Source organism: Phaethon aethereus (genome assembly GCF_964289735.1).
Source record: "Phaethon aethereus genome assembly, chromosome: 1".
Taxonomy (NCBI): Eukaryota; Metazoa; Chordata; class Aves; order Phaethontiformes; family Phaethontidae; genus Phaethon; species Phaethon aethereus.
The window spans coordinates 213,881,079-213,943,607 of record NC_138575.1 but is presented as its reverse complement, the minus strand read 5'-3'; the positions used below and the strand labels follow the sequence as shown (position 1 = coordinate 213,943,607).

Sequence of the window (62,529 nt, the reverse complement as noted above, 5' to 3'; positions counted from 1 at the left end):
TCTCTTCAGAGAAAATTAAACATCCACTTGGACTCAGGCAATGAGGAGAAGGAAAAGTGATTATCTTCAGGTCTCATCTCAGCCACAGATGTTGCTACATCCAGCATAGTTGAACTGTGGGAAAGTGGGCAGTGACTTCAGCTAGCTTGATAAAACTCTACAACATCTAGCACTGGATGTTTCTATGCATTACATAGAAACTAGAAGCTAAAATGCCACCAAAGTTGCATGACTGGTAGAAGGTACAATGCCCCCTTGACTGCCAAAACAAGTCTGCAAGAACAGAAGTGCTGTTGCGAAGATGTGGAGAGTTTTATAATCCCCAAATGATCCATTTGGGGACATGTGGCGTTTCGGGTCACCACTGTGGTGTCTCGAGCGTGCCTGGTCAGCATGCAATAGTCTGGGATGAGCAGTTAGCTTCCTTTTCCTGAGGTCCCACTGACAATTTTTATAAAGAAAGTATTGATCCAAACCAAGCCATACTCAGAAGTAGGAAAAAAGGCTGACAGAATTATGAAAATTACTATTATAAACACCAACAAAAGGCCCTTAAAAAAAAAAACAAAAACAACAAATGACAACAAACCCCTTAATCTTGAAAAGAGCTGCAAAAGGCCCAGAAGAAGTTGTGCAAAATACCCAGTGCTGATGGTGATTTTCAACATCTATGTGGAATGCTTAGTAATTTCTGCTGCCTGTGGGTATCTGTGTCCCCAAAAAGGGAGGTCATATCCTACACTCTTACTCATAAAGACTGATGTTTTGTGGCCTGAACAGCTGCACTGAAACCAATGACATTGCTCAGGGATTCAGGATTTGCTCACTGTAAGCAACTTTTATCTGCCCAAGAAAGAAAGTACTTGAAAATTATAGATGATTACCTGAACTTCTACCCTGTTTTCTCTCTTCCAGCAACAATTTAATATTTGCAGAAATTCATTCTAGCTTATTGAAGAGTTTTCCATGGTTATCCAAGATTCAGAATCACAGGTGGACACAGTGGTACCCAGTCATTACCGATGCTTACTGTGTCTTATCACAGCCCTACCCTCAATATTTAGATGTAAGAGCATAACATGCAAGCGAAATGCAACATGAGTAATGACCTAGTTTATAGAATTTCTAAATAAGCAGCAACCTCTGCCCGGTTACTGATTGCAGAGAGGCAGAGACATATTGAACTGCATACCTATTACCATTCAGGGACACATCACTCTGCCATTCACAGGAGCAACTGAAACATTATTATTGCTCCCTTCAAGAGAAAGGTCAAGAAAGAAAGGAATTGCTTTGTACCTGCACAGATGAAGGTTGGGTTTGGTTTTTTTTAAGAAAAAAAAAGGCTTTTTTTGTTCCCCTTTTTCTTTCTAAGAAAGCGTAATGATTCCGGACATTTTTACACAGGAATATATTAGTGCCTATTGTTAATAATAATTAAAAATCTGTTCTCAAGGCACATTATAAATGTATTGCCACAGCATTTCACTTGCATGAGGAGCTAAGCCCAAGATCTGACTATATGTCTATACTGTCCCCAGTTACAGCAGCTTTTATTAATAACATGGCAAAGCCCAGAACCCTCATTTGTACTCATTCTTAGCCAGAACCAGGATCTCGTTTTTCATGAATACAACCAAAAAACAGTGTTTCCCCATGTCTACTTTCTTCTTGCCCCATACAGACAAAGGAACAATCTGTTCTGACTGAAGACTTCTGCTGACTTCATGTGGCGATGATGTTGCTGTGATGGCCAAATACTGCCCTCATGCAGCCCACACAAACCAACTGCAAAACATTGTCACAGACGTCAAGTATCAAGAAAAGCCATATCCTGCTCAGAGCAAGCATTTCGGTGGACATTTCTACCTGATAAAAGGTTTAACAGAGTGGTCTCTTGAACAGAGTGCCAGCTCCTCACCTGGTGTATTACAGCCAGGCTACATCAGAGGTTCTGCCCAAAAAACCTCTCTTAAATTTCAGACACGCAATGGCTTAGTATGTCCTCATATTCCTCCAAGAGCAGGACTAGGCACTGAGCTGACCATTACATGGGACAGGACTCCTGTGTTGGCCACATAAGTCAACGTGACTGCACTTTGTTTCAGCCCATCAAAAGGAACTAGGATGTTAAACAGGATTTAGAACAAAGCCATGGTTTGGGGAATTCAGAGAGATGAAAATATGCCCACTGTCCCCTTGCAGCACAGGTTCACATCCCTTTAATCTTCCTCACAGCAACTTTTCAAGCTTTCCTCCCTCTCAACCAATCTCCGTGTAGACTCCTTGGGACACTAAGAGAAGACATTTTCCTGCTGTCCTCTCTGAGGCCTGGCTGTCTTGTGCCCTTTTAATCAGTCCCTCCTCATCCTCCAGGCACTCCCTTTGCTCTATCTTCTTCCAGAGGTCTTGCCTTGCCTACCACGCTCACTCATGCTCCAGGGAAGGAACAACTCAAGTGTCCTTCCAGAAGGAACCACTTGACCCCAAAACAGCAGCCAGGAGGCCACTTTTCTTCCTGTTGCCCAGAGACAAGACTTTGAAAAGGGAATAAGATGCAATAAAAGTGTTTATAAAGACAGTGCTTGGCTTGAGCTCCTTCCACCTTTTCTTGCTCATTATTTAGCCTGTTCTTGGCATAGCACTTCAGGGCTCAACAAGAAAGACTCCTGTGTGCTGAATGCTGCTCAGACTCTGGATGGTGGCCAGGCCTGGTCCTGGAAGTGTTATCTCAACAGGCAAGACAAGAGAAGGTTAGAGGAGGGTAAGTAACACGGTGTGGATCTCAGTCCATCTGGTGAAGGGTTTACAGATTGGGACATTTGATAGCGTTCTGAACTGTAAAAAAGAGAGAAAAAACTCCTGTTTGTGTATATATATACGTTTGTTTTTATACATCTTTATCAATAAAAGGAATGCCATTGCTGAGCAGCTGAAACTTTATATTCTTCTCAAATCTTTCTTTTTTGTAGCTTTTTATGAACGCACAATGAAATTAGAAAAAAATACTAAGTAATTCAGAAATCATAGAATCATAGAATCATAGAATCGTAGAATAGTTTGGGTTGAAAGGGATCTTCAGAGGCCACCTAGTCCAACCCCCCTGCAAGGAGCACGGACACCTTCAACTAGAGCAGGTTGCTCAGAGCTCCGTCCAACCTGACCTGGAATGGTTCCAGGGATGGGGCATCTACCACCTCTCTGGGCAACCTGGGCCAGGGTTTCACCACGCTCAATGTCAATAATGTCTTCCCTACATCTAGTCTAAATCTGCCCTCTTTTAGTTTAAAATCATTACCCCTTGTTCTGCTGCATCAGGTCCTGCTAAAACGTCTGTCTCCATCTTTCTTATAAGCCCCGCTTAAGTCCTGGCAGGCTGCAAGAAGGTCTCCCTGGAGCCTCCTCTTCTCCAGGCTGAACACCACCAACTCCCCAACTCACTCACAGGAGAGGAGTTCCATCCCTTGGATCATTTTTGTGGCTTCCTCTGGACCCCTTCCAATAGGTCCATATCTCTCCTGTGCTGAGGGCTCCAGAGCTGGACGCAGCACTGCAGGGGGGTCTCCCCAGAGCGGAGCAGAGGGGCAGAATCCCCTCCCTCAACCTGCTGGCCACGCGGCTTTGGATGCAGCCCAGGAGACAGTTGGCCGTCTGGGCTGTGAGCACACATTGCTGGCTCCTGTCCAGCTTTTTTCATCCACCAGTACCCTCAAGTCCTTCTTGGCAGGGCTACACTCAACCCCTTCATCCCCCAGCCTGGATTGATACCAGGGGTTGCCCTGACCCGGGTGCAGGACCCTGCCCTTGGCCTTGTTGAACCTCATGAGGTTCCCATGGGCCCATTTCTCGAGCTTGTTCAGGTCCCTTTGGATTGCATCCTGTCCCTCAGGCATGTCAACCACACCAATCGGCTTGGTGTCATCTGCAAACTTGCTGAGGGTGCACTTGATCCCACTGCCTAGGTCATTGATGAAGATACTAGAGAGTACTGGTACCAATACGGACCCCTGAGAGACACCACTCATCACTGATCTCCATCTGGACATTGACCCTTTAACCGCCACCCTCTGGATGCGACCATCCAGCCAATTCCTCATCCACCCAACTAGTCACCCATCAAATCCATCTGCCTCCAATGTAGTGAGAAGGGTGTTGTGGGGGACCGTGTCAAAGGCCTTACAGAAGTGCAGGTAGATGACATCCATAGCTCTTCCCTTGTCCACTGATGTGGTCACTCCATCCTAGAAGGCCACTAGGTTGGTCAGGCAGATTTGCCCTTGGTGAAGCCATGCTGGCTGTCTCGAATCACCTCCCCGTCCTTCATGTGCCTTAGCAGAGCTTGTAGGAGGTTCTGCTCCATGATCTTCCCAGATCTTTTCGTATCACCTCTCACCTCCCAGAGGGAAGCTAATGGGTTGGTAGTTCCCAGGGTCCTCCTTGCTACCCTTTTTAAAAATTGGTGCAATGTTTCCCTCTTTCCAGTCTCCAGGGACTTCCCCTGAGTACTATGACTTTTCAAATATCATGTAGAGTGGCTTGGCAACTACATCAGCCAATTCCCTCAGGACTCTGGGATGCATCTCATCAGGTCCCATAGATTTATGTATGTTCAAGTTCCTCAGGTGATCTCTTAGAGTGGGAGGGACTTTGCTCCTCCAGTTCCCATCTTGCAGTCCATCCACTTGAAAGGTGGGGGTCCTTTATGATGTCCCTTGCTTCAGATTTCCCTGTGTTACCTGTTCTGAGTGTCCTGAAGCACTTCATGCAGATATGCCAGGAACTTGATATACTGCCAACCCAGGTGCCATTGGCACCTGCCGTTCCTACAGCCCATCTCCTGGCATCCCTCCTGTTTCATCTACACCCAGATGGTCCCATACATTTCCCATTTGGAGCAGTTTTTATGCTGCTATTACAAACTTCAACAATCCTAATGGATAAGATAGAGCTGACATCAAGTTCTGTTTTGCCAGCCTCTTTAATTAAAAAAGAAAAAAAAAAATCACCCTCTCAATGTTACAGCTGAAAAATCAGCCCCCAGCAATCAGGAAGATGCAGCCACCCTATTATACATCTTTCCTCAGGACAGCGCACATGGAAAATATACATGTTCTGTGAAAAGCAGCATTGCACTGCTTGTATTTTATCATCCCACTGCTGAGTTTTATGTACTTGATTTGGCCTTTTAGTTAATTTCTTGTAATTGATTTTTTTTTCCCCCACAACTCCATGCAGTTTCCTGGAATTATTATCCTGCTGAAATTTAAGCCTGTGCATATAATCTGAAGGTTAATAGAGGGCTTCACAAAAGGAGGGAGAAACATAACTGAGTGACAAAATTCACAATCTCAGCAGCCTTATTAAATGTATGAGATTTAGAAGGATATTTTTGTGTAAAGTGACATTACAGTACAGACTGCAGACATAGTCATCCGATCTGCAAATGGTCAGCTTTTGGAGTATTCCTATTTGTACCTAAACACTTACAGGGTGAGGTGAGAGGGTCCCAAAATAGGATCAGGATTTTAAGTGGGCTCAAGAGATTTACCAGAACCTTGAAGTCGGGCTGGGAGCAAGAAGTGGTGCAGTAGGACCAAGAGCAGAGTAGTGAGCCGAAAGTCAAGAGACTGTTGCTTTGGCTATCCTGGTTTCCAGGTGAAGTAATGGCCTCCCAGAGGTCACGGCATCTCTGCTTTCAGGAATATTTTTCTTCTCAGATACTCTAGTTTCCTTCAGTCATCAATGCTAATGGGAGGAAAAGTCTTAGGGAATCCCATGTACAGTCCAGACCAAAAATCCTATTTATTATGGCTAAATGCTAAACAGAACAATGGAAGAGGACATAATTTTATATTATTGTCACAAATGTTGAATAAGTAAAGAGAGTAATAGAAAAGGTAATTAAATGAGGTTTTAAAAAATCCACATGCTGCATACATTATATTTCCTTTGTTAAATGTAATCATAAGGATTCTGTACACTTAGTTAATATTTTGGGAATTTTTCCCCATCTTACATGCAGAGCATTAGGGCTGGAATTGCTGGATATTTAAGAATGCACAATGTTTGCCAAACTTCTGAAATCCTCCTAGGGCAAAGACATCACTTTTACTATCTTTGGTGCTTATGACAATACTTGAAATTTATCACCTGCCATATTGCTAAAGTGATATCAGCCCTTCTACACAGTCCTTTAAAATATTCGCTATTTAATGAGGTAAATCAGAGGTCCCAGGGATCACTTCAAGTATAAACATGCATATATATCTTAAAGTACAAATAGCAAAATGTGCTTGGTGAAGAAAGAGCAAAACTATCAGCCTAGTGAGATGTTACCATGAGAGAGAGATGTTAATTTAGTTTGTGCATCCCACGCTAAATAGCATCTGCTGGATCAAATCAGCTGATCCAAATGAAGTGATTAGGAATAACTGGCAGTAGTACATGTCAATGTCTTTCCTCTTACAGATACAGAAAAATTCTGCATATTCACATGCCTGTTCCTCTATAGCCTGTACAGAAAGGCTTCACCTTCTCCTCCTGCCCCACCTGTCATGCAGAGGGACCTGATAAAAACTGATGCTTTGTTAATGTTCTGCACCAGACCACTTCCTAATGCTGCAGGTCATTAATAATTTCCCAGCTGCCATTAAACGCTCCTTACTTTTTTTGGAAACCTAAACTTACACACACACATGCCACACATGCTCACACACTGCTTTAGTGTTTTAGTGTTTTAGCTGCATTTAGTGTTTTAGCCAACATTATGTTTAGAAGCCATAGCAACTGGCAGAGAAATCTCAGCTTGCTTGAGCTGCACTCCCAGACAACTTCTCATCACCCAAGATACTCTGGCTCTCAGTCAAACAGGGTGAAAGCCTTTTCACTTAAAACTCACTATTCAGAAGGGGTGGCCAAGTATGTTTTATTATTTCATACTGTAGTCAAAACTTCCACCTTTTTTTTGGTCCATTTTGTTCAGGATATGGAAAGGATTTTTTTTTTTTTTTAATATGCTTGGGCTCTCCCTCAAAATTTCAAATTCAAGGTTTAAATTGAGATCAACTTTTTTTTTTAAAAGTAAATAGATACATCTTCATGTATAATGCACTGCGCTGAGGGAAACCAGTTAACCATCAATCAGTCTGGGTACACATCCACATCCCCAAGAGGCTCCAGGCGTTACGTCCTGCTCTTCAGCACATTCTGGAGCCCACACCTTTTCCTACATTATTTCAAACCAAAGTGAGACAGTCTCAGCTATCTCAGGCTGCTCTGTCCCTGCTGAACGCCTAAAGCAGTGTTAAGTCCGATCCATTGAGATGAAAGTGAAATCAGTGATAGCGTTGATGTTTTAAAGTGAATTTGAACACATGCCAGAAATGGCTTTTCTGAAGAAAAGAGTATTTGGTGGGAAAGAAAACCTGCTATGGTGTTTTGGAGGGGAAAGGAAGAATGAGAAAGTGAAAACTGAAAATCTTGGCAAAGGATGCTCTTTTGTAGACTGAAACTACTGAAAAAAATGCTTCCTTAGTCCATCTTCTTTAATTCTAAAATTAAAACAAAAATCAGCATTTGTCCTTTTTTAAATACAAAAATTGAGACAAAAATGCTTTTCAAAATTCTCCTTTTGACATCCTTGCAGGTGTTCCATTAACTATACCTACAATCTTGTTTTAATCACACCTTGAAAGCTAAGTAGTTGAGAAATATAGGTTAATATTTTTGGAGGTCATGGGAAATCTTATTTTAGCAGGAGAACCTTTTAAAGCAGTCCAGTGGTCTTCGCTTCACAAACTAGTTCTAAGCCTCCGGCAATGGAGAGGAAAGCAACAGATGAAGTGTAAGTCATTTAAAAAAGAACAAACAAAAAGCTATCAAAAGTATAATATTCTCCTGGGCTTGCTATTTTAATAAACTCCATTGGCGCACATTGTGGTTTTCCCCATCTTCCAAAGACCCCTGGGCCAATACAACTCTAACATTACTCAATCCCAATTTCAGCAATTTGAACAAATCTAGGAAAAAGTGTCTGCTGTCGCTTTATATGCAGTTTACGGTGCAAAGTCAGACTGACAACTTTGGAAGCTAAAAACCACCTTATGTTTCAAGTCCTCGGATCACACAGCAAGGAGTCATGACAGTTTGTCCAGGTCTCCTTCATAAACTAACCACAGGATTTCCCTGAGCAATTCTTGTGCCAGGGAAAGTACTCAAACTAGAAAATGTCCAGTGATTGAGACTCTACCACAGCCCTTGATAGATTTTAAGGATTTATTACGCTTGCTGTTAAACAGCTAGAGCTTATTTGTCCTCTCTATGTATTAATTTTCAAAACACTGAACTTTTAATATCTCTATTTGCTGGACTGATGATCAGCGCTGTTTCCCCTGTAAGTATTTATCAGCCATGACATTATCTATTAACTTTCCTTGACAAATTAAATACATCAGGCCTCTATTTGTTCACTGCAAGGCATATTTGCCAAACCTGTAATTACTCTCCTGAGCAATAGCAATTTTACACTACTCCAGATAACACATCATTTATAGGTAGAAGCCATATAAACAAACTATAGCCTCTTAAACAATGGTGAATTGAAGTTGCAGAGACACACATCTCTCCATTTTGTCTATTTTGTGGACAGCAGTTTATTTTCAGTCTTCTGTACTCCTTACCACCAAGCTTGGCCCTGCTCTTCACCTTCTGAGAGGCTGGAAGGATACCAGTGGGTGAAGCTGTGTCACAGCCTGCACCATCACAAAGTGGAGCGGTACCTCCTCATTTCTAAGGTTTACCAACTCTTGCAGTTGCATCCCTTTTATCCTATGGGAAGGAAATGCTCTGGCTGGTCTTCAGCCTGTGGCTGCCAAATGTAATTCCTGTCCTTGGCCCACAACCCCAAATAAAAGTTGAGAATCCAAATATGTCATGTTGGCCAGACACTAGCTCCGTCGGGCTGACTGACGTTTCTCTGTGCAACTCTGAAATACTGAGAACAGGGACATTCACATACCGCAATCAGACAGAGGCAAACAAGTATGTCTGATGACAGTCGCTGGGAGCAGCGATGGTGACAGACCGCTCTGAGCAGTCTCCCATCCTCACCAGTGCAGCTGCCACACACAAGCAGTGACAGAAAGACAGACATGGGAATTTCTAAGAAAATAACACACAATCTTATTCAAAAAGCATGTAGCTAACATGATACAAAGCATGGAGAATAGCAAGCATTTTTACATTCATAGTACCATAAGTATCAGCAACAGCTTGATTAAAGTGAGTCCATTTCTTAATGGTTGTAAAAACAGTAAGAAATACCTAGCTTTTGTATCCTTATTCTCAAGCTCATCTCAAGTGCCACAGATGTGAAAGAAATCCAAGAATCTAGCACATCCATACAAAGCCGTAACTTCATGAAAATACCTGCTTACTAAGAACTGACACTTCCAAATGCATGGGATGTTCAAAGTGCATCGGATCTGTGTAGAGAAACCACTGGCACTCACGGGTCAGCAGGAGACAAGCCTGCAGATCACCTACACAAGGACAACCATCTTCTGCACCTCAGGAGACTTTATACTGGTGTCAACATGGCTGCTGAAGTATTAAGCTGTCATCCAAGTTAGGTCACAGAATCACAGTATCACTAAGGTTGGAAAGGACCTTCAAGATCATCAAGTCCAGCCGTTAACCCAGCAATACCATGCCCATTAAACCAGGTCCCGAAGTGCCACGACTACATGTTTTTTTGAACACCTCCAGTGATGGTGACTCCACCACCTCCCTGGGCAGCCTGTTCCAATGTTTGACCACTCTCTCCATAAAGACATTTTTCCTAATATCCAACCTAAGCCTCCCCTGGCGCAACTTGAGGCCATTTCCTCTCATCCTATCCCTAGTTACTTGGGAGAAGAGACCAACATCCACGTCGCCACAACCCCCTTTCAGAGAGCAAAGAGGTCTCCTCTCAGCCTCCTCTTCTCCAGACTGAACAACCCCAGTTCCCTCAGCCGCTCCTCGTAAGATTTGTGCTCCAGACCCCTCAGCAGCTTTGTTGCCGTTCTCTGGACACGCTCCAGCACTTCAGCGTCCTTCTCGTAGTGAGGGGCCCAAAATTGAACACAGGATTTGAGGTGCGGCCTTACCAGTGCCGCGTACAGGGGCACAATCAGTTCCCCACTCCTGCTGGCCACACTAGTGCTGATACAGGCCAGGACGCTGTTGGCCTTTTTGGCCAAGGTCAAGCTGTGTAGCTGTAGTATCAGCATAGCAGGAAGCTTTCTGCTGGCATTGCACTGCAGCCAACATAGTCTTGTCTTCCAAAATGAAAGCACAGGCAACAATTTCTTCCATACTTGACTGTTTTAAGCAATTTTCAGCTTTAGTTTTAAAACTATAATTCAAATCAATGTCTAGAATAAGGAGAGTGGGTGACCTACTGAGCGCTGTTTATTGGCACAATTATCGGCACTGTTGCTATGCCCCGTAACACAGCAGACACAAACCACATACACACTGTCAGGGGAAAGCACTATTGCCTCTCCCACCCCAGTAACATACTCCCCAGGGAAAACTGTTCTAGGAGAAGAAAGGGGAAGAGAGGGAAAAGTGCAAGAGAAAAGCTGTGTGCTTGGTTGTGTATTTTAGGTAAAGAGGTGTGTGGGAGAATTGTATGTCTGCATGATGTCCTGCAGCTGCTACCAATGGGTTAAGTCCTCATGGGACCCCTGTTTTGCAATAACACCAAATAATCCAAGTGGGAAGCAGCAAGTATCTTGCTCTCCCCCCGCGCAGTTCCCTCAGCTAAAACAATCTAATGCACAATATAAGCTATTCCAGAGGTGTTTTGCCAGAATTTGAACAAGTTCTAGATTTCCAAATATGGCTTGACATTGTTAGGGGTTTCAAAAAAAAAAAAAAAAAAAAGCCAAAAGCATGAAGCTATCCTTCACCTGCCTCTCAATTTTAGCAAACTAGAGTCAAGTAGTTCTTGTGAAATTTTGCTGCTGAATTGAAAGGGAGTTTTCCCTTCTAAGTTAAATGGGATACTTTGATTACGGACAACCATTCCATTTTTCTGTATTTCATAAATTTCCCTACACCCTAAAAAAAGCCCCAAACCATAAGATTGTACTTTTTATATAAAAATACTGACTACTGCGGTCACATGTTATTTTAACAGAAAATTACCACAGAAGTCATCTTCTACCCATGAAACTGGGACTCGCCTCTAAGCCACTCCTATTTACTCATGTGAAGAACAGCAAAGGCCAGTGCTGCATTAACCAAGTACTGTGTTGCAACATTGGGAATTTGCAGCAATCCCCCCCACCTCTATTTTTCTACCTTGTATGTTTGAAAGGAATAGAGTAACAGATTAACAGAGGATTTAAGCAGGATTACTGGGGAATTAGGCCATTTACTCAATGAATTGTCCCATATCTACAGCAAGGACTACTAGACTCCTGGACAACCTTGCTTGATGCTGCTGTGAGAATCTTGGCCTCAGCTGGATGACTCCTAGTTTCTCTCCCCTCACATCCTCCTTTCCCACCAGTTTAGATGCTGCTAAAGTAAAAAATTCTTGACAGGAAGTTCAGAACTTAAGACAGGTCACTGAAATAAAGAACCAAATGCTTCCACAAGTACAAACTCCTCTAGGAGTGGGGCAATTTTTATTCAACTCTGAGATGATCAATTGCAAAGCACAGCAATAAAATCCAGAACTGGAACATTTATTAACAGCCTGAAATGTAGAATTGATTTTTTTTGTCATAAGGGTTTGACATGCAGTTTTTGCAGGACACTTAAAGCTTTAAAATTCCCTTTTAATCAATGTAATTGCCCATTCCCTCCCCAATCCACATCTATGTTCTCGATTGCAGTGACTTCCTGATTTCTGAGAAGTAAGGCACTACAGTGTTCTTTCAGAGTAGTTACAGATTATCATAGCTTCTCTCTGAGATCTGAAGTTCAAGATTGTCCATGGAAGAAAATGCAACTGGTGACTGAAGATGTATATGCATGATGAATAACTATCACCACTGCTACCAAAACAGCCACTGCATTCTAGGTGATCTACTGTCAGACTCGAGAGGAAGCCTTCAGTGCACAGAGCAGAGCTAACAGTGTTCATCCCCCCACCTAGGGAAACTGTTTGCTCTATTCTGGAAAATTTCGTTAAAGCTCCCCTGTTCAAGCTAAAGGACAGATTTTAACTGCAGTCTAACAACTGCTATGTTCTTATGGCTGACGACAAGGCACTGGATGAAGACCTCTGCATTTATAATTTTGGAATAGGAGTTGCAGACACTGCAATGCTTTCAATTGCACATTCATCAGTGCCACGGCGGATTCTGAAGTAACCATCTTCTCCCCACGAGGTGCCCCAGCTGTTCTTCACAATCCAGAACTTCTCACCACTTTTTGGGTCTGTACCATAGCCCACCAGCAAGACAGCATGATTGGTCAATTCAAAAGGATTGAAGTCATCCTGCAGCCCGGTGTGATGGTAGATCCCCTCTTTATAAAGCATGAAATCACTATAAACCTCAAAGGCCACAGCCATTGGCCCACGCAGAACAAGTTCTAGTTTCATCAGGGCTTCATTGCAGCCTCCATAGAAACCACCAACATAATGGTACTCAGAAGTGTAGTAGTGGTAACAGCTGTGCTTGAAAGTGCATGGAGAATCTTGGGCTGTGTAAGGGAAGCAGTCCTCTTCCACCACACCAAAGTCTTGAACATACTTTCCAGCAATGAGATATGGGAAACCACCATCGCAACCTAAACAAAAAGACATCTGCTTATTCTCTTGGAGAGTTATTTGAGGTGGGAGACTCTCCTAGTCCATCTTTCAGAATACTTTTAGATATAGTATCAAACACAAACTGCAGTGACCCCAGCTAATCCTAATATTCCCGTTAGCTACCGCTAGCTTTCTGAAACATACAAGAAAAATGACATCAGTGGGAGCCGTATTTGGAACACTAATGCATGGATGACCTTCTCATCCAATCGCTCCTGACACTGCCCATCTGGAAGGGCACTTAGTTACATGCAGTAACGAGACCTGTCCTAACACAGGTACTGTCCTTTGGAAAGCTTTAATCATGGCTTTTGCTCATCACCCCCACCCCATATGCTCCTCCTCCTCCCTCTGATTATGCTTTTGGGAGGATATTTGGTTCCACTCTTTCTAAAAATGCATTGCAATTTAGCTATATTTTTAGCCCTACTCCTTCGATATTCCCCATCTCCCAGGTAGATCTACCTAAAATCTAATAATGTCCTGAGCATGGGGCCCTACAGTAAGGTGGGCTGACAACTCTGGAATATTTTCTGCGCTCTTTCAAAAAAAGAAGTACTATAAAGTATAGCCTGCCAGATACTTTATAAGAAAACTAAATCATGGGTGATGGGGAAGGCATGGAAGTTTTTAATATACAGTCTCCTTCTGTAGCATTATCATTACTGAAAGTTATCTCTGTATACTCCAGTGTACTCACCCTGAGAATATTGGCTGCAAGACACAACCTGCTGGGGACTAAAGATCGGTTTCTGAGTGTTGTTTGTGAGGATACGTATTCTTGCTTCCAGCATGCCCATCGAGGAAAACGCATAACAGCTGCCACATGAGCCTGAGGAGAAAAAGGAACCAAGAAGAGCAGTCAGTAACATAAACAAGGCAAGTCACCTGCACTGAGGTACAACTATTGCTAGAGTCCACTGAAAACAGTCAAAACCTACCAGGCAGTGATTAGAAGTTGAATACCTATAGAGCAGAAACTTCAAATATACGTTTAGCTTTTAAGTATGCAATTAAAACACACAAAAAATAGTTCTAACAACTTTTGAAGGAAAACTGAGCTTATTCAAGAATAAAAGACAATATATTGCTCTTCAGAGTTTTCCAGCAGTATCATTTAGGAGCTATGCTGTTCCTTCAGAATGAACCTACAGGGACCACATCAGCAGGGCTGAGAAGACGCATAACTTACTGCCTCAGACTGTAACCCTTCACAGAAGGTGAGGAGCTAAGGAGCAAAGAACTATTTTAAGTCAATGCTGATAATATTGTTTACATTATTTCAACCTATCAATGGATTTAATGCTGTAACTTCCAGTTACAATATTCTACCTCTAGAGCTACTCCTAAAATAACTGACTTCTGAGAGTCTAGTGGTATAAATAGCAGGTTTGACATAGTGGATTCATCCCAGATCTCCTTACTTCCCAAGGGCATGTAATTTTTACACTAGCTTTTCAGAGGCACCTTAATTTCCCTTCTGTTTCCTGGCAGAGAGTGAAGTGTCCTTACTTTTGCATCAAAATTTAGTATTGCTTCTAGTTTTAGGCTTCTTCACTCCCTAGGAGCTTCCTGTAACACATTAAAAACCTTTGGAAGTAGAATGACAAGAGTCACAGGGAAGGACAATTACTTGGATGAGGTCCTATTTTATCTACTGATTGTCACTAAGGTGCTCAATTCCCTTTTGTTTCCTGACAGTAGGAAAGTCAAATATTGCAGAGCTATGAAAAGGAGGGAGGCTTGAGGAACAAAACAAAATACTTTCTCCAGAACTGTGTAGGTGTATAAAAGCAGAGCTATTACAAAAGCAAGACTTCAGGAAATTGCACCTTCACTCAGTTAGACATATCTCTGAAGAGAAGGGGCAAAATTAACCTGAACATGAATGCTCCTTTCCCAGCAGGGCAAACTGAAGCAGTGAAATGTGCCTCCCACTCATTGTACAGCAAGAGCATCTGAGATGGGCATGCTGCAGAACATTTTGTTGCATTTTGTGTGCAGAAATGTAAAAAACCCCAACAATTAATGCAACCATTTCAGTCTTAAGTCTGCTGCCGTGGTTGCTAAATTTCTTTCCTGCTACCACAGTGGTATTTGTGAGGCCCATAGCATGACAACCACACTGTATCAGCAGAGAGCCAACACAGCTGCAGAGTAGCTGTTTTTGTGAGACTTCCCACAAATTCTCTTCCAGAGTCAATTAAAAGCTTCAGCCACATCACTCTACTGCAAAGGGCTGTTAACATTGTGAGGAGTAAGGAAGAGACACAGCACATCCAGTGAAGAATCAGCTGACCAGGCTTTTCACTTAACTTTGCTCTGCAGAAAAAGCTTGCAGAAGTCAGTCAGAAGTATAGTTCCAATTTCTTGCTAAGGCTAACAAAATCTGTAGGTTCCCCTCTTTTCCCCCACAAAGTTGATAATAAGCAGACAGGGCTATCTTCAAAGATGATACACCTCTTGGCTCAAAAATGCACTTACTGCTCTATAAACAACCTGAGAACTCGACCTTTACTTTCTTGACTATAGGAAATACTAGCAGGGATGCTATCATGCTGGCAGTGAGTATTACAGTTCAAGACAACTGCAGTTGCATGAAGCCTGCCATGACTCAAAGTATTCTACAGAGAATGCATGTTTCCCTTTTAATTCTTGTCCACTTCAGATGCTGTATTTTTTTCTCCTTAGGTAAAGAGCAGTGACTCCACAAGCATGGGATATCTGAGAAGCCATTACCTTGTAATACATACAATTCTCTCTGCATGTGCCAGACAACTTGCATTTTACTGCTTGCAGCCTTCTCCCCCATGGTATTTTCTAATTAGTCATCTAATAATATTAATGATATACAACTAAGACTTTCTAATACCATCATTTTAATTAAACATTGATGCTCAGTGCCTCAGAAACTCATACAAGCTACCACAAGCAAGACTTAATTTGATTGTCAGCACTATTTTGTACAAGGTCATCTTTTGGAGGGTGAGGGGGGGTGGGGGGGAGTTTTTTGGTTTTGGGGTTTGGTTGGGTTTTTTTTGAAAGCCTGAAAGTGAAAATTGTTATTTAATGGAGCAAAATGCATATGCCACAGACATTTAACATACTCAGTATGGATTCTCTGATTACAGGAAAAGTGTAGGCAGCTTTATTAGTGGAAGCAACAGACTAGTTCTCATGTAGAAAAACTCTGAAGCAACACAGTTGAGAAAGTGTAAGTTTGGGACCAAGAGTTCAATCGTTTGGAAGGTAAAAAAAAAGCCCTTGGGATAGCCGGCGTTCACACCACGAGAAGTACAGGACCTGCACCTACATAGGGCTATATTACTTCCTCTTGCCATCTTTCAGTGATGCCACGTGTCAGCTTGTGAGCTAGAACTCCCACAACTCCACTCCTGGCCTCCAGTATGTAGCCACCTAATTCAGCTATCTCATACTACAGTGCTATAAAAGCACTCCCTATAAAATAAACATATACCAGAATGGTATGTTTTTACTCCAAGCTACGTACTTCCTATCCACAGGGGAAAAGAAAAAAAATCGTTTTTACACGTATTCTGTATTTATCAGTGTCCACATATTTCATAGTGACTGACACCGCTTCTTGCAACTAGCCATTTAAGTAACTTCTAAAGTTATTGGGGTGGTTAAGATTTGGAGGCAGGATAAACAATTTTCATGGGTTTATTCATTAAAGCTGCATGATAATTTGCCATCAGCAGGAATGACGGAAAGAATTAAATGCACACCAGTTCTGTCAGCATGCAGAAAACCATGACTGAGACTGAACAAAACTTGACAGCTGTCTTTATGCAGGGCACTGTGGTAATTGGTTTCCACTCCAGCAAGAGACATTGCTGTTTGGATAAGCCAGTAGCACCTTCTGTTTCAGCTCAGTGTTGTCGGCCAGGACTCCACCCAATTTCCACAGGTTATTCATAGTAAAGGTGCAATCTATCAACTGCAAGACACTAGACAAAACCTTCTTGTTAACAGCAAATTACAAAGTACATCAAAGGAGCTCTAGAGCATTTCATTCAAAGTTTTAATTTTATTTTTTTTTACCTTGATTCCGAACAGGGCTGACATAATTGACACCATTCACATTTCTCCAGTCCCAGGATTCTGGGAAACTTGAAACTTTTTTGAGTAACTCAGGTGTTAGAGGTGCAGGCTTCGGTCTAAAGAGGAGAAAATGCTTCTGAGTAACACATCACACTCTAGGCAAGGAAACAATCACATAACACTCAATTGTCATCTTCTGCTTCTACTAGTTGCGCTTACTTAACATTAAGCAATTTGAAATAGTCTCCATCTAAGATGAGTGGGTGTCGATCTCAAGAGATTAGTTTCAGCTGGATGCAAGACCTACTCAAATCCCTCCCTGAGGGAACTATATTATGAACTATCCACAAGTTGGTGAGGTCAAATATTTTTCAACCAACCTGAAGTGCTGAGGCAACTCTCAGTGACTGTAACAACGCAGCTCTGCAACAGCTATTTTACACCTCTGCCATCATGAGGTATGTAGATATCAGAGGTATCTGACCGCAGAAGGCACCTTGCCTTGGCAGCATGCACTGACAACGATTACAGACTGTCTAATTGCAGACACAGACATGGCTTACATCAACACTTCAATAACTGCAGCCCCACAGACTTCCCTGGAGCAAGTTTTCACTGTGACTATTGAAGTATTGAATATTACTTGTACTCATCTACCACTTGCAGACAAGCAATGCTCATATATGAGCAAACCAAGAGCTTCCTGCATTCAGCTTTCACATCACCTGATCCTTGCCCCATAAGTCATGCCATCAAGTGCCATTCACAAACACCAGACACTGAAGTCTGTTCTGAAAGCATGAGAGGGCCAACAAAATACTGTCATGGCACTGCATGGTGCAAAAAAGCTTCCAAATAGATTACTGGATTTAAGACCATCTACAAAGCAACTTCTGTCTACAGGATAAAACCAGGATAATCTGCATGATATTCCCATGAAAATGCAGTGTTTTATTGTATAGTAGAACCTTCTTCTACAAATATACAATTGCCAGTTTGGAAAATTAAGTAGCATTCCCACCCACAGTAGTATCAGAGTGGAAAAAGCAAAACTATAAAGAAGGTAAAACAGCTGTAAAGAAGAGAATCTTCAGCTAAAAGAACTCTAGTTCTGAAATTAATGTAGAGGACCATGCATTCATCCCCATTACCACACTCTGCCATGTGATCTGCAAGACCCTGAAGGCACTCTCAGGGGTACTTCATGCTTCTTCACCGCGACACTCCTGTTAAGAATATCTGCCTGGTTGCAGGCATGGCAAATTACCAAAGTAATCAGGGAATTGCCTCAGAAAATTCTTTATTATTCATGTTTAATAGCAGAATGCTGTTCCCTGCTTTTTACTTGCAATTATGAACTAGCAGAACCAGGAAAATAGTCAAGCAGAAACTCCTGACTGTGGCAAGCAGCTGATGGGTAGACAGGAGAGTGAGATGACAACTGAGACTGTCACTACTTCTTCCCTGCACATATGAATTCAGCAGCAAGTTACTGGGCAAGATTAAAGGGTAGATGACCCTATTTGTCTCAAGTGCTTGAGACAACAGATACTCAGACTAATCATTCAAATGAAGAAATATATTGTCACCCCATGAAAATGAGCTGGAAGGCCTTGAAACTTGATCAAACACCTGAAGTACAAGCCAAAACACAGCTAGGAAGAGCCAGGACAAATACAAGCAGATTCTTTGCAGCAGTGGGTTTTATGGCAAAACAAAAGGCCTTAGTACCTTGAAACTCTGGAATAGAGACCCCCAGCTCTTCTAGTTAGTTCTTCCAGGGCAAAGTGCTCATACTCCTCATATCTTGTTGCTCTCCAGGACTTCTGGTGAGCGTTAATAGCATTTACGAAGTCAATGTTGTGCACATAGCGTCTGCTTGAAAGTCTGAAAACAAAAGCAACCAAGTAAAACAATAAGAAAAGGACTTGTATTGAAAAGTGAATGTGTTCTCTAAACTGAGTATGAAAAAGACTCTTAACTCTGGAAGTGTCTTCTGGTAGGTACTGATAAAGAAACATGCAATTATTGGATCAAGGCAAGGTTTCTGAAATTTGAGATAGACTAACTAGAAGGATATAGTCATCTTCTTTAGACATGCCAGTTTTGTAGTTGGGCTTCACCACAGACTGAAAGAGAAACTATGTGATGGGACAGGCACAGCCGTCTGTTTTTGTGCAGTCAGGTTTATTCCCAACATCATCACTGGCATTAACTTCGCCCCCAGTAACAGAATTAGTCCATAAGGTCTTAGCTGAAACCTGAAGCACGGTTACCAAATGTTTTATTCCAGTAAAAGGTCGCTTATCTGTTTCCTACCTTCCCCTGGGCTTCTGGAGAGGTAGCTCATTTATGTGAACATCTGAGGCAGATGAAGAAATCTTCTGTCCACTGAAACAAGCCCAATTGTGGCCAAGTACATCATGTACCCATCCTGGTAGAGTCTCATTACAGTAGCTGGTTACATTCTGGCCTTCCTTTTTGTACTGTAACGTGAAGAGGTTATACTTGTGTTGAGTAAATGCATTAGTCAGCATAGCAGTAGTCCCCACCCACCCAGCTGCTTCTTGCCTGTCTTTCAGAGGAAGTGGCAAATCGTATATTCCAGATCAACCAGCACCACATTTGATTTCAAAACAAACAAATCTCAAGAAAAGCATAAGCAAATGAAAGAAACCTACCTTTATCAAATTGCTAGGGGAAGACAAACAGGTTGTGACTTGCACTTTAGCAACAAAGCAGGTATTAGTATCAACTAACAGGTGCTAATTGTTTGGGTTCAACAAGTTACTCTAGGCAGAATGTAAAAGACTTCTTAGTACTTATCCTTCTGTTCCAGGCCCTATGGTTACTTGCACCAAATATGTGATTAGTCAAACTAACCCTGGATGCCTGCAAAAGTTTGAGAAACTAAGACTCACAGCAGCGGGAAAAGTAAACACAGGGAGAATGGCAAGTTTCTCACCCAGTAACATCTTAGGGAGAACTGTACTATAGCATTTCTGTTTTAGAAGTCAGAACCAAAGATGAGACTTCCTGCAACTGCTTTGAGCTGTGGTGGAACAGCATCAGGAAACAACTTCACCTAAACTATCAAATTGAGACAGTAAGAAATGATGATCCATTGAGAGCAACTCATTTGAAGTTGGCAGTGAGGGGAGTGTTACTAAAGCCTCAAGTCCCGAGTCCTAATACTTCCTTATTCAGCCACATAAAATCTTCATTCTACCACTGAAGAGGAGTAATAAGTTAATCTATTCAGTAAAACATGTCTTCATACAACAGTTAGCACTAACACTTTGCCCAGCTGTGTAAGTTTCCTAGATTAGCAATTCTTTGACAGCAGAATGTCCCCGGGAGGGGAAAGGATCTTTACTCATCTCTTGAGGTTAAAGTCTGTTTTGTATTAAGCTACACAGGAGCCTGAAAACCCCACGCAATAAAAAGCTTTAACTTGACGCTTCTAATCACACAAACCACTTAAATGCAATCCAAGTTTCCTAGCCCAAGAATACTTTATTCAATCCCATCCCATTTGAGTTGCACATGTGCAATGGTACACGGATTTTGCAGCTATGTTTCAACAAAATGCTTGCTCAGCCTCATCACTGTAAGCCACCACCTTCTTCAGTGAAAGGAATGCCTCAAGATGGAAAATAAAGTAAATAAAGAGACTGGGAGGTTTGTGACTATGTCAAGGCTCTGTGGCAAACGTGAAGAGAATACAGTGAAATAATTAAGTCTATCAATTAGAAGGATAAAATTAAAGGTTAATACTCTGACTGTTTTACAACCAGGGGAATTTGCTTTGTCCCCAGTTCAGAGGTTTCAGAGGCACCACATCTACGCCCTTGCTTGTCTAGCAAGGCAAGCATGTTTTGCTGACCAGAGCAGGATGGGGGCACTAGAAGACCGAGCTGTTATCTTATTCTATTCATCCTATCTTGCTGCGCAAGATTGTGTAATATAGGAAATAACTACACTTGGCCAAATACCAAGGGCAAGGTCCAGAGATGACTTTTGAGAAATACCCTCTTCACAACAGCATTGCTAGAAATCGAGACCCTACAAAAACAACAAGTTACTAACTTTACATCAGTGAATTGGGGTTGTTCAGCCTGGAGAAGAGAAGGCTCCGCAGAGACCTTATTGCAGCCTGCCAGGGGGGCACTATTTGCAGCCTTAAAGAGAGACTATAGGAAAGATGGGGACAGACTTTTTGGCAGGGCCTGTTGCGACAGAAGAAGGGGTAATGGTTTTAAACTAAAAGAGAGCAGATTTAGGCTAGATCTAAGGAAGAAATTGTTGATAATGAGGGTGGTGAAACACTGGCCCAGGTTGGCCAGAGAGGTGGTAAATGCCCCATCCTTGGAACCATTCCAGGTCAGGTTGGACGGGGCTCTGAACAACCTCCTCTAGTTGAAGAAGCCCCTGGTCGCTGCAGGGGGGTTGGACTAGATAGCCTTCCAACCTGAACTGTTCTGTAATTCTAAGTTACTGTGAGAGTGCTTTACTTGGCTCTACATGACAGTGTAAATTAATACCTACATGTCTTTTCTATCTAAAAGCTGCCACAGATTAAAACAATAGCAAGCACAAGCGTTCTTGATAAATATGGGCCTTCAATCCAAATACTTGAAGAATACTCAAGAACAGGCCTGCCCCCTGCAACAATCAGATCCAGATCCTGCCTAGCATGGAGAGTTATATTGAATAAAAACATGTGGAACAGATTTGGGACCTAGCTTCATGGAAAAAAGGCAATGAGTTATCTGCTAACTAGCAAATTAAAACAACTTGTCTTCGCACCGCCCCCCCCCCCCCCCCCCCACCGCCCCAGAAATCCCTCTCCTTTTTCTGGATATTAAACTTGAACCTTTTGTAAGATGTAGATAGATAACCAGACTAGTATTCATACCATTTGTGCAACTTACTTGGTTGGGAAAGTGAATTTAGCAAGATTCTTATGTTTGAACTGAAAATACAGTACATCAGCAAAACTAGGAGGGAGGTGAGGGGACAGTTAGTGGCAATGTTTCAAGATAAACAACAGACAAAAGCCAATTTCAGTCAGTCTGTGTAGAAGCCTAAAATTAAACAATTCAAGTCCTCTGTTGCTACCTTTTTGTAGACTGGTAGACCATAAGCTACTACTGAACTAACTGGCTTTAGAAAGGGAACATGGAAACTTGGAGACCATAGCCCATCAATGACATCTGGATAAAGGGAATTTGAACTCCAAGAGCCATTTTCTGCTAGGAAATGAAAATAAACCCGTAAGGTCCCAATTTGCTTCCCTCCTCCCCGCCCCAGCTTTTAATGGTGAGTCACTGATATAGAGAAGCAGCAGAGAAACCTTTAAGAAAAACCCAATACTTATGCTTAATTTCTACAAGAGAGTTGACTCCCCAATGGGCCACAAGTTATAGGAACTAAAATGGGATAGCAAAGTCATTGGTCCCATGACAATGACACCCACTGCTTACTACCAGAAGGTACACTGTCAAATCAAGACTTCATTGCTAAAACCACATGCAGCATTTCTTATTGCTACCAGAGAAAGGCTCTGACACATTAGATGTAGCAAATCTGACTGCACTAGTTTTAGAAGACCTATTATGAGTATGCCTGCCCAACAACAGTCATACAGGGTTGTGGCACCATGAGCTGGCAGGCCTCATTGAGAGGGCTTTAAACTAGATTTGGAGGGGGGAGGGGCTAAAACCAGGCTCACTAGAGTTGAACCTAGGGGTAGGTTCAACCTGCCAGAGTTGAAATCGATAGCCCAGCTCAGGTGCATCTACACCAATGCACGCAGCATGGGCACCAAACAGGAGGAGCTGGAAGCCATTGTGCAGCACGACAGCTATGACGTAGTTGCCATCACAGAAACATGGTGGGACGCTTCTCATGACTGGAGTGCTGCAATGGATGGCTATAAGCTCTTCTGAAGGGACAGGCAGGGAAGGAGAGGCGGTGGGGTGGCTCTGTATGTTAGGGAGTGTTTTGATTGCATAGAAATCGAAGATTGTGAAGACCAAGTAGAGTGCTTGTGGGTAAGGATGAAGGGGAAGGCCAATGAGGCAGATATCCTGCTGGGAGTCTGTTACAGGCCACACAACCAGGATGAAGAGACAGATGAGACATTCTATAAGCGACTGGCAGAAGTCTCGCATTCGCTGGCCCTTGTTCTTGTGGGGGACTTCAACCTACCGGACATCTGCTGGAAGTATAACACAGCAGAGAGGAAACAATCTGGGAGGTTCCTGGAGTGTGTGGAGGATAACTTCCTGACGCAGCTCGTGAGCGAGCCCACCAGGGGAGGTGCCTTACTGGACCTGCTGTTTACAAACAGAGAAGGACTGGTGAGAGAAGTGGTAGTCGGAGGCCGTCTTGGGCTTAGTGACCACGACATGATAGAATTCTCAGTTGTGAGCAAAGTAAGGAGAGGGGTCAGCAAAACTGCTACCATGGACTTCCGGAGGGCAGACTTTGGCCTGTTCATGTCACTGATTGAGAGAGTCCCTTGGGAGACAGTCCTGAAGGACAAAGGGGTCCAGGAAGGTTGGACAGTCTTCAAGAAGGAAATCTTAAAGGCGCAGGAGCAGGCGGTCCCCATGTGCCGTAAGAAGAGCTGGCGGGGAAGGCGACCGGCCTGGCTGAACAGGGAGATTTTGCTGGGACTCGGGGAAAAGAGGAGAGTTTATCACCTCTGGAAGAAGGGGCAGGCAACTCACGAAGAGTACAAGGATCTACTTAGGTCAAGCAGGGTCAAAATTGGAAAGGCGAAAGCCCAGCTAGAGCTCAGTCTGGCCACAGTCGTAAAGGATAATAAAAAGTGTTTTTACAAATACATTAACAACAAGAAGAAAGGCAAGGAGAATCTCCATTCCCTACTGGATATGGCAGGGAACATTGTCTCCAAGGACGAGGACAAGGCTGAGGTACTTAACGCCTTCTTTGCCTCAGTCTTTAATAGCCAGTCCAGGTATCCACAGGGTATTCAGCCCCCTGAGCTGGAAGATGGGGATGGAGAGCACAATGTACTCCTCATAATCCAGGAGGAAGCAGTCAAGGACATGCTAAACCACCTGGACACCCACAAGTCTATGGGGCCTGATGGGATCCACCCCAGAGTACTGAGAGAGCTGGCAGAGGAGCTTACCAAGCCACTCTCCATCATTTATCAGCAGTCCTGGTTAACAGGGGAGGTCCCAGAAGACTGGAGGTTTGCCAATGTGACACCCGTCTACAAGAAAGGCCGGAAGGAGGATCCTGGGAACCACAGGCCTGTCAGCCTGACCTCTGTACCGGGGAAGATTATGGAGCGGTTGGTCTTGAGAGTGCTCACAGGGCATATGCAGGACAACCAAGCGATCAGTCCCAGCCAGCATGGGTTCATGAAAGGCAGGTCCTGCTTGACCAACCTGATCTCCTTCTATGACCAGGTGACCCGCCTAGTGGATGAGGGAAAGACTGTGGATGTTGTCTACCTGGACATTAGTAAAGCCTTTGACAGCGTCTCCCACAGTGTTCTCCTGGAGAAACTGGTGGCTCATGGCTTAGACAGGTTTACTCTTCGCTGGGTGAGGAACTGGCTGGATGGCCGAGCCCAGAGAGTTGTAGTGAACGGCGTTAAATCCGGCTGGCGGCCGGTCACAAGCGATGTTCCCCAGGGCTCGGTTCTGGGGCCGGTCTTGTTCAATGTCTATTGATGATCTGGATGAGGGGATCGAGTGCTCCCTCAGGAAGTTTGCAGATGACACCAAGCTGGGTGGGAGCGTTGATCTGCTGGAGGGTAGGAGGGCTCTGCAGAGAGATCTGGACAGGCTGGATCGATGGGCAGAGGCCAACTGTATAAGGTTTAATAAGGCCAAGTGCAGGGTCCTGCACTTTGGCCACAACAACCCCATGCAATGCTACAGGCTTGGGCAAGAGTGGCTAGAGAGCAGCTCGGAGGAAAGGGATCTGGGGGTGCTGGCTGACAGCCGGCTGAACATGAGCCGGCAGTGTGCCCAGGTGGCCAAGAAGGCCAACAGCGTCCTGGCCTGTATCAGGAATAGTGTGGCCAGCAGGAGCAGGGAAGTGATTGTGCCCCTGTACTCGGCACTGGTGAGGCCGCACCTTGAATACTGTGTTCAGTGTTGGGCCCCTCACTACAAGAAGGATGTTGAAGTGCTGGAGCATGTCCAGAGAAGGGCAACGAAGATGGTGAGGGGGCTGGAGCACAAGTCTGATGAGGAGCGGCTGAGGGAACTAGGGTTGTTCAGTCTGGAGAAGAGGAGACTGAGAGGAGACCTTATCGCTCTCTACAACTACCTGAAAGGGGGTTGTGGCGACGAGGGTGTTGGTCTCTTCTCCCAAGTAACTAGTGATAGGACAAGAGGAAATGGCCTCAAGTTGCACCAGGGGAGGCTTGGATTGGATATTAGGAAAAATTTCTTCACTGAGAGAGTGGTCAGGCATTGGAACAGGCTGCCCAGGGAGGTGGTGGAGTCGCCATCTCTGGAAGTGTTCAAAAAACGTGTGGATGTGGCGCTTCAGGACATGGTTTAGGGGACATGGTGGTGCTGGATTAATGGTTGGCCTTGATGATCTTGAAGGTCCTTTCCAACCTAGTGATTCTGTGATTCTGTGATTGCATGAACAACACTGACTCAGGTGGATGCAAATTAAAATACCAGACTCAACAGAAGCTGCTGGCACACTACCCTGCACATCTGCAGAACCCATCATAGAACTGCATCATGGAGGACAACTGCCACAAAGCTGTGACCACCAGCAACTGCTGGACAACTGCTGCATTCACTTCCTCTGCAGGCTTAAGAAAAGGGTTTTCATTTTTAAGTCAATAAAAAGACCACTGCAGCCATTCCACATGTGATAATTTCATCAGCCAACGCTCATATCTGCGGCATTAAGTAAACTCCTACCAGTGATCAGACCAATGTGGAACAACTCCTGTAGTTTGAGTGCCCTTCTATGTTCACAGTTCAAATTCTGAGGTTTGAAAACATTAAACCTGAATTCTATTTCAAATGTATATTTTTCCTCAAGTCTGACAAGTCACGTGACTTTATCTAATGACAGAATTTAGCGAAGTAACTCCAACATTAACCTTAAAAGGCTTCATGTATCTAAATGTCAAGGCTCGCTATTATGTACCGGAACCTAGGTAAGGTTTTTGGTACAGTATACTCTTCGTGTGTGTTGGTCATCATGACATAATGTAATTGCATGTTCAATTCTAGCCCTGGTAAAAAAAGTAATTGTTAAAAATTTAACGAAAGCTTTAAATCTCCCCAAGAGGAACGCAATAAAAGATGGAGACCTTATTTGACACAGCGTTTTAACAGGGATTAAGCAGTCCTCCATACACTGGCTGCTATCCTATTCTCCTCTGTCTCTTGCTCCCAATTTAGGCAATGTTCAGGCAGTAAGCCAACTCGAGTTCCAGGAAGCAGGACCACTCTACATATTAAGCGTAGTGGAAAGACTTACCACTCATTTGTTATCAAATTTACAAGTATGCCTATGGATTCTAATATGGGAAGCACCTTCTTAATTAGAACAGGATTGCAAACTTGCAGATGCCCTACTGTACAAAAATACAGAAGATGTTATCAGAACAACAACTGCATCTTGCTACCTGCCATAAAATGCAAGCAAATATCAACTACAGATGCATTTTCTTTACGGAACATTCTCCAATTCAGAGATAGATGCTTTTAGATTTAGACTTTAGGGAAGCAGCAGTGCACATTGCCAGCTAAGTAAGCCCAACTAAGATAAATTAACTTTCAGTTGTTTTGCAAGATGATTAAATAGCACTGTAACACTTTTATTTTAGCAACATGGAATAAAACCCATTATTTTTTTTTTAATATTCTGAAATTTAAACATTAACTACCATCACTTGCCTAGGCTGGTTATTTCTGAACAGAAGTCCTTGGTTTTAACCAAATTTGGAGGCACTGGGGAAGAGAGGAAAAGATGTGACAAAGATGTCACCAAGTCTGTCTGGAAAAGATTAATAACTTGAGTAGTGGAATATTCTATGATCTCTTTCTTTCTTTTTGCTGAAGTAGTGCTAATGTTTTACCATGAAAAAATGCCAGACTTCTGGTTTTTGCTAGAGGACATCTCAAAAGTCAGAAGTAGTACCACTTTGCTTAAGGGACAGTGAGCATCTTATGAGACTGTCTCCTTTCAAAGTGGTAGTCTTAATGTTAAATATATACTACAAAGATGTCAAATAATTCAAACAAGTTAGCTTCAACTTTCCTTTTGGCCTTATTCTAGCTTTTTGTTACGCTGTTCGTAGTTCTGTTGCCTTGGGGAAAAGAATCTTGGAGAAAAAAAAAAAATCTTTAAAGCCTTTTATCTTGCGTAGCCCTACAGAATCCTTGTATCATCCAGCAGAAGCACAGGCTCAAGCTTCTGCCAAGAGTCAATACACTAACTTCACATCCAAGTTCAGTACAGGGATGTTTCATCAGCACACATTAAAGTAAGAAACAAGAGCATTCCCATAAAACAAGTTATTTTGTGCTGCAAACAAAAACCAAGGAGAGTAACTATGACTTTTGAGAAGCAGAATGCAAGAATGCAGTAGGATGCTGCATTTAACTTGGAAAGTCTTGAGGAACAAGCTAATGTATGAAAATAGTTAGGAAAAAAAAACATTGTTAGAGCTTCTTTACTTAAGCTATTAAAGCAAACTGAGGAAAAAAAAAAAATACATTGATAAGCTCACCCAATCCACTCTTTTCAGTGTGGAAAGTCATTTCCCCACAGTCCCCAGGTGAAAGAACAAGTAACTTCTAAAGGCAGCAAGGCCCCTATGAAAATTTTAGTGGGTATCTGTTTAGTAAACCACAGGAACAAAAGGCTATTAAAAACTTACTGAAACATGCATCATCAAACAGGCTGTGTCTATATCCACACAGTACAGTAACTCTGATAAAAGTCACATTTAGACAAGCCCACAGCATTCTTATTAGTAATGAACAGCTTCATTCTTTAACATTAAAAAAATACACTGCAAGTTCCATTAGCACCAGCTGCACTTCTGTGCTTGAAATACATGAAATACTGTATTGGCTTAAATATTGCTGTTCATTTTGCCTAGCAACTCCATCTTCTCTGTTCAATGCCAGAATATAAGGAAAGTGTTAAGCATCATAGTAGATAAGTCAGGATGCTTTATCTGCCCTGTCACCATGATAGGGCTTTAGCCACATAATATAACTCCAGTGCAATATGAGCATAACTTGAAATTTATGAGCAGCCTTTTAAGCAATGAATACTTTCTGGACAAGACCAAACAGCGACGAAAGGAGATGTGCAAGGCTTTCTGTGTTATGGCTGCTCCGCCACCAAACTGCTCCATGAACCAAGTTATTCCACAATCAAGCGGTAACTCCAGAACAGCATTCACATAGGAAGATTATTTCAGAGTGAAAATACATCATTTTACCAAGTAGTTAAAATAAAAAAAAGGCAAATTACTCCATATTGGTTCTGTACCTTCTTGTAATAGGTTACCAGCAAAGATAATTCTTCCTTCCCACAAATTCCAAAGGGACTTTGTCTAATGAGTTTGCACATTCTCAGTGGCGATCAAGGCTAAGCAACACTCTAGGAGATCACTTTTACGATTTCCTCTTGCTGCATTTCCAGGGAGGAAGGCCCTCACCAACTAGCATTCTAGTTTACTCTGTTTCAGAATCATAGAATAGTTTGGGGTGGAAGGGATCTTCAAAGGCCATCTAGTCCAAATCCCTGCAATGACCAGGGACATCTTCAACTAGATCAGGTTGCTCAGAGCCCTGGCCAATCTGACCTGGAATTCTTCCAGGGATGGGACACCTACCACCTCTCTGGGCAACCTGGGACAGTGGTTCACAACCTTCATTGTCAAAAAATTTCTTCCTTAGATCTAGTCTAAATCTACCCTCTTTTTCTTTAAAATCATTACCCCTTGTCCTGTCACAACCGGCCCTGATAAAAAGTCTGTCCCCTTCTTTCTTATAAGCCCCCTTTAAGTCCTGGCAGGCTGCTGCAAGAAGGTCTCCCCAGAGCCTCCTCTTCTCCAGGCTGAACAACCCCAACTCTCTCAGCCTGGCCTCACAGCAGAGCTGTTCCAGCCCTTGGATCATTCCTGTGGCCTCCTCTGGCCCTGCTCCAACAGGTCCATGTCTCTCCTGTGCTGAGGGCTCCAGAGCCGGACACAGAACTGCAGGGGGGGGGGTCTCCCGAGAGTGGAGCAGAGGGGCAGAATCCCCTCCCTCGCCCTCCTGGCCACACTGCTTTGGATGCAGCTCAGGATGTGGTTGGCCTTCTGGGCTGTGAGCACACATTGCTGGCTCATGTCCAGCTTTTCATCCACCAATACCCCCAAAGTCCTTCTCAGCAGGGCTGCTCTCCATCCCTTCATCCTCCAGCCTGTACTGGTACCGGGCGCTGCCCCGACCCAGGTACAGGACCCTGCACTTGGCCTTGCTGAACCTCATGACGTTCACATGGGCCCATGCCTTGAGATTGTCCAGGTCCTTCTGGGTGGCATCTCGTCCCTCAGGCACGTCAACTGCACCACTCAGCTTGGTGTCATCTGCAAACTTGCTGAGGGTGTACTCAATCCCACTATGTCACTGATGAAGATATTAAAGAGTATTGGTTCCAGTACAGACCCGTGAGGGACATCACTTGGCAACTACATCAGCTAATTCCCTCAGGAACTGGAATCTACTCCAAGGGCTTCTAGATTATGACAAACACTAAGCAAATGAAGTCTGCTATGTTTATGTTACTTTCAGGTACAAATGGTACAAGTATTTTAAACAATAGGCAATCATTTCTCAAAAACCTCTGAATTTTGCCTTGAGCAGAATATATTACTTGTCCCCTAGAAGCTTTACAGTAGAATATGATGGAATAGGTCCTAAAAGAGCCTGAGCTGCATTTGAGAGAAGACACTACATTTTTACTTTATACAAGGACTAAGCATTTTATACTTCTGTTTCATCTGTAATGCAGTATTTAGTGGATTAAAAGTAAGCAGACACACACAGCTCAATAAGTCACAAGATCAAGCAGTTTGTAAGGAAGCACTTCTTCCCCCCAAGTCCCCAGTGAGAATTGTGAAATAACAGTTTTGCAGATAGACAGTATTGCAAGTTGTTGCCTAACAAATTCAACTAGTTGTCTGCAGGAAAACATGCATTTACTAAGTGCTGTGGTATTTCCTTGTGCTTCTTGGGAATTACACTTGCATCTTGGTAATCTGTTGTTTCCTTTACAGCAGCAAAATTATAGAGGGGGTAACTGAATTGGGCTCTAATCCTCTCCATAATATTTAAGGAAAGAAGCCTGTAATTTAAGCATGTCTTGCCAATGGATTCCCTACAACTGAAAAATGAACCAAACAAGCTTGCTATGTCTCAATACCAAAAGCAACTGCAAAGCTAACACTTAATCCATTTGCCTACAAAGGGCTAAGGCACATTCATGACCATGAAATGCAAGCTATTGTGCATTGTTATTGTTCAGGTGTATATTCAACTTACTTTGTTTTGAGCAGCAAGTCAGATCAGATGCCCTCCAAAAGTTCCTTACAACCTAAATTATTCTGTAACACAGTTTTGGTGTATTTGCAATAGAGTACTCTGGCAAATCAATGCATTTACGCTTTCATAAGCACAGAGGAATAAGAGATCAGCGTTCATCAGTCACTTGACTTAGCACTCATCTTCTAGGGATGTATTTCACAAGGTATAGATAGTAGCAGTAGAGCCTTCCGTGACTCTCAACTGTCTTCAAGTTGATGCCTAATAGCTCCATTTGCATTGCTGAGCAGGCCACTCACTGCTTCTATGATTAAATTTCTCACATTCAAGAATTAGTTTAATAATCAACACAATTGCTCACCATACTGGCTTGTAAAGCAATTCTGCATTTCGGTGTAAAATATCAGCCTAAGGATTCCCAGTCCGCTAGTTCAACTATGTATCTCCTCAGATGAGTCCACCAAGGCCAGCAACGACTGTTGAATTCCACCTGCTCGAGATGACACTTCAAGCCTGAGTTCATGAACAACACTACAACATACAGTGCTCCACTGTCCTCAGGGAGGCAGCAATTCCTGCCACTTCTGAGGCATGCCCTCCCATTATAGGGAACCTCACAGAGATGTCCCAGCCTGAGAAGCTCCAGAGTAATTCTGCCCGGTTAAGTACCATTCAAGCGTCTGTAGTTTTTGCTGTATCACCTGCCAAACATATGAGGAGTACACATCATGACAATTTAGCGTCACTACCTTATACATATGAGAGAATGTCAATCAGGTATTTCTCTCACACTTTGCTTTTGCTTTAGACCCTGTCTTACACAGAAGCATTATTATTTCAAAAATTTACAGTTCTAAGAGTGCATTAGTTTTGGCAAATAGTAAATTTTATTTATAGTAGTTCATATACTGCTACATTTTGGAATTGTGATGAAAGCAGTGTTGATAACAGAGACGTTTTAGTTATTGCTGAGCAGTGCTGACACAGCATCAAGACCTTGTACAACCCTCAGACAGCCCTGCCAGTGAGTAGGCTGGGGGTGCACAAGAAATTGGGAGGGGACACAGCTGAGACATATCAGAGGGATATTCCATAACATATAATATCATCAAATCATAAAATCATTAAGGTTGGAAAAGACCTTTAAGATCAACTCCAACCATCAACCCAGCACCACGATGCCCATTAAACTAGCTCCCAAAGTGCCACGACTACATGCTTTTTTGAACACCTCCAGTGATGGTGACTCCACCACCTCCCTGGGCAGCTTGTGCCAATGCTTGACCACTCTCTCCATAAGGACATTTTTCCTAATATCCAACCTAAGCCTCCCCTGTCACAACTTCAGGCCATTTAAATCGCCAATTAACTTGGGAGAAGAGACTAACACCCACCTCGCCACAACCCCCTTTCAGGTAGTTGCAGAAGGCGATAAGGTCTCCCCTCAGCCTCCTCTTCTCCAGACTGAAGCACCCCAGTTCCCTCAGCCGCTCCTCGTAACACTTGTGCTCCAGACCCCTCACCAGCTTCGTTGCCCTTCTCTGGACACGCTCCAGCACCTCAAAGTCCTTCTTGTAGTGAGGGGCCCAAAACTGAGCACAGGATTCAAGGTGCAGCGGAGTCCAAGGGGCACGATCCCAGTGCGGAGTCCAAGGGGCACGATCCCTGCCCTACTCCTGCTGGCCACACTCTTTCTGATACAGGCCAGGATGCTGTTGGCCTTATTGGCAACACTGCTGGCTCATGTTCAGCTGGCTATCAACCAGCACCCCCAGGTCCTTTTCCACCAGGCAGCTCTCCAGCCACTCTTCCCAAAGCCTGTAGCATTGCTGTGATCCAAATGCAGGACCCGGCACGTGGCCTTATTAAACCTCATACAGTTGATCTCCACCCATTGACCCAGCCTGTCCAGATCCCTCTGCAGAACCTTCCCACCCTCGTGCAGATCAACACTCCCACCCAACTTGGTGTCATCTGCAAACTTGCTGAGGGAGCACTCGATCCCCTCATCCAGATCATCGATAAAGATATTGAACAAGACCAGCCCCAAAACCGAGCCCTGGGAACACTGCTTGTGACCGGCCACCAACTGGATTTAACTTCATTCATGACTGCTCTCTGGGTTTGGCCATCCAGCCAGTTCTTTACCCAGTGAAGAGTACACCTGTCTAAGCCACGAGCCGCCAGTTTCTCCAGGAGAATGCTGTGGGAGACGCTGTCAAAGTCCAGGTAGACAACATCCACAGCCTTTCCCTCATCCACTAGGCAGGTCAACTGGTCATAAAAGGAGATCAGGTTGGTCAAGCAGGACCTGCCCCTCATGAACCTGTGCTGGCTGGGCCTGATCCCTTGATTGCCCTGCACATACCCTGTGAGCACCCTCAAGATGAACCTCTCCATAATCTTCCCCGGTATCAAGGTCAGGCTGACAGGCCTGTACTTCCCCAGATCTTCCTTTCAGCCCTTCTTGTAGACGGACGCCACATTGGCAACCCTACAGTCGTCTGGGACCTCCCCCATTAACCAGGACTGCAGATAAATCATGGAGAGTGCTCAGTGCCCTCTCACGCTCAACAATAAAAGCTGGGGAAATAACAAGAAAAGGGGGACATTCAGAATGATGATGTCGGCCTTCCTAAGTAACAGTTACGCATGATGAAGCCCTGCTTTCCTCTAAATTGCTAAACATCTGCCTGCTGGTGGCAAGTAGTGAATGAGATCCTTATAAGCAAAGCAAAATGTATGCAGCTTTGCTTTGCCTATTAAAGTACCTATATCTCAACCGTTGAGTTTTTGCCCTTTTACCCTTCCAATTCTCTCCCGCCCACCCTACTACAGGGGTGAGTAAGCAAGTGGCTAAGTGATACTTAACTGTCCACTGGATTTAACCCACAATAAAGAGCATGCAAACAACTTCACTATTAGTCCTGTAAAACAATCCACAGGGCCCTTTCCCTTAGCTTAAGTGAGTTCCAATCAGCATGGAGGAACCTGCAGATAAATTGTAGCCTCATACGTTATTTTTATTCAGTAAGGATTAGAGTTCCCCTAGAAGAATGGATCACTCACTTATTGTTAACATCTGAAAACACTGACTGGAAAATAGTTGCTGTAAAATAAACCATCTACAATGGCTCCCAGAAAGACAATTTAAAGGAAAGGTAATTTCTTCACCTTCCTTACTACTAGCCAAGGTTCAGAGTTTTTATGCCTGGACAAGGTCTGGGTGTTTACTATCAGCTCATCTGAAGCCAGTCACAAGATCATGCTTCCTGAAACAACCAAGAAACGTGTTCACTGCTCCTGCCTAGGGTTGCACTCACCAACTGAGCAGTCTTACTGCACAAAACGTCTGTCTCACAGGTAGGAAAGTCATCCTGCAGAGATTGCTTCAAGCCACCCTCCACATTCAAATGCCACTCATCAGAACAGGAACAGAGCACTCCTTAACAAGTAAGTTTTCTCCGGTCTACCCCCTGCCTACCAGCACTGCTTTCAGCTCAATCTGAAGTCATTAACAGAAACTAGAGGTAACCATGTTACTCCAGAAGAACAAAAGCAGCAGAAAGGTTCCTTAGATAATAAAGTAGTATTCTAGAATAAAATTTAAAGATCCTAGAAATCCTCCAGCAAGAACAGATAGGCTTTCTAAAGTTTTCATGCATTTGAAAACATCTTTAAGTAAAGATAAAAGCAATGTTTGCTATTTCACTTGGGTCCATGGTGTCAGGAAGAAAACTGAAAAAAAAAAAAAAAATTTCCAGGCTACTGGGAGAGCTAGCTTCATGAAGGCCTTCAATTGCTTTATGCATGCCGAGAAGGGAAAGCAGCTGTATCTGTAACAGGTTTTTCAGGTAATTCCCCGTGTGGAATAGAAATACCTCTTCCCTTCCTCTGCTCCCTACCCAGTCACTGCTAACTGTCTCCTTACCTTAAAAAAAAAAAAAAAAAAAAAAAAAAAGAAGTGTCCTGTGTCCTGTATCTGGCAATCCAGGCAAACCTTTGAGCCAAAGATAACCAAGTGTCCCAACTGCCCCACCATGGCACTCAGGGACTTAAAGAGAAGTCTAACTACAGGCCATTTCAGCAACAGTCAATGATGCATCAAGTTAACTCACCTTAAAAAATGCAAACCACTTGTAGTCGTTTATCACAATTTCAAAGCCTTGATTGTAAATCAAAGTGAAGAAACCATAGTTGCCCAGACTATCCTGAGCCACATCTAACTTCTGAAGATTCACAAGCACCTTTCTTTCCACAGGCCCTGTAAGAAATACAAACAGTACTGCATGATCATTGCATGGAAGAGATAAAAATTTAAAAAATAGTACAAAGAATGTTGTAACATTTATTTTATTCCAAAACGTGCTAAAATATACTTGTTGAATACAGTCTTCTGCAAAAAGGCATCATCAAACACACTTCAGGAACTTCACTTACCTGTCAGTAGGTCTACATACTCATTTTTTTGCATGGCTAGACAGTATTTGCACATTTAATTCACAGCAGCACCGAACAGCTATCACTGGGAAACATCAGCTTATTTAAACACAACTTGCTATACAGCTACACAGGACTCAGATGCTGCATCACTCAAGCACTGTGTCTACAATGACAAATCTTCCCCTAAAACATCTGGGATGAGGTATCAGCCACCCCACGCTCCTTCACACCAGTGCTCCGACTCCCTCCACCACTCACCTCACCTCCACTGCTCCTACTGCCACTTGCCTCCTCTGATCAAAAAGCAGATGATTTAGAAAAAGGCAAAGTATCTACTATTTTTAACTAATACTGACATACAGTAATTAAATGATAACTCCCCACTGCTATTACCCCCTCAAGGGCACTGGTATTTCCATTTCTCCTAATGCCGTCAGGCTGCCTAGGCAGCAAGCCCTCGCAGCTGGTGGCCTCCCAGGAGCTGGCTGGGTGTCACCCAGAAGCACAACCACGCTTCAGGGCTGGGAACCGCCACTTTCAGGACAGGCTGAGCTGACAGAGAAGGTATGGTATCTGTGGGCTGTGAGGGGGGAAGCAGCAAAGCAGCATGAGCCAGTGGTGCTCATGAAGAGGCCTAGTTGAGTCCAAACCGAAACAAACAAACAAACAAACCCAAAACACTGAAGTAGAAGAGTAACAGCGCTGCCCGCAGTGGTCACCCAGACCCAGACCAAAGCATTTCATGCTGCTTAATTAAAATTAACGTTTTTCTGCCTTGGGCCTGGCAGGGAGCTCCGCATGAAAGCCGGCAGCACGGGCCCGACCCGCAGGTACGGGGGCCTGCTACAACCGACCCAGGCACCCGTTTCCCCGCCGCCCCATTTGGCTTTAGGGCCTCACAGCACGGAGCCGCCGCTGCCCTCCGCCTCACCGGGGCACCCCCCACACACACCCCAGCGAGGCCGGGCCGACCCCGGGGCGCCGCGGGCCCCGGGGAAGGGGAACGGGCAAGGGCCGCCGCGGTCTCACCCGCCTGGGAGCAGTTGCCGTGGCGGCCACCGCCCCGCCAGACGCGGAGCTCCCAGGCGCCCAGCAGGTCGGCGAAGGAGCAGTTGGCCGGCGTGTCGGCCCGCAAGGCCGCGGGCAGTGCCGCCAGCAGCAGCAGCACCGCGGCCCACAGTGCCCGCCAGGCCATGGCGCCTCTCCCGCCGCCTGCCGCCGCCGAAATGGGCGCGGGCGCCGCAGCCTCCCGGCCCCGCTGCCTCCCCGCCCCCCGGCCCGGGCCCGCCCCGGGACGGCTGCGCTGGGAGGGGCCGGGCCTCCGCGCCTGCCCCCGCTGGAGGTCCCGAGCCGGGCGGTGGGTCGTGGGGGGAAGGCCGGATGTGTCCATGTGCCTGTCGGTCCCAGCTCCGGCGGAGGCGGGGCATGCATCCCGCTGCGGAAGGCCGTGTCCCCCCTTGAGAGCCGTGAGAAGGAGATGGGTCCTCAGCCAGCTTGCAGGGATGTCCTCCTGCCCAAAGGGTCTCCTCGTCCCAAGAGGGTGAGCTTCCCACAGGCATCCTCTCCCGCAAAGGGCACCCACCTCCCCAAAAGGCATCCTCCTCCACAAAGGGCTTCATCCTCCTCACCGAAAGGCATCCCCCACCCCAAAAGTTGTACTTCTCCCCAAGGGGCAGCCTCTTCCCCAAAGTGCCACCTCCCCAAAAGGCATCCTCCTCCACAAAGGGCTTCATCCTCCTCACCGAAAGGCATCCCCCACCCCAAAAGTTGTACTTCTCCCCAAGGGGCAGCCTCTTCCCCAAAGTGCCTTCTCCCCAAAGGGCACCCTTCCCCCCCACAGGGCAGCCTCCTGCCCAGAGCCCCTGCCTCGCCACACAACCCCAGGCCTCCGCGCTCAGAAAAGTCCCCCGCGAGGGAAGTGTAGGCCAGCAGGCTTGGACCCTGGTGTTACTTCACGCGAGCGCCTTGCAGCCATGGAGGACAAAGCCTCGTCCACCACGGGTTTAACGGCACCGAGTGACTCGGAGTTTCCACATCAGCCACACGTCATGGCCGGGAAACTATGTGGCGCTGGTCCTGCACTGGGTGTGGACCCCAAAAACCTGCACCCCCTTCGAGACACTTTGTACACAGCAAAAAGTGCAAGAAGATTTCCCCCGAAGGTGGAAGCTTTAACGATATGCAAAATCTAGCATGGCCAGCAAACAGATTGTTGCAGAGAATGGGTATTGTCGAAGGGTGGAGATGTCTCCACCAAACCGTGAGCCTCTCAGTGCAGCCCAGTGCACAGCTGAGTGTGCAGGGAGGTGGTGCTTGTTCCACTGTCTCTCCAGATTCAAAATATTCATGCTTTCACATCCTCAAAGTTATATATGCAATCAAGAAGGCTGAAAGACTTATTAATAAGTAAATCACTGGAGGTGTTCAAAAATGGTATAGCGATGGCACTCCAGGACATGGTTTAGTGGGCACATAGCACTATGTTGGCTATGAAAAGTGATACACTAGCTTAACTATGGATATAAATTTAAAATAATTTTGTTAAACTGGTATAAATCTCCATATAGATACTCATTACTGATTTCAACACTTCAGCTTTAACTCACTTATGAACTAAACTAGATTTAAGCTAGAAGTGTCCTATTTTTTTTTATTGATTTAAATCAAGAGATTAGGAATTACATCAGTAAATTTTAACTTTTAAGAAATACATTATTTTACCACCATCAGTTTGCTTTCACACCATCTTCTCAACCTTTTGGGGAAGGTTTAATTTGACATTTTATTGCTGATTCTTAGAACAATAAGCTAACAGATGCTCTTACTCAGGCTGAGAAAGAGATAAAAACATATTGCATTTGTTTTGGGACAGTTTTTTAAGGATCCTGAAGCACTGACTGGGTAGGAAGAGCAGAATTTCCTCCATGTTACAGACAAGAAAAACAAGTGCTGTTTCAGTTCACTAAGGCGGCGTTGGCCAACAGTGTTGTTATGGGCGTTAAAAAAAAAAAACTCTATGGAGTTTTTTTTCCAAAGGCAGATACGTTTTGCTGGACTTGCAGTACGAGTGCGTGTGCCTTGCCGCTCCTGATCAAGCCTGTCTAATGATATGTGGCTACACAGCGTCATCCTGTCTCCTTTCTTTACCAATGAGAATTTTTTCTGGCTCCATGCTTTCTGAAAGCAACCCAAAAGTTCCCAGTGACCTTAGGAAAGTGTCTGTGTTACAGTTCTTCACGTTTTAAATGCAGAAGCAGGAAGGGTCCGTGGTATCTTCATCTTGTCCCCGTGACGTTGGCTGGGTGATCCTGCCTCTTTGCATTTGTACTGTGCTTTGAACATCAATTTTCAATTTCAGTTTGTAGCCACTGCAGGCTGTCATTGCTCAAAAATGTATGGGTTACTCTTTAATTGCCTTGGAGTCAGAATAGATAATTGCAAACAGAGGTGTCTTTTACATAATGGGGTTGTAAAATCACCTCTGAGACCAGGCAGAGATGTTTTAAGTTCAGTCTGGCCTGCTGAGTGCTGATTCTGCTCGTCAGCTGTAGTTTATTTTACCTGTTCGAGCAAGGTAAAAACTCCCTGTGCTTTGTCTCCAATAGTAATTCTGAGTCAATTATTTCCATGGATAAAATCCTCCCTGGCTCACATGCACTGACTGGATTTGTCAGTGACATACATCTTTAAGTTAGTACAACTATGTGTATGAGACACATGGGACATCATCTGCATTTGGTAACAGACTTGTCCTTTATTGTTACATTCAGGTAAGCTGTTACCTGCTCTCTTGAAGCTGAAATGTTATCAAATCTGTTATAAGACCTTCCCTAAACTGTGTTTTATCAGTGTTTTACAAAGCTCCTGAGACTGAAAGCAAAGTCACACAAGGATGGGCCAAGTCAATGTAGTGGTTTATTGTCCCCAAGGATAATCTTTGGGCTAATAACCTCCTGATAGCTCTAGTATGCCCTGGTGTCTTTTGTAAGGTAATTTAAGTCACTATCATGGGGGGTGAAACCCTTCAAAAATAAACAGTCAAAATCCTCCAGAAAGTGAATAGCTTTCTGCTGGGTTAGTGAGTTGAATCAGCTCAGCAAATGATCCAGGGCTCACCAGAGCTTGCTCAGGGATCGGCACAGGCAGCAGCAATTCCATGGGGAAAAAGGGAGATTTTCCTTCGGTGACAACAAATGTGAAGCTCACCACATGTTGAATGTTTATAAACAGAATTTTGTCAAATAATGACAAATAAAGCTTTTATTTCCAGCCTGTCCCAATCCTGGCCACTTTGACTTGTCAGTGCCTGTACAAGTAGAAGTGGTGTGTGACCATATGGTGAAGTGATGTGAGGAAATTATCTGGCTGAAAATAGTCTTGGGAGCAAAAACCTCAGGGCTGGTTGTTATTCAGTCAGGTCAGTTCCCCAGTCTGGGAGCTAACCATGACCCGAGCGGTAATGAGCCATCCACAACTTTAAAGGAGGAAACACAAAGATTATGTGCCTGCAGTGCTTCAAAAAAAGCTAATTTTAGGGAAAACTGGACTGAAAAAAAAGGATCCTTGTGCACAAAAGCTATCCACTTATTTCAGTTGTATCTTACAAAAATATTGTATCTCCTTACAAACCTGCTGCACTTTGATCGGTGTGTCATCACCTCTACCGCTGAGCAAGATATTAGCGCAGTATAATGGGACTAATTTTAAAAAATACAGACCCTAACATAACTGAGGACTGCCTTTTCTTTTGCCTGTTTTGGAAATGTGCAAGAATATGAGCATTTTTATGGTCCTGTGTAGGCTCTGAAATTAACTCCTTACTGAGACAGTTGTTCCTGTTCTGCAGATGGCTCTCTGCAAGAGCAGTGTCCTAATTACATGCCTTTAAAAACTGAAGAGCTGTACTGAAAGACTTATTTTTCAGAGCATTAGTCCATACATGGTCATTATCTCACTATAAAATTTTACCTTTTTTTTTACTGCAGGGTACTCAAACCATCTTAGCACTATGTGCTTTTATGCGAGATTGAACTAATCCTGTTTACTTCACAGTGAAACTGCAGAGCCATTCTTCTGGAGGTTTTGGGAGGGGAAGGCTAATGTGTATTCATTTGTTGCACCTATAGACTTGGGGGTTTTTAAGGGAAGACACTTGCTATATGGAACAATTCAAACAGTTGCTAGCAACTATGTGAATTAGTATTGTGAACAGAATGAGCAGGATGGTTTCTCAAGTGCATAGGTATAGCTCAATGTATAGAGCTTTGCCTAGGAGATCTAAACTCAGAACTGAAGCTTCTAGCTGTCTGGCAAAGAGGTACTGTTTTTCAGAAAGTTGATTTTGGTTTTTTTTGGGGGGGAGTTCATGATTTATTCCAATGCAGGAATTAATAATAAAACAAACAAAAGCAATGTGGAAGAATTCTGTTTAAATTATTCTTTTTAGAAAGAGACAGTGTATTTCTTCAGATTCAGTGATATTTTTTAATTTTCTTTATTGTGTCTAGTGGTCAAAAAGGCAGCTTTCTAAAGTGCTACAGCTGACCAAAACCTAAATAATAATAATCACAGCAATAATAAATAGTATTAGGGTGGGATTTAAGCACAGTCTGAGCCCATGTTTTAATGATCTGGGGGGTTCTTCGACCGAGACCATCATTCCTCCCAGGTACGCTAACACACCTGTCTGTGGTGCAGCACCATGAAACGCACTGAGAAAACGACACAGCTGAAATAAAAACTGCAAAACAAAGGGGGGGTAATGGGGAATGGGAGGATATCTTTAATTCAGATCAATTCACTGAATAGGACCTTAGCACTTCTTCAAACCAGTTGTGTTGATCCACCTGGAAGACTACCTTGATGAAGGGCCAGGAATAGCTGTAGCTAGGGGGAAAGAAATCCCGTTCACTTCAATTGCTGTTGAAGCATCCAAATTGTAGAAGGATGTCGGTGGAGACTATTTTTTCCAGCACACTGGAAGGTCAGAAATCATGGTGGAATCTGATCCCATAAGTCAAAAATAAATATCACCTTTCAGTTAGTTTGCCTGGCTTTTGTCCACTGATGACTTATTTTTTCTGCCAACTTTTTCTGAAAGATGATACACAGAATACTTGACTGCATAGTCTATGTTTATGTGCATGTGTGTGTACAAATATAAATCCCCTGTTCCTGGAAAAAACATTGCTTAATTTAAATGGTGTTGAATTTGCACTGCTATTTAGAAAGTTAGGAAATTTGGGTGGAGGCTTCCTGGGAACTATTACATTGGTTAAAATAATGACTATTAAAAGAACAATGCTAATTCCATATTGATTAAGACACTAGTAAAATATCCAGCTAATGTTCCAATTAGGGCACAATACCACGAAAAATTGCTGTAATTAAAATCATAGAATCATAGAATAGTTTGGGTTGGAAGGGATCTTCAAAGGACATCTAGTCCAACCCCCCTGCAGTGAGCAGGGACATCTTCAACTAGAGCAGGTTGCTCAGAGCCCCGTCCAACCTGACCTGGAATGGTTCCAGGGATCAGGCATCCACTACCTCTCTGGGCAACCTGGGCCAGTGGTTCGCCACCCTCATTGTCAATAATTTCTTCCTTACATGTAGTCTAAATCTGCTCTCTTTTAGTTTAAAACCATTACCCCTTGCCCTATCGCAACAGGCCCTGATAAAAAGTCTGTCCCCATCTTTCTTATCAGCCCCCTTTAAGTCCTGGAAGGCTGCAGTAAGGTCTCCCCAGAGCCTCCTCTTCTCCAGGCTGAACAACCCCAACTCTCCCAGCCTGTCCTCACAGCAGAGCTGTTCCAGCCCTCGGATCATTTCTGTGGCCTCCTCTGGCCCCGCTCCAACAGGTCCATGTCTCTCCTGTGCTGAGGACTCCAGAGCTGGACGCAGCACTGCAGGGGGGTCTCCCCAGAGCGGGGCAGAGGGGCAGAATCCCCTCCCTCACCCTGCTGGCCACGCGGCTTTGGGTGCAGCCCATCAGATCATCCATTCAATGCTGTTCTGAGGTGAGGTTTATGTCCCAGCTCTGGAGGGGTGCTCTGCTGTCCATTGAGAACCCAAATCAGTTTTCTGCCATGAAGTTTAGTGCTGCCTCAGTCACAGTGATGCAATGTTTGGTCGTAGCACACAGATCCTCTGTTTATGCGCCTGTGTGAGTTCTGTGAGCTTGAATCATCGAGAAGGCTGTTACTAGTGCTTGCCTTGGGTGAGATCCCTCAGAAATTGGTGAGAAAGACATGTTCAGTGCAGCAAGGGGTGCTGTGGGCTGAGGAGCACATTTACTTGGCAGGTGAAAGGTATTTCCAATGCACCACAGACTATTACTGCCTGGTAGGAGCTGGTGAACTGAGGGCACCCGTAAGTTGTTCCTGTGCTTTATTAACGGCTAAACTGAGACTGAACAAAGTAAACTCCCACTCAAATACCCGTGCTTCTCTGTGGATTGCTATGTATTGCTGCGTGCAGACCACAGGCATCCTGCCAGTACTGTATCAGGTATGCTCCTATTTGAGAAAGAATGAGAAACTAAAGGACATTTGCAATTTTAAGTGCTTAGTAGACAACCTTTCTATTATTAGTACCTGTAACTCAGCTGAAGTCCTGCCTAGTTTGAAAACAGGGCTGCACAGGGTGAATACACATACGGAGCTGTGTGGTGTGACCTCAAAGCCGAATATCAGTTAAACTCCGTGCGTACCAAAGAACTATGTGCATATGCCAAATAGTCATTATTGCTTTTCCACCCTGAGTTTTGAAACAAACACTGGATGCTTTTTCTATTTTTCTTTTATTTTTTCTTTTATTTCTTTACTTGTTACGCCAGGTCGCCTTGTGGATTATACAAGTGATGCATTTTAAAGTGTGTCAAGAGCTTGTCAGTTTGTAGCACTTTTTCTGAAAAGCTGCCAACCCAAAACGTTCCATTTTTCCATCAAACCTGATGGTTGGCAGGGAAAAAATGTAATGTCTTCTCCCAGAAAACTTTCTCTAATTGCCTTCCTGTTTATCACCAACTTCAGACTCTAACTGAATTTTATTCCGTCGACACCAGGGCCACAAAAAGATGGAGTCTGTCTTGGACTCTTTCACCTTGTTTAACATATGGAATTAAAAAGCTTTTTATTTGAGGCTGTTCCTCAGCTCTTTGGAGACACAGATGCAATCAGACTTCAATCCAAATCGCAGGTTTTGCAAGTGCACTTTGGCTGTCTCCATTTAAAGGAGATAAAGAAGTTTATGATCAGCTGTGCCGTGCGCTCTCGCATCCAGGCGGCTGTGGCCTGCAGGACACGGCGTGGCTGGCTGTCAGCGCCCTGGGCGAGGTGACACCAGAGTCGTGCGTGACCTGAAGCCGAACGGCTGCTGGCAGAGCGGCAGGTGGGCACATACCGGCTGGGTCAAAATTCAGTTTGGAAATCAGAAGGCGGCTCCTGACCTGGAATCAGCTGGATTATCCCAAAGGAGGGCCTTGGGGTGGAGCAGAGTGAAGGATTGCAGGGCGCCTGATTGCCACAGCCCTCACGAGGCTCAGTGACTCAGAGGCACATCTCCAGTCCTACAATTCTACAAGAATAAGTAGGCATGTATATAAAACCTAATTTAGACACCTTTTTTGAATTGTTCTTTGAAGGAACCTCTTTCTTCCTGTTCCCACTGTTTCCCACAATAGGAACCTAAAGAAATTGCATTAACATATGCCACCAGTTTTAAAATTGCCTATTTTCCGAATAATGCTAAACTAAGAAAATAGCAACACTTGGCTGCTCATTTCTGTTATTCAATAGCTGATCATTTTTAAAGATATGAAAGTTTCTCTTTAAAGAAAATCTTCACTGAGTTAGTGTTGGCTTTAATAGAATAAATTGAGTGTCAGAAGGTGCTGCTTCTGTTCTTAATCTATAAAGCCACTGAATTAGTTGTTTTGAGTCTATCTCATCTTTAAACATGAGACTTTTAGCTATGAATACATTTGACAAACTTGCAGCAAGCCATTCAGTACATATTCATTCATTTTTCTTAGAAAAAAGGGAAATGTTCCCATAATTTTCAGGTTAATTTTCTAAGATATTGTTAACAAAAATGTTATGTCCAAGATGCTTACAAGGTATTTGCACCTATTTTGAGATGCCTTAAAACATGCCAGTGCTCTGAGATTGTGCCACAACAGTCTTTGGAACATCAGCACACAAATATATAAAGATTTTTGAATAACATCCACATGAATAGGAATGCTTTGACTTCTTTTAAGTGCAAAATTACAAGAATGAGTTGTCTTGTGATACTCTGAATTGGCACACCTGCCTTGTATGGTGTGACATAACAGGAGGCAAAGGTGGTTTTCTTTGATGGAAGTTGTCATAAACAAAAAATACAGAATGCAAGCACAAAAAGCCTGTCTGTTAAAATCAATAGTGCTAATTAGTCAGGGGAAGAGGGGGCAGTGATGGAGCAGAGGAGGCTCCAGGGCTCCAAATTTGAGCCTCTTCTCCAATTCAGGTCCAGTATGGGCCAGTTCATGCAGGTGGAAGTGGTACCATGTCGAAAGCAGTGGGACATGCCACAAGCCCTGCGCCCTCAGTTATCTCTAGTGCAGCAGGTATGTCTTAATCGCCACAAAACAGATGTACCACCCACACTGAACTAGACCTCTGCCTTTTTTGCATTTGCTTTTGTAGAAACAAAGACAAAAATTATGTTTTTTACATGTACTTTTCTCCGAGTAGTTGAAATCACATCTCACAGCATCGTCTAAGCCTTCAAAATTATAGAATTACCATCTCTATTTTTTCTTCCTCTTCTGCCCAGAAGAATTTTGGTTTCTGTATTTTTTTCATCTTGCTGGTCTCAATTTTCCCCTTCTCATTTCCTTGTTGATTCTCCCCTGCTTGTTCCCTCTTGCATACAATTTTTACTTTACTGAAAGCAATATCAGAGCTATTACAGAGCTGCAGCACTCACTTGCAGTAACCTTAGGATTGCTTCACACCACTTTGGGTAGGGAGCTGAGAGCTAGTTTCTCACTATGTCTTTCTTTGTACTCCCCATTCATTGTCTCTAGTTATTGTCTTGTCTAGCACATGGATAATCACAGGGGGATAGAGCACGAAGATTAGGAGCTGTCTCTTTAATCTGTTTTTGTGCAGGACCTACCCCAGTAGAATCCTACAACTCCTAGGCACTCTGGCACTGTAAGCAATGCATTATTTAATGCATTTGGTTCATTGGGTAACCTCATGGAGGTTTGCAAATGCCAAAGGAGGCTTCTGTAAGACTGAAATCCACATTTTCCTCCAGCTTTTAGCTCTGCAGACCTGATTATTTTCATAGTCATAATGTTGCTCTGTTGATCAACATCCAACAGAGATTTTGCATAACATAGCGTTGCAGAAACCTCACAGTGTCCTCTGGAGTTGTGCGCAATGATGCCCTCGCAAGGAGGCTACATTTATTTACACTATCTATAGTTTCTAAGACAGCAGTGTTGACATGGTGGGAGAGGGACGAGGCCTGAAGCACTGAGCCATAACCCAGTACATTGTCTTTGCATCTAACCGCCATTTCATATGAATATAAAGAGATGCATGAAGCTGCAATCAGGAGCAGGGTCTGGCCCGTCTGTTTAAAAGACAATATAAATCCATCTTCTCACCCTGCCTCACAATACACAGACACTTTGCATGAGAAGTTAAATATGCAGAATATATTCATGCAATCCTGATGTAATTACCATCACAGAAACCTGGGAGAGACACTGGGAAAACATTTCCCAGCCTTACATCAAATATCCCTTGATTCATAGTTACCCAAAATGACGATGACTTCAGTATAGTAATTTCAAGGTCAGAAAAGATTTTGGCACACATTAGTAGGGTGGTAGAAAAGGTCCCTTTCTAAACACTGACACTATTTTATGAAGCATGGGGATTTTTGCTTTGAGTACTGATGAAACAAAGCCTTGCTTAAATAATATGGACATAATTTCTGGTTTTGCACCGGGTACATCAAATCCCCTTCTGGATTCCTGGTCACTGAAGGAATCATTGCCATTCTCCCACAATAGTCCACAATATTGCTGACAAAGCCTGCTCAGAGCACATGAAAACAACTTTTATGATGCTGAATGCCTGTTGAAAGGGCACTTTCAGATTTTGATGTTATATGGAATAATTTAGAATAAATTATCTTTTCAGATAGAGAGAGAAAATCTTTTGTCTCATCTGACCTGCTAAATACTCCTTAGCGCCTGCTCAAGGCAGTATCAACACCTACTCGAGGAGGTACCAACAAAACTGCTTCAAACACAGCAAAGATACTCAGTGTGCCAGAGCTCTGGGACATGCGGCTTGAAGTGTCATCGTCGTCTTGGACTCCTGCGTGACAGCAGCCAGCAGCCAGCGCAGGGGACAGGCACACAGGACACATGGACTGGCCCAGGCACGGTGCTGGCAGCCACACTGCTCCGCTCTGCAGCAGGTGACGGCTGCCTTTGCACTTCTGCTCCCATGATCTTACTGCAGTTTTCTAATCCTACTTTGCAATCAGGTGTCTGCCGTTGCTCAACACAGCACATATGCAGCACTAGGGACAACCTTTTCTAGACGGAATAGAAAAGTTGAATGTCCCCAGAAGATGGACTGGCTATCTGATCGCCCGATCCGAGACGATGGCTAGAAGCGCATATCCAACAGATGTCATTTCTCCCTTAAAGTGATGTAAGGCCTGATGGGGTGTATTTCAGAAATGGCCACTTGAAGCTTTATTTGGGTTTTCCTCACTGGGTTTTGCACTGTTTTGATGCCATGGTTTATGGATGAGATAGTTTTAAAGAGCAGTCAAGCTCTGGTCACCAATGATGTGCCTACAGGGAAGCACCTGCTTGCCAGACATACGTATGTTCACCACTCCAGAACGATACTTGCACTCTCATATGTGTAAGGACGCATCTGTACTTTTTGCAGTTGTGGCCCAAAGCCCCTGCTATTTGTAGGAACAGTGAGTGTCTTTCTAGGGAAACACAGAAAACAAGATGTTATGCTCTCCTTTTCTCCTTCCTTTGAAATCTTCTGCAGACATCTGCTGAAGTTGTTGGCTCTGGGGGTTGTGAAGGCTTGGACTAAGTTGGCTGCTCCTTTGTTCTGCCTTCCTTCCCAAATATATGGGACAAAATATATGTAAGCAGAGACCTAGTCAGCTTTCTGCTTCAACACCATGGCCTCCACTACCTTCTTCACGTAGAGGGGAAAGTGTCTAATAGCAGGTTCCTGCAGGAGAAGAAAGAGTCCCTGCATAGGGGAAGCTCATCTTCCTGGGCAAGAGCATGGAGCAGAAAGGTCTCAGGCTTTAATGAACAGTGCTTGGGGACTACTTTCCCATTCCCCTGCCAAAGACGAGACCCAAAGTGAGTGGGATCGTGGAATGATTCAGGCATCTCTACTCCAACCTCCTGGCCAAAGCGGGATCAGCTACGAATGAGGTCATGTTACTGAGGGCTTTATCCAGTCGGGTCTGGAAAACCTGCAAGGAGAGAGTGCAGGGACTCTCTGGGCCCCTGTCCCACTGCCTGACTGTCTTCATGGCAGAAACCCCACCTTTTCCTAATATCCAGTCTGAATATTTCCTCTTGTCTCTAGTCCTTGTACCATGCACCCCTGTGAGGACCATAGCTCTGTTTTCATGATGACACCACAGGGAAATCCCCGCCCGGTGTCTTTCTGCAGTGCTGTAAGGGGGCAATGAAACCCTACTATTTAGCCCCAAACAAACGCCGGGGGCATGCGACACTTGCCTGATTTAGAACTGCAGTCATCTGCCTACCATGCCCATGGTACAGGGGCAGGCTGGATGCAGAAAGAGACCGTGAGAGGTCCTGTGAGTTTTAAACAGTCCTGAAATGGCCTGATGGCACTGGAAAGCAATCAGCCCTCCTGCACTGGTGGCATCCCTTGGGCAGGAGAGAGCTCTCTCCAGAGCTAGGAGTGGAGCCAGCAGGCACCCTGAGGTACACCTGGACTGCTGGCACTGCTCTTTTCTCTTTCTGAGTCCATCTTGCTCCTGAAGCACAGCTCTCTGGAGGGATGTAGTTGGGCTTTGTCTGGGTAAGTTGAGGTTCAGCTGAAATACAGTGGCCCGCAGTTGTCAGAGAGAGCAGAGAGGTGTGGTCAGCACAAATGACTTTGTCTTCTGGTGCGTCCCGTCCACCCAGCGGGATGATCTTGTGTGTGCTGCTTTGCCTTTTGGTTGGCCTGAGGCCTTGGGGTGGAGGGACATTATAAGGTCCCTCCTGCCAGGTTTTTCTGCGTGACAGTGAGTGCTAGCAGCTTTGGGCGCTTGAGAAAGGAAAGGTTAAACCTCCATGTGATAAAGTTGTAAGAGGAAGAAAGAAACCCCAGCCGGGAGGTTTGTACTGAGACAACTGTGAAACTGCAGCAGTTTGGCAAACAGCACCCAGGTCTCCCCCAGCTCTGGGGCACTATTTGTGCCACAAGGTTGTCCTCCCCCATTCGCAGGAGAGGCAAAGTGCAGTCCCTGCTCTGGACTCGCCGAAGCCTCATTTATAGCAGAAGGGATTGAATATGGCTGTGTACTTCGTTTTACAAAAATAAATGACACTTCTGTCCAAAGAAATGTCAGACGAGTGCCGAGTGAACGTATCGCTTCTTCGCTTACCTGCAGAAGGAATCAGAAGAGTTTACCCTGCTCTTTCCCGGTGTGGAGCGCCCACTCATTGCTCTTCACACTCGTTCTTGCTTTGCTATTGTTTCGCTACCTGCCGAGTTCACAACCTCCCTCACTCACACCCTCTCCTCTTCTGGGCAGTGACCTCCCTGCCCCTGGAAGAGCTGCTGGACGCCGGCTGCGCGCTGCGGCAAGGAGCTTCCGCTCCCTCCTGCAGGCTGGAGCTTGGCTCAGATACCCAGAAATATGGTGCGCGTGTGTGAAAAAATAAAATATTTAAGCTTGTGATTGCTCCTTAACGAGTAGGAAGGATTTGTTAATGGTTAGCATTAAAAGCTAAAATCCGTGAAACCCAGCACTTGCCTTTATTTTAGGAAGATCATAAAGAAATTTGTTAGCCAGTTGGACTCACACTGATTGAGAAAGAGCCTGTCTAGAAAAACAAGTATATTTCAAACTAAGGACTTATAACAAGTTTTGCAATATATTTAATTTGTGTTCTCCAGGATGGCATTAAATTCAGTGTTTTCACTTCACTTATTTTGCAGCAGTTGGTTTTGTTCTGAGTTTTGTTTTTAAGCAAGCATGAAAAAAAAATCAAAAGACATGCAAATATGTTATCAACACTAGATCAACTCCTTCTTTACTGGTCATCTATAATTTTGCTGGCTGTTGCAGTTGAGGTTTTGGGGTTGTGGAGTTGCATCTCCTGCCTAAGATGCCCATGCAGAGAGCTCACTACATTTGTCCAGGGGAGAGCTACAGAGTCAAGGTCTAGGTGGCTTCATGAGGCACAAAATGAAGAAAACCAGGAAATTCCTTAAGGGCAGAAAAAGAAAGACCAGTGGTTTCATTTTAGACATAACCCCCAAAGAAGTTTGAAAACTGATTATTAGTATCTTGACAGAATCTGGAGGCCGCAGGCAAACATGTGCCAAGATACCTCATTACCTAAAAAGACATTTGGAACAAATAACAGGTGGGAGAAGAAAGGAAAAAAGTATGATTTAGGACTCTGACAGATCTCACTGGTGTTAATGTTGCTATCTCAGCTCAGCTGGCAGGACAGAACGTATACAACACACACATCCAACACACAAGCAGTACAGCCTTGCTAGACCACAGCCGGGCATAGCAGCTCCAGCCGAGGCTGGAGGTGCAGAGGTGGGTACCCAAGGCAGAAGGATTGCTGCAAACATCTGGGGGAGTGGCTGTAGGTCCTTGTTCATGAACGTGAACCGTGGTGCTCAGACAATCCAACTGCCCATTAAAATTTGCAACTCATCAGCCTTTAGGATTAGCTTAAATCTTCCAGCCAGATTGAACCCAAGCATGGTTCCATGAATTTAATGTTTAATATAACTCTCCTGCTCAAGAAGGGGGTGCCTGTGAAAGGCTTGTTATCCTAAAGCAGTCAATAAGAATGCTATGTGTTTTTTTCTCCCTAAAAAAACCTGTGTAGCACTAACTAAAATGCTGAAGTGATACTTAATGATACTTGATACCTGAATTCCTGACTTTTCTGGGCAACTTGCTGAGCAGCCCTTGAGAAGCACACTGACATTTATGTGGGCAGAGATTCCCCATGGTTTCTGGGCTCCAGCTGAAGAGATGGACTGCCTGACCTGGGCTGTTCTGTTGCCCTCTCCTTCACGAGAAAAGCCTTGTGCATACAACACTAAAACAGAGCACGGTGCCAAGCACTATTCAAAGTTCTCCGGCAAAGTAGAGTGCATGGGGTTTAAAATACCATCCTCTGCCTGTGGAGAGAGCTGCTGCTGAAAGGGACTAAGCAACAATTCATCCCATAACACCCACTTCTTTTGTGTTCTTGGCTTGCAGGAAGCAGCCGTCGCTACCCAGCAGCTAAGCTGGACAAAGTCTGTTAGGTTAACGAAGTTAACATTTGCAGTGTGTGTGGGTGGAAGCACAGGGGCTTGGTATCACTCTTTATCACGGAGTAAAAGATCTCACTATGAGGACTAATCCTGAAAGCCTTTTCATTTTTCTTCTTGTACATAGAAAGAAGTAATAATTCTGAAATAATATTAAGTCTGAGAATGTATTTCATGCAATCTTGCCAAAAGGTTTTCTACTCAGACTTAATTTTGGCAGCATCAGATGCGAACTTAGAAATGAAGTACACAAAAAAGAATCTGGGCTATTTATGTTAGAGCATCTGAACTCTTTCTATTAGTATGTGAAAGCATGCAATTAACCTCTTCCCTGAATCGGTATTTCTCTTTCTAGTGATTCCTCATCCTCTGGCATGAAGGTTAAGAGTGGATGTTTGTTTCGGTAGATTGTTGTTTTATTTTATAGGGAAAAATAGTGTTTGTTAGGTAAAAATCTCTCAGTTTGGATGCTCCTTTGCTTTTTCCTTTCACCAGTGCAGAAAGAATATGAAACACCAATCCTCTGGGATTTTGCAGGTCTATTGCTCAAAAGCAGAAGCAAAAGACAACGTGGGCGGTGGATACCTGATGGAAACGATTGGGTGTGAAATTGTGTTGCTGCCCTGCTAATTTACCACCATGTCATTTTGGGAAGAGTCAGAGGACAGTGCAGTGGTGCAGTTCATGGACCTTGCTGGGAAGGTCTCAGTGCCCTGTTTGCTACTGGATCTTTGCCTCATGGAGCCGAAGTCAGATCATCATTTATGAGTCTTGCTGACTTCTGGGGTACTAGCAACATGCACTAACCATTGGTCCCAGGGTACAACTGGGAAAAGATGTTTTTCAATTGAAATATATTACACTGGTTTTATTTTTCCAAAAATGAAAATGAATGTATGTTTCTCTAAAGAATGGGATGCCAACCAGGACTTTAATGTCAAAATTATCTAATTTTCAGATAAAATGTGCAGTAATGAAACACAGAGAGAGTCATCTCAGGGGATTTCTTCGTCCTTTGAAATGCTCGTGCAATTCTCATTCACAATAGTGAGAGCTATACACACCTGATGGAGAGACGTGTTTAGCAGAGCACAGCTTCCACGGTAACTTCATATGTAGTGAAGTCACCTAATTTGGACGGGTGGAGGAAGGGGGTAGTAGAAGAAGGAAGTCTGGCTAAACCACAGGCTCCACATGTGACTTCGTACAACTCATGTATTAGCACACGTGCTTTAACATTTTGACTCATCAGGGGATAAACAAGTGCAAGTATCAAGTAGAGATATTCTTGTAGGTGGTCCCAAACAGGGAAAAATGATGGGGGAATATGATCTCTTCCTGTTACTTGAGAGCCAAAATCTTCTCCAAAGATGTATATTAATTTACCAAAAGCATAGTCATCCAGCTGTATTCCAGCCCACTGCCTACACCTCCCAGAGACGATACCTAGCCAAAGGGCCTAGCTGCATACATTCATGGCATCTCCATTAGCCAGCTCTGTTTAATACTTTTAATAATTTTCCTGAGCTGTTGCCTATTTGTTTTTCAAGCAGCATTCAGCTGTTTTCTGACTGTGCTAACATAAAAGATAATGAAATTTACTCATTCACCAATGCTTCATGCATATACACGAGCCTAGCTGCACATAAAATATTTCTTGGAACCTGAAAACTGCCTTCATGCACACTGATGATCTTTGCGGTGTAATAATAGAGACTGGAGAAAGGAACAAGGGACAAGCTTTAAGTATAAAATAAAGAGCAGAAGTTCATTAAAGTAGCTTTGCAAAATGAGGGTTTAGTAATGAACCGGGAAAAGAAGGAAGGTAATTGCAACCAGAGAGCAAACATAAGAAATAGGTTAGTATTTCTTTTTCAGGTAGCTTTGCAGTTTTTGTTAAAAGAAGAAAAATAAAAAATAGTGATGCATGCTTCCTACAAACTCTGCATTTATGATCAATAGATCTAATTACATCAAATGTTACTTCTCAGGTCAGATGACTTTGAAATAGGCAAAGGCAGTTAGCTAACTAGCAGCCAGGATTCAGAGAAGATCTCTGAGCTGAGGCATTGAAACCACAGCGTAATGCCTTGTGACTTCAGGAGGATGATTAACTCTTGATTCACAGTTCTGAGAACAGCAGACAGCAGCCACTTCCTCTTGAATGGTGCTGATATGTTTGGGTTTTTTTTATGGTTGGACTCGATCTTAAAGGTCAACATAAATGATTCTGTCTATCAACATAAATGATTCTGTGATTCTATGATATTCAGGGCACTGCCTTCGGGCAGAAAGTGTGTATCTTCCATGCTTTCACAGAAATTTTGCAAGTGCTTTCTACTGTCCTTTGCACTGGTTCTGCTTGTACACTTAGATTTAAGAATGTCGTCCTTCTGCTTATCATAAGACACACATCTTGTAACAATGCTGGCAGCTGCTTGCATGTCCACTCTGAAATTTGCTGCCTATAATTCTGATGAACATCCATTAGCAAAATGGGGAGATACCTATACATTTTTGCCAGTGTATTACTAACAACATGATAAACACCAGATTGTAGGAAGCTATGAATTTGTGGGCTTAAATGAGGTATGTAGGTGTCGTGGTTAGTTAAGTACATTCCTACCCTTTGTCAGTGGAGAAGAAACCATCAGATGGTAACTTAGATCCTAGACATCAGAGTTCGTTATTTACTGTAGTCAACAGGGGTGACCATGTGCCTAACTTGAGTACGTAAAATAAACTGTCTCTACCACTAAATCAATTATCAGTTACTAACTCATTTTCACACTGTTTGGAGTTATCCTCCTCTGTAGCAGATGTTTCATGGGGACAGTTAGTTGGAATTGTCCAAAGAAAAACCCAGGAGGAGAGAAAACTTACCAGCAGTGCAAACCGCATAGGTCTGGCGCTTCAGCTTGCTTTTTGGCACTATTTAGCAGCACAGATGTACTCTTAGGTGCTTAAAGATTGGTGGGGAGGATGCAGAGCTCATTACCCTGTGGGACTGTGTCATCCTTTATCTAGGTGTAGCGTTTGTACACCGCTCCATGAAGGAGCTTTTTGCTTCTCATTGAACTCTACAAATGCTGCTAATAAATACAGGAAGTTTCCACCCATCAGAGCTATTCCAGGGGTTATTCCAGGGGCATTTCTAGGACATTCCTTTCTAATGCCTAAGTACAGTACTAGTTATTCAAGATACGGAAATAAGGGGCCAAAGGTGTGGGCAATGCAGAGGTGATACAGCAGTTGCGCTGCCAAGCCATGAATAGCATAGGTCACCCTTGAAGGTCTGATTTCATGATTATTGATCCTGCTACTACTGGACCAGACAGCAAAACACTCCATCAGTTGTACTTCTACTAATCAGCCTGAAAGCTTGTTTTGATGTTTTGATGATTTTTTTTTTTTTTGCTGGCTTAGTCTTTGAAAGACACAGAGTACCTGGTAATACCATGATCTTAGTGATGAGGTAGATAGATGCCACTCGGAGCCTGCTGATAAAAAATTAGCCTACCAGTATTTTCTGAAGGAATGTGAATCGATAGAGTTTCCTCACTTTGAAGCCTGAGGCTGTGCTGGTTATCTGATAACAGGATGCTTATAGCTATCTTCACATGACCTGCAACCGCAATTCAAAGAGAGGAAGGACAAACAAGTGACACACAGTGAAAGAACAAGAGGAGTCCTAATCAGTGGTTTTACGGTCAGGTTTTAAGTGATCTTATTGTTCACTCACATTCTTTTTTCTTACCAGTTTCCATCACGTGTTTTTGTCAGTTCTAAATCTTCCCACTAAAAAGGACAAAGTGCAGCTAAAATCTTATCTTCTGATGTCAGGCAGATCAGATCTTCTGATGCAGAGTCTTCATGACTTTGCATCAGACTGTCATATTTCTAAAGATCAACTTACCTTTGACTCTCCCAAGGGGCCCAATTAGCCCCCTTCTTGTTGTTGACTTTTAAAAATTGTTCTCCCCACTTGCTTAAATTATCTTGAGTACAGTGCCTAGAAGCTGGGAATTTTTATTAGACATAGTTCAAGTCTTGCACATTCAAGACTAAAAAAAACGAACCCAACACAAAATAACCCCCCTAAACATTAAAACACATCGGTCTCAAGAAAGCCCCAACAAAAAAAGAATTACAAAGTAAACATATTTGTTGCCTGTCAACAGTGCAAAACATACTGGTAAAAATCAGTTCCAAAGTGTATTGACCTGTTTTTCTCAACACTACAGGTACAGGTGATTCAGCATTCAATTTAGCATGAAAAGAGTTTGCTGTTCTTGCTACATTTCTAGCTCATACAGCCAGAATAGTATCCTACTGAGATGATGTAAGATAGTCTCATCTATTATCAGTAGCAGAGGATACGAGATGAGAATAGAATAGGATACCATAGAAGAATGGCATCAGCAGACCCTCACCCTGCACAAATCGTGTCTTCCTGCACGTTTTAGAATAGCTAAATGGCCAGATCAAGGAAACAACACAGTGGTTAATCACTATGATCTTGTGGATCCATTTCTGTTTCCCTTCCAAGTCTTACCTGTCATCGCTTCCAATTCCCAGCTGTAAGATAAAGAGATAATCACCAATTAATTGTGATGCTGTGGCTCACAAATTAATTAATTTACAAGTAATATGCTTTGACCAAAAGTTTTTTGTTCAAGGTGTGAAATTATTGTCTTTTCAAATAAAAACCTTTAAAATCATCTGGAAAAGGACCTGTGTATGGGCGCATATGCCTAGAGGAAATACTTATCCACAAAGCCTGAGTAGGTATTTGTCGGTCATGTTTTGCAAGGAGATGTACAGATTTACCTTACAGCTCTGTATATTTTACATTCATATACTGTAGCCCGGAGATAAGACTTGTTCACATTCTCCTGATTGTCCTAAAGATAGATGCACAGGCACCACGGTAAAGAAAAACCCCAGACAACACCTTCTCCCCCACCAACTTTGTATTTATCTGTGCTGAAAGACAGGGAGAATGTGAGAGTTTCTGTTGCAGGTTCTTTCTCACACAGGTTTCAACGGGACCTGTTTTGCTTTTAGCTGTACATCTCACCTCTGTTTTTGCTCAGTTTGCAGGTTGAATATGTTGGTTTATTGTCTGAGTGATCTTGCAGTGCCAAAGCAAAGAGGGCCTTTTGCTAGAATGTGAAAACTGCATCATAATAATCTTTGGGAGATGAATTGTGTTTCAGGCAGAGTTTGCAAATTCTTTACTGGGAAGATTGGCTGACTTGTGAGTTCATTTGGAAACTTCTGAAATGCTGGGCTGGAAAAGAGAAAAAATGCTGTGACTTTTGGTATAAGAAGCATGGTTGAAAACACTTTCTGGCTTTATATATTTTTCCTTCATCTGGCCTGTGTTTATGAGCTTCTTTTATCAGTCAGAAGGCCAGCTGGATAGTGTTTATCATAGCAATGGAGGTTAAACAAAACATTAATGGTTTGAATCATGAACATAGGTGGCTGGAAAAGAGCCACTCTGTTCTGCAAGAAACGATGATGCTTTGAATTCTTAAAATACAGAATTGTTAAAGAAAACATTGTTTCCATCAAATAAAAGTTTTGGGCCCCTCACTACAAGAAGGACATTGAGGTGCTGGAGCGTGTCCAGAGAAGGGCAATGAAGCTGGTGAGGGGCCTGGAGAACAAGTCTTATGAGGAGCGGCTGAGGGAACTGGGGTTGTTCAGTCTGGAGAAGAGGAGGCTGAGGGGAGACCTTATCGCTCTCTACAACTACCTCTGAAAGGGGGTTGTGGCGACGAGGGTGTTGGTCTCTTCTCCCAAGTAACCAGCGATAGGACGAGAGGAAATGGCCTCACGTTGCACCAGGGGAGGTTCAGATTGTATATTAGGAAAAATTTCTTCACCGAGAGAGTGGTCAAACATTGGAACAGGCTGCCCAGGGAGGTGGTGGAGTCGCCATCTCTGGAAGTGTTCAAAAAACGTGTGGATGTGGCACTTCGGGACATGGTTTAGTGGGCATGGTGGTGTTGTGTTAATGGTTGGACTTGATGATCTTGAAGGTCCTTTCCAACCTTAATGATTCTGTGATTCTGTGAATCATTGAAGTATATAAAATAAATGAAATACTGCTTTAAACATATATTTTATAGACATTAAAATAATATTTTTAAATATAAAAATCATCAAAATAATTCTTAGTTAACAGCCATATTCTAAATGTCAAGATAAAAAACTGCAATAAGGGACTCAATGGTCAAGTTCCTAGCTTTTTTGAATATGTAATTTTGATCATGTAGAGGGTAATCAAAAGTGCTCACAGCTATAATTTTTTGGCTGACTTTTCATCTTTCCTGAACATCCCTCTAACGCCTAGTCGTTTTGATTACAATCTGCTTTCCCTGGAGAGTCACAGTCCACTTGGGAAGACGTAACTTCATGAGATAGAAGTTTCACTACAGGCAGATCTGCTGTTTTTGTTTCTTGTGTCCTGATCAGATTATTCACCGTCACCGTGTATATTATCTACAAACTCTGCATGAAGCATTTTCTCTCAAGCACGGTTACCATGATGTTGGTGTAACTGGTGGATTCATTTCTGTGGAGTCGTTTTAAGCTTGCAAAGCAATTCCTCTCTTTAAACCAAATATTACAAGGGTTCAACTGTGCAAACAGTATGAGTGCTCAAGATTTATACCAAATTATTCCTGCAAAGCAAAGAATTTGAGGAACATTTTGGGAGAGTCTTTCAAACCTGAAACGTCAATCAAATCTAGATGATGAATCATTTAACTTGAAAAAGTAGCAAACAGAAAATGAGCCTCCAAAGGCCTGGGAAACCACTTCAGCAATGCCTGGTATGGCTGAGATGATCGAGGTAACAGAATCAGAAATACCAAGTTTGGGTACTAAGGTAGCAAAGATGGGACCACGAGGGAAAAATAACAGGCAGTGTTATTTATTTGGGAGGATACAGAGCCAGAACAAGGGAGACATTAAGATGGACTGGGAAAGAACCAGCTTGGGAAAACAGGAAGAAGGGAGAATAAAAGGAGTTCAGTGTTTGTAAGCAAGTGGCTGGTTAATACCTTTCTCTGGCCATACTCTGTGCCCCATAACTGAAGTCTACCCTATCTTCTTGTTAAAATCTGTTTCAGTCTTCTATATGAGAATACTTTCAGGTCTGTACATGTGATGCTCACCAACTTCACTAGGTGGTGAATAGGACAAGGTGTCTTGTCCTATTCTAAAGAAAAAGAAGATGTGAGCCTAAAGAAAAGGAAGAGATGAGACCTATAGACTGCTGTCAAAGGGCAGCTCCTACTGCCTGTGGACTTTATATTACAGTGGGGGGTGGCAGCCCAGGGTGCCTGGATCATTCCGCTTGTTTTCTGGAACTGAGTAAGCACTGACTCCATTTTGAGTTCCTTAAAAAATAGTTTACTACAACCTCAGTCAACTAAAAATTCAACTTTTGATTCTACTTATTCTTCAAAGTCTGGCTGTGCTTCTGAGAAAATCTGTTTTGTCAGGAAGGTCTGCAGTTTCTCATGCTTGGGCCAATTGTGATCCAAAAAATAACTTCTGTAAGTCACCGGGATTTAGGAAATTGTCTGTTCTGCAAAGTTGATGAGCTCTCATGACAATAAGTGAACAACTGGAAGGACAGCAAAGTAAAGAATGAAAGGATCTCAGTCTGAGATGAAATGCTTTTTAGACAAGTTCAACAATCTACCTCAATATGCAGTGCTCATTTATTTTCTTTTTTTCTGGAATATTCAGTTTTGAGTCTGACCTGCAGAGACCTAAAGAAAAGCACAGAGGAAAACATGAAAGACCACAGATAAACCTTGTAAGGACACAGTGCTTCTATCCTAAGCCTATTGTTTTCCAAGACAGTATCTTACCTTTGGTTTCTTAAAGAAAAAACCCTATTGCTAAAGCAAATGACATCAATAGAATTATGTATCAAGTGTTTATTCTCCACAGGTTTACTTCACCAAAGGTCTTAAATATGCCTGTTTCAAAAGTGCAGAAACAAGCTATCATAGCATGATTTGAAGAGACTATTGTATACAGAAGCGATTCTGTTTATCACCAATTTCCTAAAAGGTGATGCCTTGCTAACTTCTGTTCTAGGACTTTTAGGGTTATTCCAGCATCATCTTCATGGTGAGAGGTGGAACTAATTTTGCACTACATCCTGCATGCCATGAAGCAGTACTTTTCAGAGGCTCCCTGTGCCCTTGGACTCTTTAGAGAAAGAACAGGACTTGTGGATTGTTGCTGGCTTTGGAAATTTATTTCTTAGTCTTGAGGAGGTAACCCACTATGACGGAACTCTAATCCTTGACTAACTCAATACTGGATCCAATTTTTGACATATAAAACACATTTCAATTTCAGTGCTCTGTGTTACTAGCACACAGGCCAGATTTACTTCACTGTAAAACTGGTTTCAGAGACTTGAGATAAAGCCTTGTAAAGACTCTCCTAATTCACATCAACGATTACAGTACTAGCCTGGGACAGAGGTGTTAAAAATGCTCCAACTGTCTTTTGATAGATATTTTTGTTGAAGCTTACAGTTAATACACCGTTGAGCAAAACAAACATCAACAGCAATCACTTCCATTCAAATGAATTTATAAAAGCAAGATGGTTTCTTATGTGTCAAGTCCACAGACCATGTGATACTGACATGTTCCACTGGGAGGAAGGAATACAAGGTGCTTTCTTGCCAGTGCTTCATGTTTCAGATGCAGACAAATATTTTAAAACTTTTTCTTCCCCAAACAAGCAACAGATGATGTTTCTATATACACTCAGTTTGAAAGGAAAACAGAGAACTGGAATAAAGTGATTCCAGGTCATCATGGAGCGTAGATATCTTGTCAAGAAATTAAGAAATGTGCATAACTAAATATGAATGACAATTTGTGACACATTTATTGGGTCTATGACAGCTCAAGGAAATGAATCCCACCCTTTTGCAATCGTTCCTAGGTTGATGGCCTATTCAGGTTTCAAAAGTCGTGGTGCACAACAAGGAGTCATCAGAAGCTGTAAAACACAAAGTCCAGGGTTGGTGAATGTGGGTAGGATTTAACTTTGGCCCAGGAGTTTCTGATATAGGTAGCTTAATGTAAGCACATCTCTTTAAGCACTGAAATTCGTGTCCAGAGAAGGGCAATGAAGCTGGTGAGGGGTCTGGAGCACAAGTCTTATGAGGAGCGGCTGAGGGAACTGGGGTTGTTTAGTCTGGAGAAGAGGAGACTGAGAGGAGACCTTATTGCTCTCTACAACTCCCTGAAAGGGAGTTGTGGCGACGAGGGTGTTGGTCTCTTCTCCCAAGTAACTAGTGATAGGACAAGAGGAAATGGCCTCAAGTTGCGCCAGGGGAGGTTTAGATTGGATATTAGGAAAAATTTCTTCACGGAGAGAGTGGTGAGGCATTGGAACAGGCTGCCCAGGGAGGTGGTGGAGTCGCCATCTCTGGAAGTGTTCAAAAAACGTGTGGATGTGGCGCTTCAGGACATGGTTTAGGGGACATGGTGGTGCTGGATTAATGGTTGGCCTTGATGATCTTGAAGGTCCTTTCCAACCTAGTGATTCTGTGATTCTGTGTGATTCTGTGAAATGTATGAGTGATCTGGTACTTAGTGCTTACTTAGAGTTCTCATCAACCTGAATATGAGACCAAACAGACCGTCTGCATATTAGTGACTAATTCATGCTCATTATTAGCTTTAATTTTAATGTGTCTCAGTTTCCAGTTGTCTGATAGTACAACTTACCCAGTTTTGTTTAACATGTTGAATAAGTGGAGACTTTGGAGTGACTGCATTATATCACAGATACCTAAAATTAGTGAAACCCATCTATGGTGTCCAGGGCTGCTAGAATCACAGCCACTTTGATAACATCCTGAAGAATTTACAATATAAATTGAAAAACTTGTGGACATAACAGATGCGGAGAATGCAGTGGGCCAATGAGATCAGTGTACTACGTGTATTTCAGCTAAGTTAGATACAAAATGTTTCATATGTAGAGGTGACCTTTAGCAAAATGCTTGCCACACTCCTGGTGCTTTACAGAAAATTGAAAGCAACACTTAATTACACTTCTAAAGTTCATGGTAAAATATTGAGTGCTATGCTGTACATGTTAGCTTTAGAAACCAGACTTGCAATAATCATTCAGCAAATGCATCTGTTCACCATCAATATTTTTCTATCACATTCTGATTTCTTAATTAGTGGGATCAACTAGCAGAAGAGACAATATGTTTATATTGTTTTCCCTAAGGGTTACTTATCATCCCTTGAGGACCATGTCAAACTCCCATTGGTTTTTGTGATAGCCATTTCCTATCCCAGGGTGTAATTTAGCCCAGGGAATTTATCAGCTACAAAACAGACATTAGCAGCCCAGAAGAGGCAATAACACCATATTTTAACTCATCCCATCGTCATTATGCTTGATGAGCTATTTCTAAGTTTGTCACTAAGGGAAATGTCATTAAAACTAAAAGGCTCCAGATGTTCGGAGCTACTCTGTAAGATGACTTCAAAAAACCAAAACAGTCTGGGTATTATGGGGTGAAATTCAACAAAATTATTAGTGAACCCAAAGACATTGTGGGTTTTTTTTCCCCCATAATTTATCTGTGAAGAAATCTCACTGCCTCTTCTTTCATCAAAGAAGGGGCTGTGGCTCAGACCCTGGAGCAGGCAGTGACACAGCACAGCCACTCCCCTTAGCTGCATCTTAGCTGGAAAGGCTAAAGCCAAACTTCTGGTCTCTCAGGTAACAAAAAGTAATGGGCGATTTGGATATACTGCTGAGATCTAATGAACACAAAGAGAAAAAGACTTCTGGAGAAGTGTTAGTAAGCTGCCTAGACAGTATAAATGTATAAAGTATAACATGTCCAGAAAATAAAGTGGATTCTCTATCAAATCATACTGAGAGTGAGAATAATTGGAGTTAAAATAATTGGTCTCTGAGAGAGTCAAACTCTTTGGCTTCTTGGGGATGAGTTCCAAAGTGCACCGGAGCCAGAAAATCCTTTACAGCTCAAAAGAGCATATGTGGTTAAAAGAAGGTAAACAAGGTACAAGAACAGCTGTGTTAGTGTGACAGATATCTATGATACATCGTGAACAAAGATACAGGTAGGAAAACACATACGGTTCATAATTAAGAGTCTCAAAAGGACTTTTTAAATCTGATTTTTTATGACCAAGACCAAGGTGATATGGAGAAGATTTTAAGCAAGCTTTTGAAGGAAAAAGAAGGAAAGAGGAAAAAGGAAAAGAAGGAAAAAGTAAAGCAACAAGGTTTATCCAAGGTAAACCTGGGATGAATCATTCAGTGTAAAGATCATTTCACTATACCTAATACTTCTTGGCAGACTAAGAAAATAGAGAGTGTACAAATGATACAGTCATTAATGAGTAGTTAAATAGTGTGCAAGAGCTACACAAGCCAAATTATTCACATTTGGCTGCTCAGTGTCTGCAACAGCATTTAGAAGTCTGGTCATAAAAAACCCAAACTGCTTCCTTTCAGAAATGCTAAGGTATGTCTTTCAAGGATGTTTCACCTCAAAGCCTATGGTGTAAGTGAGGGCAAAAGAGGTCTTTATGTTTTTTTTCTACTCTACACACCTTAAATCATAGAACACTTGAGTTGGAAAGACACCTTTGGGAATTGCCTAGTCCAAAGACCTGCTCAAAGCAGCATCAGCTAAAGCTGGTTTCCAGGTCCTTATCTAGCTGGGTTTTGAAATATCTTCAAAGACGGATGCTCTACAACCTCTATGGGCAGTCTGTGCCAGTGTTTGACCACACTCACTATGAAACAGTTTTGTCTTACATTTAAGTGGTATTTCCTGTATTTCAGTTGGTGCCCACCACATCTTGTCCTGTCACTAGGTGTTACCGAGGAGAGTTTGGCTCCGTCTTTTTTTTGTCCCCCCATACCAGGTACTTCTATACATTGAGAGGATTCTCCCTGAGATTTCTCCAGGCTGATCAGTCATAGTTCTCTCAGCCTCTCCTCA

The 62,529-nt window shown here is 43.3% G+C and overlaps 1 protein-coding gene across 1 annotated transcript; it reads right to left on the bottom strand.

The window, feature by feature from the left end:
* Positions 1–12,286: 12,286 nt before the first annotated feature.
* Positions 12,287–36,310, bottom strand: CTSC (cathepsin C; the record flags this gene model as incomplete). The annotated part of the gene is made up of 7 exons (XM_082001382.1): positions 35,917–36,310; positions 34,563–34,708; positions 19,196–19,362; positions 18,608–18,763; positions 16,877–16,992; positions 13,512–13,643; positions 12,287–12,789 (listed from the first exon to the last, which is right to left on the bottom strand). The coding sequence occupies exons 1-7, from the start codon at positions 36,275–36,277 to the stop codon at positions 12,287–12,289; spliced, it is 1,581 nt and encodes a 526-aa protein (XP_081857508.1). The 5' UTR covers positions 36,278–36,310.
* Between the last annotated feature and the right edge of the window lie 26,219 nt (positions 36,311–62,529).